At 35.3% G+C, this 72,089-nt stretch overlaps 1 protein-coding gene across 2 annotated transcripts; it reads left to right on the forward strand.

The window, feature by feature from the left end:
- Window positions 1–23,469: 23,469 nt before the first annotated feature.
- Window positions 23,470–38,664, forward strand: LOC145676744 (uncharacterized). 2 transcript variants are annotated; one of them, XM_081747554.1, is made up of 7 exons: window positions 23,474–23,731; window positions 27,187–27,421; window positions 28,781–29,005; window positions 30,378–30,608; window positions 33,149–33,390; window positions 34,809–34,968; window positions 36,820–38,338. In XM_081747554.1, the coding sequence occupies exons 1-7, from the start codon at window positions 23,642–23,644 to the stop codon at window positions 37,005–37,007; spliced, it is 1,371 nt and encodes a 456-aa protein (XP_081603680.1). In that variant the 5' UTR covers window positions 23,474–23,641; the 3' UTR covers window positions 37,008–38,338. The 2 variants fall into 2 exon arrangements, with proteins under 2 accessions (XP_081603681.1, XP_081603680.1); XM_081747555.1 differs by lacking the exon at window positions 34,809–34,968 and having other exon boundaries at window positions 23,470–23,731; window positions 36,820–38,664.
- The last annotated feature ends 33,425 nt before the right edge of the window (window positions 38,665–72,089 follow it).

Here is a 72,089-nt window from a genome sequence, read left to right on the forward strand (position 1 = left end):
CTGAAAATGTATGGGATTACAAAATCAAAGATCGAATTCAATATTAGATTCTATCATCAAGAATGCTATCCGATATACAAGTTAATATTGCACAGCAATCAGTGTTAATACAGTCATTAATGGTAACGAAATAACTGTGTGGAAGAGGAAACGAAAGATTCGTTTAATGTCGTTTTCTGATTATTCACAGTGAAATTTGGTTGATCTGGAAAGGGGTAACAATTTTTTAATTTGCCAATAACAATGAAATGGACGTGCCCCACAAGATGGGACCATAAAATTACACGTAAAGTAACATACCTTAATATGGAAATCGAATAAAAATTAGTGGATACATTGACGTAGGAAGAACACTTTTACATGTAGTGTATTGAATTCAGAATTCATTCACACATTTAGAACAACATAGATAGGTTAGACGCGCCCAGAGTTGACGTTTATATACATAATGCTCACTATTACTGTCCCGTGGGTCCTCCTCTTTTCGTAAGTGAAAATAACTGATTTGCTGCTAAATATACATAAATTGTAGAAGTAAATACCATATCATTATAATATATAATACTGTCGGCAATATATTATTGCATTCAACACACATTGATAAAGCCAATAATATATTCTCGAAACTGTAAAACATATTATTTCAATTTTGGTATTTGCTTTGGTCAGATTTTATTTTCATTTAATTTATTTTCACTAACTGCAGCCAGGCTTGGAACTGGCCCCGGCAGAGTTACCCACCCTCCACGCGGAAACCGACAGCACAGTCATCCCTCTTACTTGATTAACCTTGCGCACTACTGCTTTCGTTAGACGAGCAACCAATCAATACTAATAAAGTGTAATCTGTATATGTGCGCCTTATAAAATAATATATCATTTCCCTATTCTATAAACTTATCAGAACCGAATATCTGCTTTGATGCTACATATCTATTCTGTAACCAAATGAAGTTCAGAAATACTAGCGGCGTTTCGGGAACAAACTATTTCCATCCTCGGGACTAGTTTTGAGAGGCTCCAGTATATATAGTTGCTTAGTCCACCTTCTTCGAAGGATGCAGTATCTATTCCATCGCCAGGCAACTTCATCCCGTTGACAATTACACACAGCAACACCACATACACTAATATGAGCAACGTCTTCCTATTCAATAGTCACCACACTAGTATTCACTTCTTGACGTAAGGGAAACACTTATAACAAAGTTCCTTTCTCCACTTTCACTAACTTCACTCGTGGATTAAAATACAATGTTGATCAGACGTTGTCCTACATCTACGCTGTTCGAATATTTGGGCCATCTCCTTTGAGGCTGCTGAATGCACCCTGTATATGCTGGAGCCTCTCGCATTCTGTCCCTGAGTTAGGAAATGTACGCTCCACAAATACCGCAAGTCACTTCTGAATTCATTTGGAATATTAATCCAAATATATTTTCATTTACACACCCAATAAATAATTCGCTCATAGCCTATCTAAAACAATGTGCTTAACTATCATGAACTGTATGACCTTACAATGAAGTTATAAACAACGCTTAGTCCGTGCAGTACTGTCTACCTTAAAGTTTGCAAGGCAAACCAGGTTACAAGGAATGGCTGTGATATCGATCTCCCCCAAAGTTAAAAAAAAAAAGACAAGAGGGACAGAATATAGAGCGTTATGTATATAAGTTTCCAATCATAGTTTAGTGAAATCAATGCCAAATGTGTAAAAGTTAGCGCATATTCAAAACTGTAATTGATTTTTTAAAATATGGAGACAAAATACCTTCAATTAGGGAAAGAGGTTGCATTATTCAAAAACGAAGATTATATGTTTGTTATAATAAAAAATTTAGCTAACTGCAGTATGTGCCCCTTCAGTTGAAACCCCAATCGGTTAAATCGCTAAATCTACTCTAAAGTATATGAATAAATACATTTTATGGCAAACCAGGCAATTCTGGACTAAAATTTAATGCCAATAACTCGCGGCTACATATAACAAATTATTTTCTATTCTATTTTTGACAGATTATGCTCAGATATATGATCATGTATTGTAAATAAGGGTCATTTTCTCGTATATTTGAATCTCTAGCTTGGACGATTGTTACTTCTGAAAATGTATGGGATTACATAATCAAAGATCGAATTCAATATTAGATTCTATCATCAAGAATGCTATCCGATATACAAGTTAATATTGCACAGCAATCAGTGTTAATACAGTCATTAATGGTAACGAAATAACTGTCTGGAAGAGGAAACGAAAGATTCGTTTAATGTCGTTTTGTGATTATTCACAGTGAAATTTGGTTGATCTGGAAAGGGGTAACAATTTTTTAATTTGCCAATAACAATAACAATAACAATGAAATGCCAATAACAATTTATGGTAAGATGGGACCATAAAATTACACGTAAAGTAACATACCTTAATATGGAAATCGAATTAAAATTAGTGGATACATTGACGTAGGAAGAACACTTTTACATGTAGTGTATTGAATTCAGAATTGATTCACACATTTAGAACAACATAGATAGGTTAGACGCGCCCAGAGTTGACGTTTATATACATAATGCTCACTATTACTGTCCCGTGGGTCCTCCTCTTTTCGTAAGTGAAAATAACTGATTTGCTGCTAAATATACATAAATTGTAGAAGTAAATACCATATCATTATAATATATAATACTGTCGGCAATATATTATTGCATTCAACACACATTGATAAAGCCAATAATATATTCTCGAAACTGTAAAACATATTATTTCAATTTTGGTATTTGCTTTGGTCAGATTTTATTTTCATTTAATTTATTTTCACTAACTGCAGCCAGGCTTGGAACTGGCCCCGGCAGAGTTACCCACCCTCCACGCGGAAATCGACAGCACAGTCATCCCTCTTACTTGATTAACCTTGCGCACTACTGCTTTCGTTAGACGAGCAACCAATCAATACTAATAAAGTGTAATCTGAATATGTGCGCCTTATAAAATAATATATCATTTCCCTATTCTATAAACTTATCAGAACCGAATATCTGCTTTGATGCTACATATCTATTCTGTAACCAAATGAAGTTCAGAAATACTAGCGGCGTTTCGGGAACAAACTATTTCCATCCTCGGGACTAGTTTTGAGAGGCTCCAGTATATATAGTTGCTTAGTCCACCTTCTTCGAAGGATGCAATATCTATTCCATCGCCAGGCAACTTCATCCCGTTGACAATTACACACAGCAACACCACATACACTAATATGAGCAACGTCTTCCTATTTAATAGTCACCGCACTAGTATTCACTTCTTGACGTAAGGGAAACACTTATAACAAAGTTCCTTTCTCCACTTTCACTAACTTCACTCGTGGATTAAAATACAATGTTGATCAGACGTTGTCCTACATCTACGCTGTTCGAATATTTGGGCCATCTCCTCTTCAGGCTGCTGAATGCACCCTGTATATGCTGGAGCCTCTCGCATTCTGTCCCTGAGTTAGGAAATGTACGCTCCACAAATACCGCAAGTCAGTTCTGAATTCATTTGGAATATTAATCCAAATATATTTTCATTTACACACCCAATAAATAATTCGCTCATAGCCTATCTAAAACAATGTGCTTAACTATCATGAACTGTATGACCTTACAATGAAGTTATAAACAACGCTTAGTCCGTGCAGTACTGTCTACCTTAAAGTTTGCAAGGCAAACCAGGTTACAAGGAATGGCTGTGATATCGATCTCCCCCAAAGTTAAAAAAAAAAGACAAGAGGGACAGAATATAGAGCGTTATGTATATAAGTTTCCAATCATAGTTTAGTGAAATCAATGCCAAATGTGTGAAAGTTAGCGCATATTCAAATCTGCAATTGATTTTTTAAAATATGGAGACAAAATACCTTCAATTAGGGAAAGAGGTGTCATTATTCAAAAACGAAGATTATATGTTTGTTATAATAAAAAATTTAGCTAACTGCAGTATGTGCCCCTTCAGTTGAAACCCCAATCGATTAAATCGCTAAATCTACTCTAAAGTATATGAATAACTACATTTTATGGCAAACCAGGCAATTCTGGACTAAAATTTAATGCCAATAACTCGCGGCTACATATAACAAATTATTTTCTATTCTATTTTTGACAGATTATGCTCAGATATATGATCATGTATTGTAAATAAGGGTCATTTTCTCGTATATTTGAATCTCTAGCTTGGACGATTGTTACTTCTGAAAATGTATGGGATTACAAAATCAAAGATCGAATTCAATATTAGATTCTATCATCAAGAATGCTATCCGATATACAAGTTAATATTGCACAGCAATCAGTGTTAATACAGTCATTAATGGTAACGAAATAACTGTGTGGAAGAGGAAACGAAAGATTCGTTTAATGTCGTTTTCTGATTATTCACAGTGAAATTTGGTTGATCTGGAAAGGGGTAACAATTTTTTAATTTGCCAATAACAATGAAATGGACGTGCCCCACAAGATGGGACCATAAAATTACACGTAAAGTAACATACCTTAATATGGAAATCGAATAAAAATTAGTGGATACATTGACGTAGGAAGAACACTTTTACATGTAGTGTATTGAATTCAGAATTGATTCACACATTTAGAACAACATAGATAGGTTAGACGCGCCCAGAGTTGACGTTTATATACATAATGCTCACTATTACTGTCCCGTGGGTCCTCCTCTTTTCGTAAGTGAAAATAACTGATTTGCTGCTAAATATACATAAATTGTAGAAGTAAATACCATATCATTATAATATATAATACTGTCGGCAATATATTATTGCATTCAACACACATTGATAAAGCCAATAATATATTCTCGAAACTGTAAAACATATTATTTCAATTTTGGTATTTGCTTTGGTCAGATTTTATTTTCATTTAATTTATTTTCACTAACTGCAGCCAGGCTTGGAACTGGCCCCGGCAGAGTTACCCACCCTCCACGCGGAAATCGACAGCACAGTCATCCCTCTTACTTGATTAACCTTGCGCACTACTGCTTTCGTTAGACGAGCAACCAATCAATACTAATAAAGTGTAATCTGAATATGTGCGCCTTATAAAATAATATATCATTTCCCTATTCTATAAACTTATCAGAACCGAATATCTGCTTTGATGCTACATATCTATTCTGTAACCAAATGAAGTTCAGAAATACTAGCGGCGTTTCGGGAACAAACTATTTCCATCCTCGGGACTAGTTTTGAGAGGCTCCAGTATATATAGTTGCTTAGTCCCACCTTCTTCGAAGGATGCAATATCTATTCCATCGCCAGGCAACTTCATCACGTTGACAATTACACACAGCAACACCACATACACTAATATGAGCAACGTCTTCCTATTTAATAGTCACCGCACTAGTATTCACTTCTTGACGTAAGGAAACACTTATAACAAAGTTCCTTTCTCCACTTTCTCTAACTTCACTCGTGGATTAAAATACAATGTTGATCAGACGTTGTCCTACATCTACGCTGTTCGAATATTTGGGCCATCTCCTCTTCAGGCTGCTGAATGCACCCTGTATATGCTGGAGCCTCTCGCATTCTGTCCCTGAGTTAGGAAATGTACGCTCCACAAATACCGCAAGTCACTTCTGAATTCATTTGGAATATTAATCCAAATATATTTTCATTTACACACCCAATAAATAATTCGCTCATAGCCTATCTAAAACAATGTGCTTAACTATCATGAACTGTATGACCTTACAATGAAGTTATAAACAACGCTTAGTCCGTGCAGTACTGTCTACCTTAAAGTTTGCAAGGCAAACCAGGTTACAAGGAATGGCTGTGATATCGATCTCCCCCAAAGTTAAAAAAAAAAAAAAAGACAAGAGGGACAGAATATAGAGCGTTATGTATATAAGTTTCCAATCATAGTTTAGTGAAATCAATGCCAAATGTGTGAAAGTTAGCGCATATTCAAAACTGCAATTGATTTTTTAAAATATGGAGACAAAATACCTTCAATTAGGGAAAGAGGTTGCATTATTCAAAAACGAAGATTATATGTTTGTTATAATAAAAAATTTAGCTAACTGCAGTATGTGCCCCTTCAGTTGAAACCCCAATCGATTAAATCGCTAAATCTACTCTAAAGTATATGAATAACTACATTTTATGGCAAACCAGGCAATTCTGGACTAAAATTTAATGCCAATAACTCGCGGCTACATATAACAAATTATTTTCTATTCTATTTTTGACAGATTATGCTCAGATATATGATCATGTATTGTAAATAAGGGTCATTTTCTCGTATATTTGAATCTCTAGCTTGGACGATTGTTACTTCTGAAAATGTATGGGATTACAAAATCAAAGATCGAATTCAATATTAGATTCTATCATCAAGAATGCTATCCGATATACAAGTTAATATTGCACAGCAATCAGTGTTAATACAGTCATTAATGGTAACGAAATAACTGTCTGGAAGAGGAAACGAAAGATTCGTTTAATGTCGTTTTCTGATTATTCACAGTGAAATTTGGTTGATCTGGAAAGGGGTAACAATTTTTTAATTTGCCAATAACAATGAAATGGACGTGCCCCACAAGATGGGACCATAAAATTACACGTAAAGTAACATACCTTAATATGGAAATCGAATAAAAATTAGTGGATACATTGACGTAGGAAGAACACTTTTACATGTAGTGTATTGAATTCAGAATTGATTCACACATTTAGAACAACATAGATAGGTTAGACGCGCCCAGAGTTGACGTTTATATACATAATGCTCACTATTACTGTCCCGTGGGTCCTCCTCTTTTCGTAAGTGAAAATAACTGATTTGCTGCTAAATATACATAAATTGTAGAAGTAAATACCATATCATTATAATATATAATACTGTCGGCAATATATTATTGCATTCAACACACATTGATAAAGCCAATAATATATTCTCGAAACTGTAAAACATATTATTTCAATTTTGGTATTTGCTTTGGTCAGATTTTATTTTCATTTAATTTATTTTCACTAACTGCAGCCAGGCTTGGAACTGGCCCCGGCAGAGTTACCCACCCTCCACGCGGAAATCGACAGCACAGTCATCCCTCTTACTTGATTAACCTTGCGCACTACTGCTTTCGTTAGACGAGCAACCAATCAATACTAATAAAGTGTAATCTGAATATGTGCGCCTTATAAAATAATATATCATTTCCCTATTCTATAAACTTATCAGAACCGAATATCTGCTTTGATGCTACATATCTATTCTGTAACCAAATGAAGTTCAGAAATACTAGCGGCGTTTCGGGAACAAACTATTTCCATCCTCGGGACTAGTTTTGAGAGGCTCCAGTATATATAGTTGCTTAGTCTACCTTCTTCGAAGGATGCAATATCTATTCCATCGCCAGGCAGCTTCATCCCGTTGACAATTACACACAGCAACACCACATACACTAATATGAGCAACGTCTTCCTATTTAATAGTCACCACACTAGTATTCACTTCTTGACGTAAGGGAAACACTTATAACAAAGTTCCTTTCTCCACTTTCACTAACTTCATTCGTGGATTAAAATACAATGTTGATCAGACGTTGTCCTACATCTACGCTGTTCGAATATTTGGGCCATCTCCTCTTCAGGCTGCTGAATGCACCCTGTATATGCTGGAGCCTGTCGCATTCTGTCCCTGAGTTAGGAAATGTACGCTCCACAAATACCGCAAGTCACTTCTGAATTCATTTGGAATATTAATCCAAATATATTTTCATTTACACACCCAATAAATAATTCGCTCATAGCCTATCTAAAACAATGTGCTTAACTATCATGAACTGTATGACCTTACAATGAAGTTATAAACAACGCTTAGTCCGTGCAGTACTGTCTACCTTAAAGTTTGCAAGGCAAACCAGGTTACAAGGAATGGCTGTGATATCGATCTTCCCCAAAGTAAAAAAAAAAAAAAAAAAAAAAAAAGACAAGAGGGACAGAATATAGAGCGTTATGTATATAAGTTTCCAATCATAGTTTAGTGAAATCAATGCCAAATGTGTGAAAGTTAGCGCATATTCAAAACTGTAATTGATTTTTTAAAATATGGAGACAAAATACCTTCAATTAGGGAAAGAGGTGTCGTTATTCAAAAACGAAGATTATATGTTTGTTATAATAAAAAATTTAGCTAACTGCAGTATGTGCCCCTTCAGTTGAAACCCCAATCGATTAAATCGCTAAATCTACTCTAAAGTATATGAATAACTACATTTTATGGCAAACCAGGCAATTCTGGACTAAAATTTAATGCCAATAACTCGCGGCTACATATAACAAATTATTTTCTATTCTATTTTTGACAGATTATGCTCAGATATATGATCATGTATTGTAAATAAGGGTCATTTTCTCGTATATTTGAATCTCTAGCTTGGACGATTGTTACTTCTGAAAATGTATGGGATTACAAAATCAAAGATCGAATTCAATATTAGATTCTATCATCAAGAATGCTATCCGATATACAAGTTAATATTGCACAGCAATCAGTGTTAATACAGTCATTAATGGTAACGAAATAACTGTCTGGAAGAGGAAACGAAAGATTCGTTTAATGTCGTTTTCTGATTATTCACAGTGAAATTTGGTTGATCTGGAAAGGGGTAACAATTTTTTAATTTGCCAATAACAATGAAATGGACGTGCCCCACAAGATGGGACCATAAAATTACACGTAAAGTAACATACCTTAATATGGAAATCGAATAAAAATTAGTGGATACATTGACGTAGGAAGAACACTTTTACATGTAGTGTATTGAATTCAGAAGTGATTCACACATTTAGAACAACATAGATAGGTTAGACGCGCCCAGAGTTGACGTTTATATACATAATGCTCACTATTACTGTCCCGTGGGTCCTCCTCTTTTCGTAAGTGAAAATAACTGATTTGCTGCTAAATATACATAAATTGTAGAAGTAAATACCATATCATTATAATATATAATACTGTCGGCAATATATTATTGCATTCAACACACATTGATAAAGCCAATAATATATTCTCGAAACTGTAAAACATATTATTTCAATTTTGGTATTTGCTTTGGTCAGATTTTATTTTCATTTAATTTATTTTCACTAACTGCAGCCAGGCTTGGAACTGGCCCCGGCAGAGTTACCCACCCTCCACGCGGAAATCGACAGCACAGTCATCCCTCTTACTTGATTAACCTTGCGCACTACTGCTTTCGTTAGACGAGCAACCAATCAATACTAATAAAGTGTAATCTGAATATGTGCGCCTTATAAAATAATATATCATTTCCCTATTCTATAAACTTATCAGAACCGAATATCTGCTTTGATGCTACATATCTATTCTGTAACCAAATGAAGTTCAGAAATACTAGCGGCGTTTCGGGAACAAACTATTTCCATCCTCGGGACTAGTTTTGAGAGGCTCCAGTATATATAGTTGCTTAGTCCACCTTCTTCGAAGGATGCAATATCTATTCCATCGCCAGGCAACTTCATCCCGTTGACAATTACACACAGCAACACCACATACACTAATATGAGCAACGTCTTCCTATTTAATAGTCACCGCACTAGTATTCACTTCTTGACGTAAGGAAACACTTATAACAAAGTTCCTTTCTCCACTTTCACTAACTTCACTCGTGGATTAAAATACAATGTTGATCAGACGTTGTCCTACATCTACGCTGTTCGAATATTTGGGCCATCTCCTCTTCAGGCTGCTGAATGCACCCTGTATATGCTGGAGCCTCTCGCATTCTGTCCCTGAGTTAGGAAATGTACGCTCCACAAATACCGCAAGTCACTTCTGAATTCATTTGGAATATTAATCCAAATATATTTTCATTTACACACCCAATAAATAATTCGCTCATAGCCTATCTAAAACAATGTGCTTAACTATCATGAACTGTATGACCTTACAATGAAGTTATAAACAACGCTTAGTCCGTGCAGTACTGTCTACCTTAAAGTTTGCAAGGCAAACCAGGTTACAAGGAATGGCTGTGATATCGATCTCCCCCAAAGTTAAAAAAAAAAAAAAAAAGACAAGAGGGACAGAATATAGAGCGTTATGTATATAAGTTTCCAATCATAGTTTAGTGAAATCAATGCCAAATGTGTGAAAGTTAGCGCATATTCAAAACTGCAATTGATTTTTTAAAATATGGAGACAAAATACCTTCAATTAGGGAAAGAGGTTGCATTATTCAAAAACGAAGATTATATGTTTGTTATAATAAAAAATTTAGCTAACTGCAGTATGTGCCCCTTCAGTTGAAACCCCAATCGATTAAATCGCTAAATCTACTCTAAAGTATATGAATAACTACATTTTATGGCAAACCAGGCAATTCTGGACTAAAATTTAATGCCAATAACTCGCGGCTACATATAACAAATTATTTTCTATTCTATTTTTGACAGATTATGCTCAGATATATGATCATGTATTGTAAATAAGGGTCATTTTCTCGTATATTTGAATCTCTAGCTTGGACGATTGTTACTTCTGAAAATGTATGGGATTACAAAATCAAAGATCGAATTCAATATTAGATTCTATCATCAAGAATGCTATCCGATATACAAGTTAATATTGCACAGCAATCAGTGTTAATACAGTCATTAATGGTAACGAAATAACTGTCTGGAAGAGGAAACGAAAGATTCGTTTAATGTCGTTTTGTGATTATTCACAGTGAAATTTGGTTGATCTGGAAAGGATTAACAATTTTTTAATTTGCCAATAACAATGAAATGGACGTGCCCCACAAGATGGGACCATAAAATTACACGTAAAGTAACATACCTTAATATGGAAATCGAATAAAAATTAGTGGATACATTGACGTAGGAAGAACACTTTTACATGTAGTGTATTGAATTCAGAATTGATTCACACATTTAGAACAACATAGATAGGTTAGACGCGCCCAGAGTTGACGTTTATATACATAATGCTCACTATTACTGTCCCGTGGGTCCTCCTCTTTTCGTAAGTGAAAATAACTGATTTGCTGCTAAATATACATAAATTGTAGAAGTAAATACCATATCATTATAATATATAATACTGTCGGCAATATATTATTGCATTCAACACACATTGATAAAGCCAATAATATATTCTCGAAACTGTAAAACATATTATTTCAATTTTGGTATTTGCTTTGGTCAGATTTTATTTTCATTTAATTTATTTTCACTAACTGCAGCCAGGCTTGGAACTGGCCCCGGCAGAGTTACCCACCCTCCACGCGGAAATCGACAGCACAGTCATCCCTCTTACTTGATTAACCTTGCGCACTACTGCTTTCGTTAGACGAGCAACCAATCAATACTAATAAAGTGTAATCTGAATATGTGCGCCTTATAAAATAATATATCATTTCCCTATTCTATAAAATTATCAGAACAGAATATCTGCTTTGATGCTACATATCTATTCTGTAACCAAATGAAGTTCAGAAATACTAGCGGCGTTTCGGGAACAAACTATTTCCATCCTCGGGACTAGTTTTGAGAGGCTCCAGTATATATAGTTGCTTAGTCCACCTTCTTCGAAGGATGCAATATCTATTCCATCGCCAGGCAACTTCATCCCGTTGACAATTACACACAGCAACACCACATACACTAATATGAGCAACGTCTTCCTATTTAATAGTCACCGCACTAGTATTCACTTCTTGACGTAAGGAAACACTTATAACAAAGTTCCTTTCTCCACTTTCACTAACTTCACTCGTGGATTAAAATACAATGTTGATCAGACGTTGTCCTACATCTACGCTGTTCGAATATTTGGGCCATCTCCTCTTCAGGCTGCTGAATGCACCCTGTATATGCTGGAGCCTCTCGCATTCTGTCCCTGAGTTAGGAAATGTACGCTCCACAAATACCGCAAGTCACTTCTGAATTCATTTGGAATATTAATCCAAATATATTTTCATTTACACACCCAATAAATAATTCGCTCATAGCCTATCTAAAACAATGTGCTTAACTATCATGAACTGTATGACCTTACAATGAAGTTATAAACAACGCTTAGTCCGTGCAGTACTGTCTACCTTAAAGTTTGCAAGGCAAACCAGGTTACAAGGAATGGCTGTGATATCGATCTCCCCCAAAGTTAAAAAAAAAAAAAAGACAAGAGGGACAGAATATAGAGCGTTATGTATATAAGTTTCCAATCATAGTTTAGTGAAATCAATGCCAAATGTGTGAAAGTTAGCGCATATTCAAAACTGCAATTGATTTTTTAAAATATGGAGACAAAATACCTTCAATTAGGGAAAGAGGTTGCATTATTCAAAAACGAAGATTATATGTTTGTTATAATAAAAAATTTAGCTAACTGCAGTATGTGCCCCTTCAGTTGAAACCCCAATCGATTAAATCGCTAAATCTACTCTAAAGTATATGAATAACTACATTTTATGGCAAACCAGGCAATTCTGGACTAAAATTTAATGCCAATAACTCGCGGCTACATATAACAAATTATTTTCTATTCTATTTTTGACAGATTATGCTCAGATATATGATCATGTATTGTAAATAAGGGTCATTTTCTCGTATATTTGAATCTCTAGCTTGGACGATTGTTACTTCTGAAAATGTATGGGATTACAAAATCAAAGATCGAATTCAATATTAGATTCTATCATCAAGAATGCTATCCGATATACAAGTTAATATTGCACAGCAATCAGTGTTAATACAGTCATTAATGGTAACGAAATAACTGTCTGGAAGAGGAAACGAAAGATTCGTTTAATGTCGTTTTGTGATTATTCACAGTGAAATTTGGTTGATCTGGAAAGGATTAACAATTTTTTAATTTGCCAATAACAATGAAATGGACGTGCCCCACAAGATGGGACCATAAAATTACACGTAAAGTAACATACCTTAATATGGAAATCGAATAAAAATTAGTGGATACATTGACGTAGGAAGAACACTTTTACATGTAGTGTATTGAATTCAGAATTGATTCACACATTTAGAACAACATAGATAGGTTAGACGCGCCCAGAGTTGACGTTTATATACATAATGCTCACTATTACTGTCCCGTGGGTCCTCCTCTTTTCGTAAGTGAAAATAACTGATTTGCTGCTAAATATACATAAATTGTAGAAGTAAATACCATATCATTATAATATATAATACTGTCGGCAATATATTATTGCATTCAACACACATTGATAAAGCCAATAATATATTCTCGAAACTGTAAAACATATTATTTCAATTTTGGTATTTGCTTTGGTCAGATTTTATTTTCATTTAATTTATTTTCACTAACTGCAGCCAGGCTTGGAACTGGCCCCGGCAGAGTTACCCACCCTCCACGCGGAAATCGACAGCACAGTCATCCCTCTTACTTGATTAACCTTGCGCACTACTGCTTTCGTTAGACGAGCAACCAATCAATACTAATAAAGTGTAATCTGAATATGTGCGCCTTATAAAATAATATATCATTTCCCTATTCTATAAACTTATCAGAACCGAATATCTGCTTTGATGCTACATATCTATTCTGTAACCAAATGAAGTTCAGAAATACTAGCGGCGTTTCGGGAACAAACTATTTCCATCCTCGGGACTAGTTTTGAGAGGCTCCAGTATATATAGTTGCTTAGTCCACCTTCTTCGAAGGATGCAATATCTATTCCATCGCCAGGCAACTTCATCCCGTTGACAATTACACACAGCAACACCACATACACTAATATGAGCAACGTCTTCCTATTTAATAGTCACCGCACTAGTATTCACTTCTTGACGTAAGGAAACACTTATAACAAAGTTCCTTTCTCCACTTTCACTAACTTCACTCGTGGATTAAAATACAATGTTGATCAGACGTTGTCCTACATCTACGCTGTTCGAATATTTGGGCCATCTCCTCTTCAGGCTGCTGAATGCACCCTGTATATGCTGGAGCCTCTCGCATTCTGTCCCTGAGTTAGGAAATGTACGCTCCACAAATACCGCAAGTCACTTCTGAATTCATTTGGAATATTAATCCAAATATATTTTCATTTACACACCCAATAAATAATTCGCTCATAGCCTATCTAAAACAATGTGCTTAACTATCATGAACTGTATGACCTTACAATGAAGTTATAAACAACGCTTAGTCCGTGCAGTACTGTCTACCTTAAAGTTTGCAAGGCAAACCAGGTTACAAGGAATGGCTGTGATATCGATCTCCCCCAAAGTTAAAAAAAAAAAAGACAAGAGGGACAGAATATAGAGCGTTATGTATATAAGTTTCCAATCATAGTTTAGTGAAATCAATGCCAAATGTGTGAAAGTTAGCGCATATTCAAAACTGCAATTGATTTTTTAAAATATGGAGACAAAATACCTTCAATTAGGGAAAGAGGTTGCATTATTCAAAAACGAAGATTATATGTTTGTTATAATAAAAAATTTAGCTAACTGCAGTATGTGCCCCTTCAGTTGAAACCCCAATCGGTTAAATCGCTAAATCTACTCTAAAGTATATGAATAACTACATTTTATGGCAAACCAGGCAATTCTGGACTAAAATTTAATGCCAATAACTCGCGGCTACATATAACAAATTATTTTCTATTCTATTTTTGACAGATTATGCTCAGATATATGATCATGTATTGTAAATAAGGGTCATTTTCTCGTATATTTGAATCTCTAGCTTGGACGATTGTTACTTCTGAAAATGTATGGGATTACAAAATCAAAGATCGAATTCAATATTAGATTCTATCATCAAGAATGCTATCCGATATACAAGTTAATATTGCACAGCAATCAGTGTTAATACAGTCATTAATGGTAACGAAATAACTGTCTGGAAGAGGAAACGAAAGATTCGTTTAATGTCGTTTTGTGATTATTCACAGTGAAATTTGGTTGATCTGGAAAGGATTAACAATTTTTTAATTTGCCAATAACAATGAAATGGACGTGCCCCACAAGATGGGACCATAAAATTACACGTAAAGTAACATACCTTAATATGGAAATCGAATAAAAATTAGTGGATACATTGACGTAGGAAGAACACTTTTACATGTAGTGTATTGAATTCAGAATTGATTCACACATTTAGAACAACATAGATAGGTTAGACGCGCCCAGAGTTGACGTTTATATACATAATGCTCACTATTACTGTCCCGTGGGTCCTCCTCTTTTCGTAAGTGAAAATAACTGATTTGCTGCTAAATATACATAAATTGTAGAAGTAAATACCATATCATTATAATATATAATACTGTCGGCAATATATTATTGCATTCAACACACATTGATAAAGCCAATAATATATTCTCGAAACTGTAAAACATATTATTTCAATTTTGGTATTTGCTTTGGTCAGATTTTATTTTCATTTAATTTATTTTCACTAACTGCAGCCAGGCTTGGAACTGGCCCCGGCAGAGTTACCCACCCTCCACGCGGAAATCGACAGCACAGTCATCCCTCTTACTTGATTAACCTTGCGCACTACTGCTTTCGTTAGACGAGCAACCAATCAATACTAATAAAGTGTAATCTGAATATGTGCGCCTTATAAAATAATATATCATTTCCCTATTCTATAAACTTATCAGAACCGAATATCTGCTTTGATGCTACATATCTATTCTGTAACCAAATGAAGTTCAGAAATACTAGCGGCGTTTCGGGAACAAACTATTTCCATCCTCGGGACTAGTTTTGAGAGGCTCCAGTATATATAGTTGCTTAGTCCACCTTCTTCGAAGGATGCAATATTTATTCCATCGCCAGGCAACTTCATCCCGTTGACAATTACACACAGCAACACCACATACACTAATATGAGCAACGTCTTCCTATTCAATAGTCACCACACTAGTATTCACTTCTTGACGTAAGGGAAACACTTATAACAAAGTTCCTTTCTCCACTTTCACTAACTTCACTCGTGGATTAAAATACAATGTTGATCAGACGTTGTCCTACATCTACGCTGTTCGAATATTTGGGCCATCTCCTCTTCAGGCTGCTGAATGCACCCTGTATATGCTGGAGCCTCTCGCATTCTGTCCCTGAGTTAGGAAATGTACGCTCCACAAATACCGCAAGTCACTTCTGAATTCATTTGGAATATTAATCCAAATATATTTTCATTTACACACCCAATAAATAATTCGCTCATAGCCTATCTAAAACAATGTGCTTAACTATCATGAACTGTATGACCTTACAATGAAGTTATAAACAACGCTTAGTCCGTGCAGTACTGTCTACCTTAAAGTTTGCAAGGCAAACCAGGTTACAAGGAATGGCTGTGATATCGATCTCCCCCAAAGTTAAAAAAAAAAAAAAAAAAAGACAAGAGGGACAGAATATAGAGCGTTATGTATATAAGTTTCCAATCATAGTTTAGTGAAATCAATGCCAAATGTGTGAAAGTTAGCGCATATTCAAAACTGCAATTGATTTTTTAAAATATGGAGACAAAATACCTTCAATTAGGGAAAGAGGTTGCATTATTCAAAAACGAAGATTATATGTTTGTTATAATAAAAAATTTAGCTAACTGCAGTATGTGCCCCTTCAGTTGAAACCCCAATCGATTAAATCGCTAAATCTACTCTAAAGTATATGAATAACTACATTTTATGGCAAACCAGGCAATTCTGGACTAAAATTTAATGCCAATAACTCGCGGCTACATATAACAAATTATTTTCTATTCTATTTTTGACAGATTATGCTCAGATATATGATCATGTATTGTAAATAAGGGTCATTTTCTCGTATATTTGAATCTCTAGCTTGGACGATTGTTACTTCTGAAAATGTATGGGATTACAAAATCAAAGATCGAATTCAATATTAGATTCTATCATCAAGAATGCTATCCGATATACAAGTTAATATTGCACAGCAATCAGTGTTAATACAGTCATTAATGGTAACGAAATAACTGTCTGGAAGAGGAAACGAAAGATTCGTTTAATGTCGTTTTGTGATTATTCACAGTGAAATTTGGTTGATCTGGAAAGGATTAACAATTTTTTAATTTGCCAATAACAATGAAATGGACGTGCCCCACAAGATGGGACCATAAAATTACACGTAAAGTAACATACCTTAATATGGAAATCGAATAAAAATTAGTGGATACATTGACGTAGGAAGAACACTTTTACATGTAGTGTATTGAATTCAGAATTGATTCACACATTTAGAACAACATAGATAGGTTAGACGCGCCCAGAGTTGACGTTTATATACATAATGCTCACTATTACTGTCCCGTGGGTCCTCCTCTTTTCGTAAGTGAAAATAACTGATTTGCTGCTAAATATACATAAATTGTAGAAGTAAATACCATATCATTATAATATATAATACTGTCGGCAATATATTATTGCATTCAACACACATTGATAAAGCCAATAATATATTCTCGAAACTGTAAAACATATTATTTCAATTTTGGTATTTGCTTTGGTCAGATTTTATTTTCATTTAATTTATTTTCACTAACTGCAGCCAGGCTTGGAACTGGCCCCGGCAGAGTTACCCACCCTCCACGCGGAAATCGACAGCACAGTCATCCCTCTTACTTGATTAACCTTGCGCACTACTGCTTTCGTTAGACGAGCAACCAATCAATACTAATAAAGTGTAATCTGAATATGTGCGCCTTATAAAATAATATATCATTTCCCTATTCTATAAACTTATCAGAACCGAATATCTGCTTTGATGCTACATATCTATTCTGTAACCAAATGAAGTTCAGAAATACTAGCGGCGTTTCGGGAACAAACTATTTCCATCCTCGGGACTAGTTTTGAGAGGCTCCAGTATATATAGTTGCTTAGTCCACCTTCTTCGAAGGATGCAATATCTATTCCATCGCCAGGCAACTTCATCCCGTTGACAATTACACACAGCAACACCACATACACTAATATGAGCAACGTCTTCCTATTCAATAGTCACCACACTAGTATTCACTTCTTGACGTAAGGGAAACACTTATAACAAAGTTCCTTTCTCCACTTTCACTAACTTCACTCGTGGATTAAAATACAATGTTGATCAGACGTTGTCCTACATCTACGCTGTTCGAATATTTGGGCCATCTCCTCTTCAGGCTGCTGAATGCACCCTGTATATGCTGGAGCCTCTCGCATTCTGTCCCTGAGTTAGGAAATGTACGCTCCACAAATACCGCAAGTCACTTCTGAATTCATTTGGAATATTAATCCAAATATATTTTCATTTACACACCCAATAAATAATTCGCTCATAGCCTATCTAAAACAATGTGCTTAACTATCATGAACTGTATGACCTTACAATGAAGTTATAAACAACGCTTAGTCCGTGCAGTACTGTCTACCTTAAAGTTTGCAAGGCAAACCAGGTTACAAGGAATGGCTGTGATATCGATCTCCCCCAAAGTTAAAAAAAAAAAAAAAAAAAAAAGACAAGAGGGACAGAATATAGAGCGTTATGTATATAAGTTTCTAATCATAGTTTAGTGAAATCAATGCCAAATGTGTAAAAGTTAGCGCATATTCAAAACTGTAAATGATTTTTTAAAATATGGAGACAAAATACCTTCAATTAGGGAATGAGGTTGCATTATTCAAAAACGAAGATTATATGTTTGTTATAATAAAAAATTTAGCTAACTGCAGTATGTGCCCCTTCAGTTGAAACCCCAATCGGTTAAATCGCTAAATCTACTCTAAAGTATATGAATAACTACATTTTATGGCAAACCAGGCAATTCTGGACTAAAATTTAATGCCAATAACTCGCGGCTACATATAACAAATTATTTTCTATTCTATTTTTGACAGATTATGCTCAGATATATGATCATGTATTGTAAATAAGGGTCATTTTCTCGTATATTTGAATCTCTAGCTTGGACGATTGTTACTTCTGAAAATGTATGGGATTACAAAATCAAAGATCGAATTCAATATTAGATTCTATCATCAAGAATGCTATCCGATATACAAGTTAATATTGCACAGCAATCAGTGTTAATACAGTCATTAATGGTAACGAAATAACTGTGTGGAAGAGGAAACGAAAGATTCGTTTAATGTCGTTTTCTGATTATTCACAGTGAAATTTGGTTGATCTGGAAAGGGGTAACAATTTTTTAATTTGCCAATAACAATGAAATGGACGTGCCCCACAAGATGGGACCATAAAATTACACGTAAAGTAACATACCTTAATATGGAAATCGAATAAAAATTAGTGGATACATTGACGTAGGAAGAACACTTTTACATGTAGTGTATTGAATTCAGAATTGATTCACACATTTAGAACAACATAGATAGGTTAGACGCGCCCAGAGTTGACGTTTATATACATAATGCTCACTATTACTGTCCCGTGGGTCCTCCTCTTTTCGTAAGTGAAAATAACTGATTTGCTGCTAAATATACATAAATTGTAGAAGTAAATACCATATCATTATAATATATAATACTGTCGGCAATATATTATTGCATTCAACACACATTGATAAAGCCAATAATATATTCTCGAAACTGTAAAACATATTATTTCAATTTTGGTATTTGCTTTGGTCAGATTTTATTTTCATTTAATTTATTTTCACTAACTGCAGCCAGGCTTGGAACTGGCCCCGGCAGAGTTACCCACCCTCCACGCGGAAATCGACAGCACAGTCATCCCTCTTACTTGATTAACCTTGCGCACTACTGCTTTCGTTAGACGAGCAACCAATCAATACTAATAAAGTGTAATCTGAATATGTGCGCCTTATAAAATAATATATCATTTCCCTATTCTATAAACTTATCAGAACCGAATATCTGCTTTGATGCTACATATCTATTCTGTAACCAAATGAAGTTCAGAAATACTAGCGGCGTTTCGGGAACAAACTATTTCCATCCTCGGGACTAGTTTTGAGAGGCTCTAGTATATATAGTTGCTTAGTCCACCTTCTTCGAAGGATGCAATATCTATTCCATCGCCAGGCAACTTCATCCCGTTGACAATTACACACAGCAACACCACATACACTAATATGAGCAACGTCTTCCTATTCAATAGTCACCACACTAGTATTCACTTCTTGACGTAAGGGAAACACTTATAACAAAGTTCCTTTCTCCACTTTCACTAACTTCACTCGTGGATTAAAATACAATGTTGATCAGACGTTGTCCTACATCTACGCTGTTCGAATATTTGGGCCATCTCCTCTTCAGGCTGCTGAATGCACCCTGTATATGCTGGAGCCTCTCGCATTCTGTCCCTGAGTTAGGAAATGTACGCTCCACAAATACCGCAAGTCACTTCTGAATTCATTTGGAATATTAATCCAAATATATTTTCATTTACACACCCAATAAATAATTCGCTCATAGCCTATCTAAAACAATGTGCTTAACTATCATGAACTGTATGACCTTACAATGAAGTTATAAACAACGCTTAGTCCGTGCAGTACTGTCTACCTTAAAGTTTGCAAGGCAAACCAGGTTACAAGGAATGGCTGTGATATCGATCTCCCCCAAAGTTAAAAAAAAAAAAAAAAAAAAAGACAAGAGGGACAGAATATAGAGCGTTATGTATATAAGTTTCCAATCATAGTTTAGTGAAATCAATGCCAAATGTGTGAAAGTTAGCGCATATTCAAAACTGTAATTGATTTTTTAAAATATGGAGACAAAATACCTTCAATTAGGGAAAGAGGTTGCATTATTCAAAAACGAAGATTATATGTTTGTTATAATAAAAAATTTAGCTAACTGCAGTATGTGCCCCTTCAGTTGAAACCCCAATCGGTTAAATCGCTAAATCTACTCTAAAGTATATGAATAACTACATTTTATGGCAAACCAGGCAATTCTGGACTAAAATTTAATGCCAATAACTCGCGGCTACATATAACAAATTATTTTCTATTCTATTTTTGACAGATTATGCTCAGATATATGATCATGTATTGTAAATAAGGGTCATTTTCTCGTATATTTGAATCTCTAGCTTGGACGATTGTTACTTCTGAAAATGTATGGGATTACAAAATCAAAGATCGAATTCAATATTAGATTCTATCATCAAGAATGCTATCCGATATACAAGTTAATATTGCACAGCAATCAGTGTTAATACAGTCATTAATGGTAACGAAATAACTGTCTGGAAGAGGAAACGAAAGATTCGTTTAATGTCGTTTTGTGATTATTCACAGTGAAATTTGGTTGATCTGGAAAGGGGTAACAATTTTTTAATTTGCCAATAACAATGAAATGGACGTGCCCCACAAGATGGGACCATAAAATTACACGTAAAGTAACATACCTTAATATGGAAATCGAATAAAAATTAGTGGATACATTGACGTAGGAAGAACACTTTTACATGTAGTGTATTGAATTCAGAATTGATTCACACATTTAGAACAACATAGATAGGTTAGACGCGCCCAGAGTTGACGTTTATATACATAATGCTCACTATTACTGTCCCGTGGGTCCTCCTCTTTTCGTAAGTGAAAATAACTGATTTGCTGCTAAATATACATAAATTGTAGAAGTAAATACCATATCATTATAATATATAATACTGTCGGCAATATATTATTGCATTCAACACACATTGATAAAGCCAATAATATATTCTCGAAACTGTAAAACATATTATTTCAATTTTGGTATTTGCTTTGGTCAGATTTTATTTTCATTTAATTTATTTTCACTAACTGCAGCCAGGCTTGGAACTGGCCCCGGCAGAGTTACCCACCCTCCACGCGGAAATCGACAGCACAGTCATCCCTCTTACTTGATTAACCTTGCGCACTACTGCTTTCGTTAGACGAGCAACCAATCAATACTAATAAAGTGTAATCTGAATATGTGCGCCTTATAAAATAATATATCATTTCCCTATTCTATAAACTTATCAGAACAGAATATCTGCTTTGATGCTACATATCTATTCTGTAACCAAATGAAGTTCAGAAATACTAGCGGCGTTTCGGGAACAAACTATTTCCATCCTCGGGACTAGTTTTGAGAGGCTCCAGTATATATAGTTGCTTAGTCCACCTTCTTCGAAGGATGCAATATCTATTCCATCGCCAGGCAACTTCATCCCGTTGACAATTACACACAGCAACACCACATACACTAATATGAGCAACGTCTTCCTATTCAATAGTCACCACACTAGTATTCACTTCTTGACGTAAGGGAAACACTTATAACAAAGTTCCTTTCTCCACTTTCACTAACTTCACTCGTGGATTAAAATACAATGTTGATCAGACGTTGTCCTACATCTACGCTGTTCGAATATTTGGGCCATCTCCTCTTCAGGCTGCTGAATGCACCCTGTATATGCTGGAGCCTCTCGCATTCTGTCCCTGAGTTAGGAAATGTACGCTCCACAAATACCGCAAGTCACTTCTGAATTCATTTGGGATATTAATCCAAATATATTTTCATTTACACACCCAATAAATAATTCGCTCATAGCCTATCTAAAACAATGTGCTTAACTATCATGAACTGTATGACCTTACAATGAAGTTATAAACAACGCTTAGTCCGTGCAGTACTGTCTACCTTAAAGTTTGCAAGGCAAACCAGGTTACAAGGAATGGCTGTGATATCGATCTCCCCCAAAGTTAAAAAAAAAAAAAAGACAAGAGGGACAGAATATAGAGCGTTATGTATATAAGTTTCCAATCATAGTTTAGTGAAATCAATGCCAAATGTGTGAAAGTTAGCGCATATTCAAAACTGTAATTGATTTTTTAAAATATGGAGACAAAATACCTTCAATTAGGGAAAGAGGTTGCATTATTCAAAAACGAAGATTATATGTTTGTTATAATAAAAAATTTAGCTAACTGCAGTATGTGCCCCTTCAGTTGAAACCCCAATCGGTTAAATCGCTAAATCTACTCTAAAGTATATGAATAACTACATTTTATGGCAAACCAGGCAATTCTGGACTAAAATTTAATGCCAATAACTCGCGGCTACATATAACAAATTATTTTCTATTCTATTTTTGACAGATTATGCTCAGATATATGATCATGTATTGTAAATAAGGGTCATTTTCTCGTATATTTGAATCTCCCCCAGTAGCACGCCGACGTGGGACCCATATTTGTGCGACATCGGCCAATGTCGTCGTCGTGGATCTAAACTGGCCCACAATAACCCACCAAGTTCCCATATGGGTCCCACATGGGAACTTGGTGGGCTTGCCGAGGTTGATTTACTGATATGGGTCCCACGTGGGAATTTGGTGGGCTTGCCGATGTTGATTTACCGATATAGGTCCCACGTGGGATATAAGTAGACTTGCCCACCAAAAAGAAAAAAGCATGGAAACATTTCCTTTTTACAATGAATAAATTTGAAACACATGAAATTAACATTTTGATGGTTCTGTGGCAATTATTTGAAAAAGTAATTTTTCGATTCGGCCTCGATCTATGTCGAATCGATGTCGATCGGAGTACGCAGATTGTTTGTCAACTGTTCACAGTTTTAAAACCATAACACCGTATGGCGCCACAAGCGGTGCGAAGCGAGGGAAAAGCAGGAATGACTGTTGTTTGTTGTGGTTTTACCATCAATTCGTATTTATTATTGAAGGTGAGTATTAAAATTATTTTTCTTCCATTAATAGAATGCATATTTTATCTTTGATTTGCATGAACGATGTCGACTATAGATTAAGAGATCCACATAAACTGTTCCAAATAAATTTTGGTTAGTTTATAGTCCGCGCTCGATGCAACAAATCTGGTACTGGTTTTGTTGTTACAGGTGCAAACATGTGTAGATATCACTATACTTAGTCGTGAATAATTTTGATTTATAGTCTTCAGGCATAGGAGGCTCAGGCCGAGACGGCCAAATATTGGAACAAGTTTATTTACTACTTAAAAATGCGTTAAAAAGTACTTTAAATTGAGAGATTATGACAAATGGAGGTACTATCGAGTTATTCACTACCGAATTGGCACATTTTCGCATAGTTTCAGGTTAGGTTAAGATCAGCAAGATTTTACTTTGTATAAAACAGTGGTAGATGCACACGCATCACAACTGATTTGTGTTAAGTACAAGGGACACAGTGTTGATAAATATAACTTGTAACTCAATTTTAAGTAAGTTAATTTACTATTTTGCTCCTTGTACTTAATAAACTTTAGGTGAGCGCATACTTTCGCTGTTCTGCGCAACGTAAGATCTTGAACCCAGCTGTTGGTCTAGGGGAAGAGCATCCGCCTGTCACGCAGCACTTGGGTAGTTCGAACGTGGGTTGGAATCCTGCGCAGGCCTGCCTGAGGCTTTCCTCCCTCCCACAATGCGAAGTACGTTCTCTTGAAAGGCCAGGGCCACTTCCTGTCCAAATCCTAGTTTTACCTGAAGGATCGATCCCTTTTTGTCCTTCCCATGAGTAAATAAATAATCAAAATAAGGTCTTGCCGATTAGGTCATATTAGGTTAGTTTATGTCTGCCACTACGTTGGTTTGCCTGTAACCGCCATTTGAAAACTAGAATTGGCCATGAAAATACAGATTCACACGTAGGTTACTTAGCCTATGATTGTCACTCAGAAACTAGATTTGCCTAAAAACTAGCTAGGTTGGTTAGATCTCTTCTGAAATAACTTACAGGATGATGTGCCAACCATGAAACAAGTTAAGGAAACAGTACAGTGAAGTTCTGGGTAGTGACGTGTAAAACTTGGAAAAGTCATTGAATTTGATCTTGGCAAATAAGTGAGAAAACTGTTTGAATAGTGGACCATGGTAATTCAGTGTGAGTGGATTCAAGTTAACGTTTTGAACGAGTTGTTGAGCTTCCAAGGACGGGACCTACAGTTTTACGTGGGATACAAATTACCTTTATCCCCACAGGAATCTAACCCGGAATCATGGATTATAAGGTAGCAAGTGTTACCACTTATCTACGGGGAACAACCCCTGGGATCAAGCCCAGAACCTCCTGAATGCTACCCACGCTCTACCATTGAGCTACGGTGCTTCAGTGGTTACCGCAAACCTTTTATACATCATGTACAAGTAGCAAACATATTCCAGATATTGTATGAGAGAAACAGTAGGCCGTATAAATACATTGTTAAGGTCGAAACACAGTTAATATAGTGTATAAGGGTTAGATACTAGAGATGCTATATTTTTTATGCGAATAAAAAGCGGGGCAAGTCTGGTCATAACAATTTTAGACGTTCGATGTCGTTGAATTAAAATTTACTTCATTGCCTAAGAAGGGAAGATAAGGAGTAGAGTGGATATATCACATGGATAAAAACGGAGCCTAATGACAAAAATGGTCCAAAATAAGGAAAATAGGAAATGTACTCACGAATAGACAATCAGATTATCTTAAATAATAAGCATCCTCGACGTTATGATTGGAAAATGCACATAGATGAAACAGTAGAGAAGAAAAACAAACGTGACTTTTTTTTTTTTTTTTTTTTTTTTTTTACTGTTTCACATATGTGCATTTTCCGTCCACAACGCTGCGGATGTTTAAGCGAAAGCTACGAAGATAATATGATTGTGTCTATTCCAGGGTTGGCTGGTTTAAACCAAGGTTTAAACTAGCTGTTTTTTTTCTTTTTCAAAAAAACCAACTGGTTTAAACCAAAAAACGAAAAATGTTCGTAAAAGTGTAAGTGTTTGTAAAATCTTGATAAACACACATTTGTGGGTTATTACGTTTCACTCCCGTATATTATTCGTATTATATTCAGACCTAAATTCCCCACTCATTACTCAAAAAGATTATACTACAAAAGCAACTTTTTTAAAGTAAGTTTATGTATGTTTGTTTTGTGATTTTTTTGTAGTTGTTGTTATTGTTATGTAATTGCAATCAAAGAAAAATTCTAAATATTGTTTCGTTTCAATGTTTACTATTGATAAAATACATCGAAATGCCGTACTTTGTGTGTGTGTGTGGGAGGGGGGTCATACAGACCTCACGAGAGGCATTTAGTGAAATGAGAAGTATCTTTGATATCTATTTATGTATAAATGAGTCTGAGCCAAAGTGGACTCAAATAATTCGTATCTTTAATCACTTTTCTTACTGATATGCAAATTAAGTCGTTGTATTTCTTTAATTTCGACCAATAAAAGTCGTTGTTAACTAACTTGAACTAAATTACTGTACTCCGTACTACTTTGAAATTGTCCATATGTAATTCTGTATAATGGTTTCACTTGTGCAACTGTTTATCTTTTTGTTCTTCTGAAATGACTCTTGACAGTTATATTAAGAAGCATGTAAAGATCAGTACAACGTATTTTTATCAGGATTCCTTCGTGAGTGCGTCGGCAGACGTATTGCATTTGTGGCCAATTAGTCCTGGTTCCGAGTTCAAATGGAGGACAATTTCTCTCGGATGTAACTCGAGAAGCGGTTTTTATTCCGCTTTAAGCTTATGTGACCCCTTCCAGTATAACCCGGTTGTTGCATAATAACATCAAGGCGAAACAAACTTATTTCTGTCCATATATGATATGAATATATGGAGCAAATTATTTAAACCAAAAAACCTGGTTTAAATAAAAAAAACTGGTTTAAACAAAAAAAACAGTTTTTTTCAATAAAAACCATGGTTTTTGCCAACCCTGATCTATTCGTGAGTTCACTTCCAGGAATACCGCAAATTAGCTTTGAAAAAACCGTATAGCGGAGGAGGCGTTTAGCGGTTGTGGGTGAAGAATATAGAGCAGTGAGTTACAGTGGATTCATGATTGGTATCTCTGTTGATAAGGACAGTTTTGTTCAAGTCACTACAGGGAAAATAGGCAAAGTTACTAATATTATTGAGACAAATAGTTCGAATGATCACCCATCCATTTGGTTGATATATTTGGATGTTCCGATAGAAGGTGACTATTATTCCTTCCCATGCAGTTCGCAGTTGGTATTTGTTTATGTGTGGCAAACTGTCGAATAAGATATCCCGTGCTTCCCTTACCTCTGTGACATCAAAATGTATTGTGTGTTTGGAAGAGAAATACGCTGCAGTGTTTTCTCATTCAGGTTTTTTTTTTTTAAGAGCATATCTGTGGACAGAATCAACATGAGCTCAGGAAGAAAAAAGTTTTGCGTAGCAGCTTTCACTGACGAGGACGGAGCATTAGAAGTTATACCTAGTAAATGGCTTAAAAACGAAAATGAATGCCTTTGGCCTAAGACATCATCCGTTACGCGTATTCAAAATTTTATCAGGGACTGTAAGGAGCCATCTGCTGATTGGACAGTTGTGAACATAAAAATCTATGGACAATCCAGTGAGTACTATTTGTATTTTCTTTTTATCTGTCTCGTTGTGTTTTTGAGTATTTATACCTCAATTTTGAGTCAAAATGTAATATTATTTCACTATTTTCTGCATTGAATAGCAAGATCTATCATACGGAGCAGCCGTGATTCAGTTGGTAGCGCGTTATCTTAGTATTTGGTAGGTCGCAGATTTCAGCCCGGTGGCTGGCCATCCTGACTAGACACCATGTCCGCATTCTGGAAAATCAGGAAAACAAGAAATAAACATAAATGCCAGGGAAATTGCAAGAGGTTGTTTCGGATTACGTTTGTTCCTGTTTTATTCGTTTATAACGGTTACTAACGGTGAACTCACCTGTTCGACGCTCCAGCGTTACAGGTCGAAATTTGTGAGGATATTTTCGTCAAAACAAGGAAAAGTTTAAAGGTTTAATTCCATTGTAATTTGTATACTTGTGACTACAGTTCGAGAAGCTTAGTTGGTAAATAAAACTCATAAAGTAAGCTTGTTCAAATTCATAGCTTCCTGTCACCAGTTGTTTCGTGACAAATATGCTTAAAAAATGTCTTCTATTTTAATACATTGCTGGAATACAGTCTTATTGAAGAAAAAAGAAAAAATGGTGTCCTCTACATTACAAGTTGGTATGAGTTGATATATATTTGTATGACCTAAAATGAACTTTTTATGTTAGGACCTTATATACTAAATTAGCTTTTAGAATCCATGACGTTTCTTATAGGATTCCCAAAGTGCTTTTGAAATAACGTTAAATAAAGTAAATAGTATATGGAAGAAAATAAAGAAGTCAGGGAAAAGTAGCAACTCCAGTCAGAGAAATAAGAAGGATTTTTTCTTTGTGTGTGTGTGTGTGTGTGTTTGTGTTTGTGTTAACTATGCTAGAGTTTTTTCCGGGATCTTATACTCAGTCAAATCAGGCAAATGCTGAATATAGTACCTTAAAGACAAGGCCTGGATAACTCTCTCCAAATCCAGCCTTGCACTATCTTATCGTGAGCAGGAAATGTCAAAGGTACGTTAAATAAAGTTAAAAAATAAATAAATAAAATAAAAATGCTAGTATTCTTAGGCCTTCTATTCTTAGTTCTGTTACAGGCTTTCTTACTCTCGAATTTCAGTCGTGAATAACTTTACATAAACAAGAGTATTTAGTTCGTAAACAGATTTGTTTTATTTGGGATATTCTAATATTTAATGTTTTACAGTTAGCAAAGAAATCACAACTGAGGGTAGATCCATAACCATGTTGCTTTCTTATCGTGTATGGTTTTCATGCCAAGAATAATTTCGCAGCTACTTTCCCTTATCAGTAACTGTAGAATATATGTATTTTTTAACATTTCAGATTCATTTCAAAAAGCTGCAGCAAAGGCTGACAAAGCTTTACTGACTTCAAACGTTAGTAGTGATTCTTCTGACGAAGAAATTTATTCAAGAAGATGTCGCAGAAAGCCACAAAGATATTTGTCTGAAGAGGACAGTGATGACTCATATCCAGGAACTAAGAAAAGACCATATGAAACTTTTAACGAATGTAGTGTTCCAAGTCCCCCAGCACCTATTCGGAAAGGTAATTATATTTTATATTCATGCTAAATATATTTTATATTCATAATTTCGTTCAAGAACACTGCTTGTCTCCTCATATATATATCTCTCTTGATAGTAATTTCAACGCAAATTAAAAGTTTAGCTCGTAGCTGATTTGTTTCATAGGACTATGTATTGAATCGCGTTTTAAATATATATTTTTTTAAATGTGTGAAAGTTAAAATTATCAAGATTTCGTGGGCGATTCTTTATTGCCAGAGAGTTGACCTTCTTTCGCAGTGTTTGTTTCAGAAAAAAATGTTCCGGGGGTTACTCTTAGTATTCGAAGGGACTGAAACCATATATTTCCCTCTGCTGGTTCTATTCCAGTACGTTTTAACCATTTCGTCCGGGGGGGGGGGCAAAAAAAACAGGCCTGAAAGAAACACTGTTCTTTCGTATTACTATGCCAGTGCAGACGTTACTTAAATGTGAAACTATATACTATTTTGGAGAAAGTTTATTGCTACTTCGTCTGAAAAACATTCAAAAGTAAGGCTGGCTGAAATAGTAGACAGATAGAAGTAACCTACAATGTTTTATGAACCTCTTGAAAACAATTTATTCGTTAGATGTGCAGAGTAGTTGTTGTAATGTGTACAACAAGCTTGGAGTGAGAAGCCCTAACAACTAAAAATAAGATGTCTAGTTTGTTTATTTTTATAAACAAGTTTTTCAATTTGGCGTCCAAAATTGGCTACTTGCTATATTCAAGCAAGTCTTACGTAACAAATCATTCAGACTCAGATCTAGTCTCAAGTAATTTATTTCTATGAAAAGGCTTGCTAGTTGTTTTTGTTCTTTTTTTTTTTTTTTTAACGAGGTTGTTAATACTTTCCCCTTTTATCGGATAAATGCTATCTTCTCATGATGGTTAACTACAGAAAAACCGGGCTCGTAATGCAAACTGTGTCGTTAAATTGGTTCTATTATGAGTATACATCAATAAATAAATAAATAAATGAAAAATAACGTACACATTAAATATTCATTTAATTATGATAGGGAGTCTATTTAGGACAAGATCAAACAAGCAGATAAACAGCGTTAGTATCTTTTAACGTTGTGAGTTAATGTAATCAATGTACGATTTCTGCGATTTCCGGAGAGGGGGATAAATTCGTCAATAGCTCAAAAAAGTGGGTTTTATTTCCACCATATCCAAGGTTGAGAGGTATTTCGAGAAACAGAGAGGAGGAAGTTCCAGCCATCCCCCTACAGATAGAATACTGGATGTAATCATTGTAACATTTTAAACATGCTTTTAAAACCATAAGTTGTCACCTGCTTATTGTATACCTAACAGTCTAGTAAAAACTGGATGTTTGTATAATTTCATTACTTGCTTTCAGAGTCGCTTGGAGTATCTATAGGAGGAACTGCGGAGGTAAACGTATCATCTATGGTGCACAATTCAAACGGAGGTTGCTCGTCTGCATCACATCGTAAAAGTCCAAACGGACCTTCACCATCCCACTCCCAAATCCAAACTCCATGCAGAATGTCAGCGTCGTCAGTTGCCACTACTTCATGTGCAGATACAGACAGTACCTTCACATCAGCTCGTTTAGGAATTGGCAGTAGTAAGTATCCAAAGATTAAACTGTATTGCTAAGCTTAGTTACGTGTGTCGTCATTATTAAATAACCAAACAAAATGAAGACTATATTGCTTCTTTAGAGACATTTTGAACCCTGCTAGCTCGAGAGTGTGGTAGCACGTAGTCAATGCATCGATATTCTCCGACCACTTAGTGTGGCCGCCTTGACCTAGTAGTCTCCGAGATTATCACCAATTTTTGTTAATGAAAAACGAAATTATGGTAAAACTTATGCTTGGAAATTGAAATTGTTATGTTCCAAGCCGTGCGAAGGAAGGGGGGGGGGGAGTCCGGACCCTTCTCTTCCTCAAAAATAGATTTTTGTGTAACTAATATAAATTTCGTACTAATTACATTTTAAAACATATATATCATAATAAGATTTACTTTTTACAGTGAAACCTTTAGTGTTTAAGATCTCCTCCGAAAGTATTTCTAGATCCGGCGTTCCTTTCGTAATGGAAGTACTTCTTGGCTTTAAAATTCAGAACATATAATCTGTAATTCTAGTTTTATCACATTTTGTTTTGCAGCGCATCCTGTTGGAATGGTTGCTTTGGAACTATTCTGTTCCATATTAGAGGAGGCTTGTGGGCAAGCGTATGTTAGGAGCGATTAAACTCCCAACCTTTTGAATGCTAAACCGACGGGCTGACGATATAAAGTTTGTACTATGAAACAGAAAAATTTATATTTTTGTACAAAACAGCGTCTTGTTAGTCATTTGTTTTTTCTTACTGCCTGTGCGCAGGTAGCAGACAAAATTGTCAAGTCGACACCGATACGCCCCAGTGTTGCCAGAGTTACTGATTTTGCAGGAGATCTCCTGCTTTTTCTACGTTCTACTGATCTACTGCGAAAGAAAATTAAAAGTGAACAATCTCCTGCTTTTTCCTTATTTCGAGAAGTTAAAGAAATATATTATTATTAATATAGAATTTTCATTTTTTTCCTTATATGAAAGGAGGAAATTTTTCTGTATGCATCCACAAAGCTCTGTACAGCATATAGTTATTGGGCTTTGCTCATCTTCTATATGCATGATGGTAGGCGTTCTTTAATTCTTACTGTAAGATTTACGAGTACGTGCTGTTTAGATTGGTACTTGGGTTGGAAGTGTTTGAACGTCGTTACTCCAATTCCAAAAAATATCTATAGCGTCCCCCCATTTCCTAAAAAAATTATAATAGGCAAAGATAGGCACAAGGGATGGTGCGTCACCCTACCTTTTCAGAACCACTTTTACCCCTGGTTGGAAAAGTAGCTTAGATCACCTCTCCACGATCGTCAGCGAAACACCGTTTTATGTTACGTTTACGTGTGACTGTATCATATAGCTATACTATAGTTAGGTGTATGATAAGACATTTTCCCACCCCACTTTGTTCTTACACTACGTCTTACTTCACACACGTTTGTATCAAACATTATTAATATATCTAAAGGGGGCATGAGGGTCTTTCTATCTCCAAAAGATTACCTTATCATTGGAAAACATTTTGAAGTAATTACAATTCATATTTATGTTTTGCATGTATTGTTTTATTTTGAAATGGAAGTAATAATGAATTCTGGACTGCTTGTTTTGACCACTGTCCCCTTAATAATGACAAAATTTTTCTCTCCCTGGATTTGAACTCAAATGCCGCCGCTTTATTTGTCTACTGCTTTCTCCTGTTTTTTATCTTCGAGTCTTCTGCTTTATCAACTGATCGGTCTGGCAACACTGATACGCCCTCTCGTGGCGCTCCTGGTTTCTTCGCTTGCTTACCAACACACACTCAAGTTTTTATTGTTGCTCTGGCTGAGATTCGAAGGAACCCAAATTAGGCAAATTCCGTTCAGGTGTCTTAATTGTCACACCACAGAGACGCGATCAACGTTCTTTGAATGTTAAGCATTCCTCGCACCCCATTTGAAACCGTTACTCTGCTAGTATCGATATTTAGACATTGTTCCATATACGGAGGCTCTGCAGAGAAACATTGGAGCATATCATTCTTATACTACATTAAGTTGAAAGTTGAAATATCAAATGTAACTGCATTCTCTCGCAACAGGAGTTTTTGCAGTAACCTTTTTCAGCAGAACTTCCGTATACGGTAGAATGCCTAGATATTGACACGAGCAGGCTATTTTATTCCATTAAGACACTTGAAATGCTCTACAGACATATAAAATTGACCCAAATGTGGTGTAATGATTAGGAAAGCCCTCAAATAGCAATTAGTAGTTTTCTTGCAATAGACTTAAAAAAAATAAAATAAAAATAAAACTGTTTATGCATTGATTATGAAGCTTTTATCAATATGTGATTTAAAATTCATCCCGTATGTTGCTGTGGGTATCGACTTCAGGGTCAATATGAGCTATGTGCCGGTCAGAACCTAGATGACTTTTGTTAATGGTAGTTGCGGCACACACTATCTTAATGTAGAATAAAAAATATTTCAAACAATGTGTACCATTGCCTCCTTGGTCTTGTATTAATTTACTTTTTTTTTCTTTCTTTTGATATTTCAGCCGTTGAAAAAATATTCCAGTTACTGCAGAGAATCCAGCTAGATATGAAACATCTCAAATGTAAAGTTGATAAAATGGAAGCCAAAATACATGAGCTGCACCAAGTTCCCTGTAGTGGTAAAGAAGCTTTGCAATCTATAGAAAATGCAAACCTGCTAGCTGACAAGCTCCCTTTACGCAGTTTGTCTATGGTTCACAATTTAGAAGAAGATTTAAAAGACAGAGAGATGGCTTCAAAATTGGTGAGTGGTATTCTTAAGTTCGTATTGACACGAAGTATTTGTAAATATCCTTCAGGTATTGTTTGAAAAAGAAAACTTTTATTCTTTAAAAATAGATCTCGTGGCCAGATGCTTTTTCGGATGTACAGGTTGTTAAAATTATGCGTACCAAACAATGTAGGGGTGGGTACCTGACATGGAAACAAGAAAATGCTTTGTGACATGTGCATACCGATCAATAGGTTGGGAGATGCAGGCCGTCGAAAGCGTGGGAAAATAAATTTCAGAAGCCTAAAATTCAAACACTGTCCAATCAACGTAGAGAGTGCAGCTTCATATCTCATAAAGGAAGTCGTTGGTGTTCTATTGCAAAAATGAATGTTTCAAAATTCAGCAATGCATACAAAATTAATTTTACAAGGTGATGGTAAGCCGACAATGACTTACACTTCGGCTTTTCGGTGACTGTGAAGAGTCCTTTCGCACGCAATGCACATTCTTTTAACATGCATTTTTATATAGAACAGGTATGACTTCTTTTATGAGATATGTCATGAGCCTATAACATTGCTGCGTACATGTACGGTACATCAGCCAAACTGGATTGGAGATGACGTATTTTTTTTATTTTTATGTATTTTATTTATTTTTTAATCCAAAGCTGATTGTGACGTATTCTTAATAATACACTTTCAAATCAAATAAAATCGAATCAACTATTTCTCTAGCGGTAGCAGTTTGGACTGTGAATTCTTAGGACTTAGGTGTCCATATTGGATCTTAAATACTACTACTACTACCAATAATAATGCAATCCAATACTAGTTCGAAAATCTTGCTTTCACTGTATAGCACCTTCGTGTTTCAACAACAAAATCATAAGGTAGGATGGTATACGGTTTCCTCGTGTCGTAGACATGTCTACAGTTATGCCTTGTTTGGCAATACCGTTACCATCTTCTACAACCTTTCCAACCATCCGCGGGTTCTCATAAAAATTAAGTGTTGAAGGGCAACTTCCGCAGGTGCATGGATTCTCCAAGCCTTCGCTTTGCAAATAATTGAGAAGTCCCTTCACTGTTCGGGAATTCGGGAAGTCCTGGATACTTTCTTTGAAGTTCTCTAGCACCCATCTCCACCTTGGTAAGTGGAATCAGTGACTATGATGATGTCACGGTTTTGCAGGAAGCGAACTTGTAAGACAAACGGGCAATACGATCTCAGCAATTCTCGACTTCATCTGCAATCATTTAAAGTAGTCTTAGTGTATTTTAGTGACCTGTGCAGAAAATATAGAAGATTGTTCAGAATGGAGAACTGCATGAACGAATGTTACATAATTTTTAATGCTTGATGACAAAATAAAATTTTATTTCATATTGCTGTTGTATTTCATATGGTAATGTACTAACTATGTTTTTTTTTTTTTTTTTTTTTAGTGTCATTATCTTTCCAATGGGCGTGGAGAGGACTACAAAAAACTGACATTGTCCATTCTGAAGACAGTATTTTCGAGGGACGTCGCAATGAAATTTAGCATTGACGGATTACGTGGGAAGGAAAAATTTTGTGGATTACAACTGTTCCATGTAGTTATAGGTACGTCATGTACAAATTGTATTTCATTGGGCAAAAGTCATCCAGGTCTAGTTTTAAAAGTAGTATCCCAGGATTTCTTTGTGTAAGAGTAAAATCGCTGGAAAAGTCTCATTAGGAATGTGTATTTAATGAAAAGTCCTAGTCTACGTGGGCCCAGGCGTTTTTATTTATTTATTTATTTATTGAGAAAGTACGGTATAAGTGCCTGAATACACCATTCGATTTTTATCGCTCGATAATAGACATACGACATGGTTATACAATGATTTAAATCAGCCTGTTCCTGTGCATTTGATTACGATTAGGGATCGAACGAGACTGACAGAAGAATTACTAAGTTTGATTTAGTTCAGTGAAACTTTTGTATAGCGGACACAAATAGGGAATATAACTGTCCTATTATTGGGAAATGTCCGCTATTAAAAAAAAATTACAGTATAAACTTAACGTACTACTCGTATAAGCAACATAACGTAGGCAAAATGTCTTTCTGTTTAATAATGAGCTAATACAGTTTTTTTTTTTTTTTTTTCTATAGTATTATGTTCGGACAGAATACTCTTTCTCTCTTCGAAATTAACAACTTGCAGCAAGGCAAATAGACAAAGATTAAATAAACTTTTGCTGAAAATGGATACTAAACTAAATGCATGTTGAAAACAAATAAATGGAGACATTTGCGTTCGATTATCACATCCAACAATGCGCGGTACATTAACGATCCTGCCTATTATTGCTTGAAATTCAAGAAAATAACAAAGCTTTATTTCAGGCTGTCCGTTAGTTGGAAGTTCTACATAGACGCTGGGGAATAGTTTTCAGTATCCGCGTCCGTTATTGAGAATGTCAGCTATTCAGAAGTAATTTTCACATTGCACCCAATGTATTTCTGCCAGGAAATTGAAAACTGTCCGTTATTTTGAGATGTCCGTTAGAAATTTTACTGTAAATATAATTTCTATGCGTCGTATAAAAGTCTAATGAAGTCGAAACAACACATTTATCCTTCGATTTTTGTCGTGCGACGAATATGGAATGGTTTAAACAGGTAGTAAAGTGACCTCACTTCAAGATATGTGCACTAGATTCACGCCACGATGTAGTTCGGGGCCCCTAATAATTTTAGGTCCTAGCATTCTGCCGTTCACGGATGAGACTGAGGAAAAGCCCTATTCGCGATGGTGTCGCTGATTCGCCTGTGCAGAATCTGAGTTCCTAAAGAATTTTGTTATATATATATATATATATATATATATATATATATATATTAGAGTCTAATTTCATCTTTCGGATGTATGGCGTTTTTTAGTATATATTTTTAGGGATTTTGGAGGGGGATTACTACCAGTGAAATCCTTTGTTTAGGTGCCATTCTCGCATTATCCTAGTAAAAGTAAAGCTTGCGGTAATATCTCCCATACCCCGTCCTCGTAACTCTGGTATCATTGTTTTCCTTGTTTATGCCTCTGAAAGAAGTTGTAATTTTCTGTCAATCGCACCGTGCAAGTGAATTTTCAATTTTTGACTTGAAACGAGTGGATATTCTGAGCCATCCACATATCGTTTTCCACTCCCTACTTCCTCTGTTTGACACCGAACGACAATGTCCTGTTAGATTAGCCTTTCGAGCACGTAATAATGCGCTCATGCGTACAATGGATGTTTTTTGTGCAATGTATAAAAGGTTTCTTTCTATTTTAGGAGAAAGTTATATTTTCGTTCGAATTTTATTTATGTAACTTCAAAATTAATCTGTTATTTCTCAATGATGACATTTGCTATTTAAATGTGTAGTCCCTTCTGGTGATACAGTATTATTGCATTGAGTTTTTACCATTTTTTCTTCTTCAGGAGCAGTACAACTCCGATTTCCTGATATACAAACTAGCGACATTGTCCGACGGATTGGGAAAGTCTTAAGTGGTTCACGAGATTGGGATGGCTATAGATGTAATCGGAGAAGAGAACAGGCTCAAGACTTAGGGGAAGATGCACAGTCGTTCCGCGGGGGAACCCGCAAGAGTCCAAGGACCACTTGAATTCACCTTGCAGAGTCGCCCCGGAGAGAAAGCCGTGGGGTGATCGGTCCCGCGGCTAGTTGTGGTCAACCCTCAGCAGCGTGTCCGATATAAACAAACTTATATGAACGAAATGTCTTATTGTAAATAAAATAGTAGACAATAATATGTTAAAGTACAAGAGAATTATAAACTTCATGAAAGTAACCGTTATTAATAGTTTTTTTTTTTTTTTTAATTTATCACAGTAACTTTCAGTTCGCTAATTTGCAGAAATATTTCCTAGTGATACATTTTTATAAGTTTTATGTTGTATTTTACTGCAAAGAACCTATCCAAATTAAAACTTTATAGTGGCATGCATATTTTACTGAATATAATGAGCTTTCCGAACTTCCGTGCTGTCTGTGTAAGTGTAAGGGATGAGTCCACACTACAGACCAGTGTGCGAATTAACGGATATTTTACAGTGGGATTAAAAAAAAAAAAAACTTTTGAGAAGTTAAAATTTATGGGAAACTAATAATTTACAGAAGAAAAGAACTTCCTAAATTTTCTCTAAATTATTTCAGGTTAAGTAGAAAGATAAATATTATCTGCATAGTTTCTTTAATTATATATTAGTTTCCCTAGTCGGGATGTGTAGCGGAAAAATTCAATGTTTGAAATAAATTTATTTACAGTGGCTTTTGTTGACGTAGAGTGTATATGATTTTTACGTGTTTAATTTTATTATACATATGATATATTGACATAAGGGTCAGGAAAATAGCCACTTATCAGTGAACCCTTTTTTGAATAAACTAAATAGTTTCCACACGTCGCGGAACAAGAGCTGGTTCCTTCTTCAGTGGAAGGAAACAATGATGTATATGAAGAGTACGCGTTAAGAACAGTGAAGGTCACATTTTGAATATGCTCAAAAAATATTTTCTCCACACCAAAAGATGCAAAATAGTTGGTGAAAACAGGGCGTAGTCCACTCGCGAATGTACACGTGAGCGAATTACGACGTGTTTTCACCATCTTAATTATACATTTTGGTGCTGAGAAAGAATTTTCTGAGCATTTTAAAACGTGCCCTTCATAGTCCTTCCTGCGAACTCTTCATATGGAATGAAACAAAATGGTGAAGACAGTGTCAACGTTTGGTAACTATTAAGTTGATGCAAGAGAAGATTCACTCATTTTTTATGTTGTTTCTATATTAATGATAATAAGTTACGTGTTTAAAAGTATTTATTTCCATTCGTTATGTTGGAAACAGCAAAACAATTGTACAATATATACCTCTATGCAATGAGTGAAGTTCACGATAAAAAAAAAAAAAAAAAAGTTAGGGAATATGTTTTGTGTAAATTTTATTTTAATTATTTTTTTAAAAAATAAAAATGTGAATACTTCAATCTGAAAATGTTTTTATTATATACTGTTTTGTTTAGTCTAAATACTGCATCTCTGAAACACGCTAAATGTCCGACCGCCCTCTTGGATCCGCCATAGATAGAAGTGCGGCAAAACTACTTGCACCAGTGACATTTTGAAAAAATGTCAGATGTATCCGATGTCATTTTCTATTATTTTCATTAGAAAAACATAACTTGAATCCAAAATGGTGGACAAGCATGTAGCGTGCGCCAGAGATGCAGTACATGGCCCTATTCAAATCTGATATGGTGACATATCCATCTGGTGTTAAATCTGTAAAAATTATATGGTCACATCTGGTTTACCGATGTGGGTGGGATCTCCCACCCAGATCTTCCCCATACCCACATTGTCATTTTAGCTTCCATGGTTAACCGATGTAGCTCTATATGGGTCCAACCCAGATCTACAACATGCAATACAAAAGAACATATCCGCACTCAGGTTTGAATAAAACTTTTCATATTTAATCATTTAGTGTGAAAAGAAATAGGCTGAGCTCGTACGTTTCGCAATTGTGTATAGAAGCTGGACGATCAGAAATGTCGCCTATTCTATGTTCCTTGTGAAAAGTACTGGGCGATTCAAATACATTTGAATAGCTCCGTTCTTTTTACAATGAACATATAGAGCTACATCGGTTAACCATGGGAGCTAGAACGACGATGTGGGTATGGAGGAGATCTGGGTGGTTCAACATAGATTCCACATCGGTCAACCAGGGAGCTAGAACGACGATGTGGGTATAGGGAAGGTCTAGATGGGCCGACATGGATCCCACATAGATCCACATCGATCAACTATGGGAGCTAGAACGAAGATATGGGTTCAGTGAAGATCTGGGTGGTTCAACATAGATCCCACATAGGTCAACTAGGGAGCTCGAACGACGATGTGGGTATGGGGCAGATCTAGATGGGCCGACATTGATCCCACATAGGCCGGTATTGTTCAACCAGGGACCAAGATCGATTATGTTGATATAAGGCAGATCTAGATGGGGCTACATGGATTAATGTGGGGCCAACATTGATCTGGAAGAATCCACATGGGACCCACATAGATCAACATCGACGCCGATGTCGATCGACATAGATTTGCCGATATTGGCCAATGTCGAAAAAATGTTTGCCATTCTGCATCGATCGTCATCGACAGCGACATCGATCCCACCAAAAATTCCCATGTTGATCGACATCGGCCCATCAACTGTGCTACTGGGGTCTAGCTTGGACGATTGTTACTTCTGAAAATGTATGGGATTACAAAATCAAAGATCGAATTCAATATTAGATTCTATCATCAAGAATGCTATCCGATATACAAGTTAATATTGCACAGCAATCAGTGTTAATACAGTCATTAATGGTAACGAAATAACTGTCTGGAAGAGGAAACGAAAGATTCGTTTAATGTCGTTTTGTGATTATTCACAGTGAAATTTGGTTGATCTGGAAAGGGGTAACAATTTTTTAATTTGCCAATAACAATGAAATGGACGTGCCCCACAAGATGGGACCATAAAATTACACGTAAAGTAACATACCTTAATATGGAAATCGAATAAAAATTAGTGGATACATTGACGTAGGAAGAACACTTTTACATGTAGTGTATTGAATTCAGAATTGATTCACACATTTAGAACCACATAGATAGGTTAGACGCGCCCAGAGTTGACGTTTATATACATAATGCTCACTATTACTGTCCCGTGGGTCCTCCTCTTTTCGTAAGTGAAAATAACTGATTTGCTGCTAAATATACATAAATTGTAGAAGTAAATACCATATCATTATAATATATAATACTGTCGGCAATATATTATTGCATTCAACACACATTGATAAAGCCAATAATATATTCTCGAAACTGTAAAACATATTATTTCAATTTTGGTATTTGCTTTGGTCAGATTTTATTTTCATTTAATTTATTTTCACTAACTGCAGCCAGGCTTGGAACTGGCCCCGGCAGAGTTACCCACCCTCCACGCGGAAATCGACAGCACAGTCATCCCTCTTACTTGATTAACCTTGCGCACTACTGCTTTCGTTAGACGAGCAACCAATCAATACTAATAAAGTGTAATCTGAATATGTGCGCCTTATAAAATAATATATCATTTCCCTATTCTATAAACTTATCAGAACCGAATATCTGCTTTGATGCTACATATCTATTCTGTAACCAAATGAAGTTCAGAAATACTAGCGGCGTTTCGGGAACAAACTATTTCCATCCTCGGGACTAGTTTTGAGAGGCTCCAGTATATATAGTTGCTTAGTCCACCTTCTTCGAAGGATGCAATATCTATTCCATCGCCAGGCAACTTCATCCCGTTGACAATTACACACAGCAACACCACATACACTAATATGAGCAACGTCTTCCTATTCAATAGTCACCACACTAGTATTCACTTCTTGACGTAAGGGAAACACTTATAACAAAGTTCCTTTCTCCACTTTCACTAACTTCACTCGTGGATTAAAATACAATGTTGATCAGACGTTGTCCTACATCTACGCTGTTCGAATATTTGGGCCATCTCCTCTTCAGGCTGCTGAATGCACGCTGTATATGCTGGAGCCTGTCGCATTCTGTCCCTGAGTTAGGAAATGTACGCTCCACAAATACCGCAAGTCACTTCTGAATTCATTTGGAATATTAATCCAAATATATTTTCATTTACACACCCAATAAATAATTCGCTCATAGCCTATCTAAAACAATGTGCTTAACTATCATGAACTGTATGACCTTACAATGAAGTTATAAACAACGCTTAGTCCGTGCAGTACTGTCTACCTTAAAGTTTGCAAGGCAAACCAGGTTACAAGGAATGGCTGTGATATCGATCTCACCCAAAGTTAAAAAAAAAAAGACAAGAGGGACAGAATATAGAGCGTTATGTATATAAGTTTCCAATCATAGTTTAGTGAAATCAATGCCAAATGTGTGAAAGTTAGCGCATATTCAAAACTGTAATTGATTTTTTAAAATATGGAGACAAAATACCTTCAATTAGGGAAAGAGGTTGCATTATTAAAAAACGAAGATTATATGTTTGTTATAATAAAAAATTTAGCTAACTGCAGTATGTGCCCCTTCAGTTGAAACCCCAATCGATTAAATCGCTAAATCTACTCTAAAGTATATGAATAACTACATTTTATGGCAAACCAGGCAATTCTGGACTAAAATTTAATGCCAATAACTCGCGGCTACATATAACAAATTATTTTCTATTCTATTTTTGACAGATTATGCTCAGATATATGATCATGTATTGTAAATAAGGGTCATTTTCTCGTATATTTGAATCTCTAGCTTGGACGATTGTTACTTCTGAAAATGTATGGGATTACAAAATCAAAGATCGAATTCAATATTAGATTCTATCATCAAGAATGCTATCCGATATACAAGTTAATATTGCACAGCAATCAGTGTTAATACAGTCATTAATGGTAACGAAATAACTGTCTGGAAGAGGAAACGAAAGATTCGTTTAATGTCGTTTTGTGATTATTCACAGTGAAATTTGGTTGATCTGGAAAGGATTAACAATTTTTTAATTTGCCAATAACAATGAAATGGACGTGCCCCACAAGATGGGACCATAAAATTACACGTAAAGTAACATACCTTAATATGGAAATCGAATAAAAATTAGTGGATACATTGACGTAGGAAGAACACTTTTACATGTAGTGTATTGAATTCAGAATTGATTCACACATTTAGAACAACATAGATAGGTTAGACGCGCCCAGAGTTGACGTTTATATACATAATGCTCACTATTACTGTCCCGTGGGTCCTCCTCTTTTCGTAAGTGAAAATAACTGATTTGCTGCTAAATATACATAAATTGTAGAAGTAAATACCATATCATTATAATATATAATACTGTCGGCAATATATTATTGCATTCAACACACATTGATAAAGCCAATAATATATTCTCGAAACTGTAAAACATATTATTTCAATTTTGGTATTTGCTTTGGTCAGATTTTATTTTCATTTAATTTATTTTCACTAACTGCAGCCAGGCTTGGAACTGGCCCCGGCAGAGTTACCCACCCTCCACGCGGAAATCGACAGCACAGTCATCCCTCTTACTTGATTAACCTTGCGCACTACTGCTTTCGTTAGACGAGCAACCAATCAATACTAATAAAGTGTAATCTGAATATGTGCGCCTTATAAAATAATATATCATTTCCCTATTCTATAAACTTATCAGAACAGAATATCTGCTTTGATGCTACATATCTATTCTGTAACCAAATGAAGTTCAGAAATACTAGCGGCGTTTCGGGAACAAACTATTTCCATCCTCGGGACTAGTTTTGAGAGGCTCCAGTATATATAGTTGCTTAGTCCACCTTCTTCGAAGGATGCAATATCTATTCCATCGCCAGGCAACTTCATCCCGTTGACAATTACACACAGCAACACCACATACACTAATATGAGCAACGTCTTCCTATTCAATAGTCACCACACTAGTATTCACTTCTTGACGTAAGGGAAACACTTATAACAAAGTTCCTTTCTCCACTTTCACTAACTTCACTCGTGGATTAAAATACAATGTTGATCAGACGTTGTCCTACATCTACGCTGTTCGAATATTTGGGCCATCTCCTCTTCAGGCTGCTGAATGCACGCTGTATATGCTGGAGCCTGTCGCATTCTGTCCCTGAGTTAGGAAATGTACGCTCCACAAATACCGCAAGTCACTTCTGAATTCATTTGGAATATTAATCCAAATATATTTTCATTTACACACCCAATAAATAATTCGCTCATAGCCTATCTAAAACAATGTGCTTAACTATCATGAACTGTATGACCTTACAATGAAGTTATAAACAACGCTTAGTCCGTGCAGTACTGTCTACCTTAAAGTTTGCAAGGCAAACCAGGTTACAAGGAATGGCTGTGATATCGATCTCCCCCAAAGTTAAAAAAAAAAAAAAAAAAGACAAGAGGGACAGAATATAGAGCGTTATGTATATAAGTTTCCAATCATAGTTTAGTGAAATCAATGCCAAATGTGTAAAAGTTAGCGCATATTCAAAACTGTAATTGATTTTTTAAAATATGGAGACAAAATTTTTCAATTAGGGAAAGAGGTTGCATTATTCAAAAACGAAGATTATATGTTTGTTATAATAAAAAATTTAGCTAACTGCAGTATGTGCCCCTTCAGTTGAAACCCCAATCGATTAAATCGCTAAATCTACTCTAAAGTATATGAATGACTACATTTTATGGCAAACCAGGCAATTCTGGACTAAAATTTAATGCCAATAACTCGCGGCTACATATAACAAATTATTTTCTATTCTATTTTTGACAGATTATGCTCAGATATATGATCATGTATTGTAAATAAGGGTCATTTTCTCGTATATTTGAATCTCTAGCTTGGACGATTGTTACTTCTGAAAATGTATGGGATTACAAAATCAAAGATCGAATTCAATATTAGATTCTATCATCAAGAATGCTATCCGATATACAAGTTAATATTGCACAGCAATCAGTGTTAATACGGTCATTAATGGTAACGAAATAACTGTCTGGAAGAGGAAACGAAAGATTCGTTTAATGTCGTTTTGTGATTATTCACAGTGAAATTTGGTTGATCTGGAAAGGGGTAACAATTTTTTAATTTGCCACTAACAATGAAATGGACGTGCCCCACAAGATGGGACCATAAAATTACACGTAAAGTAACATACCTTAATATGGAAATCGAATAAAAATTAGTGGATACATTGACGTAGGAAGAACACTTTTACATGTAGTGTATTGAATTCAGAATTGATTCACACATTTAGAACAACATAGATAGGTTAGACGCGCCCAGAGTTGACGTTTATATACATAATGCTCACTATTACTGTCCCGTGGGTCCTCCTCTTTTCGTAAGTGAAAATAACTGATTTGCTGCTAAATATACATAAATTGTAGAAGTAAATACCATATCATTATAATATATAATACTGTCGGCAATATATTATTGCATTCAACACACATTGATAAAGCCAATAATATATTCTCGAAACTGTAAAACATATTATTTCAATTTTGGTATTTGCTTTGGTCAGATTTTATTTTCATTTAATTTATTTTCACTAACTGCAGCCAGGCTTGGAACTGGCCCCGGCAGAGTTACCCACCCTCCACGCGGAAATCGACAGCACAGTCATCCCTCTTACTTGATTAACCTTGCGCACTACTGCTTTCGTTAGACGAGCAACCAATCAATACTAATAAAGTGTAATCTGAATATGTGCGCCTTATAAAATAATATATCATTTCCCTATTCTATAAACTTATCAGAACCGAATATCTGCTTTGATGCTACATATCTATTCTGTAACCAAATGAAGTTCAGAAATACTAGCGGCGTTTCGGGAACAAACTATTTCCATCCTCGGGACTAGTTTTTGAGAGGCTCCAGTATATATAGTTGCTTAGTCCACCTTCTTCGAAGGATGCAATATCTATTCCATCGCCAGGCAACTTCATCCCGTTGACAATTACACACAGCAACACCACATACACTAATATGAGCAACGTCTTCCTATTTAATAGTCACCGCACTAGTATTCACTTCTTGACGTAAGGAAACACTTATAACAAAGTTCCTTTCTCCACTTTCACTAACTTCACTCGTGGATTAAATACAATGTTGATCAGACGTTGTCCTACATCTACGCTGTTCGAATATTTGGGCCATCTCCTCTTCAGGCTGCTGAATGCAACCTGTATATGCTGGAGCCCTCTCGCATTCTGTCCCTGAGTTAGGAAATGTACGCTCCACAAATACCGCAAGTCACTTCTGAATTCATTTGGAATATTAATCCAAATATATTTTCATTTACACACCCAATAAATAATTCGCTCATAGCCTATCTAAAACAATGTGCTTAACTATCATGAACTGTATGACCTTACAATGAAGTTATAAACAACGCTTAGTCCGTGCAGTACTGTCTACCTTAAAGTTTGCAAGGCAAACCAGGTTACAAGGAATGGCTGTGATATCGATCTCCCCCAAAGTTAAAAAAAAAGACAAGAGGGACAGAATATAGAGCGTTATGTATATAAGTTTCCAATCATAGTTTAGTGAAATCAATGCCAAATGTGTGAAAGTTAGCGCATATTCAAAACTGCAATTGATTTTTTAAAATATGGAGACAAAATACCTTCAATTAGGGAAAGAGGTTGCATTATTAAAAAACGAAGATTATATGTTTGTTATAATAAAAAATTTAGCTAACTGCAGTATGTGCCCCTTCAGTTGAAACCCCAATCGATTAAATCGCTAAATCTACTCTAAAGTATATGAATAACTACATTTTATGGCAAACCAGGCAATTCTGGACTAAAATTTAATGCCAATAACTCGCGGCTACATATAACAAATTATTTTCTATTCTATTTTTGACAGATTATGCTCAGATATATGATCATGTATTGTAAATAAGGGTCATTTTCTCGTATATTTGAATCTCTAGCTTGGACGATTGTTACTTCTGAAAATGTATGGGATTACAAAATCAAAGATCGAATTCAATATTAGATTCTATCATCAAGAATGCTATCCGATATACAAGTTAATATTGCACAGCAATCAGTGTTAATACAGTCATTAATGGTAACGAAATAACTGTCTGGAAGAGGAAACGAAAGATTCGTTTAATGTCGTTTTGTGATTATTCACAGTGAAATTTGGTTGATCTGGAAAGGGGTAACAATTTTTTAATTTGCCACTAACAATGAAATGGACGTGCCCCACAAGATGGGACCATAAAATTACACGTAAAGTAACATACCTTAATATGGAAATCGAATAAAAATTAGTGGATACATTGACGTAGGAAGAACACTTTTACATGTAGTGTATTGAATTCAGAATTGATTCACACATTTAGAACAACATAGATAGGTTAGACGCGCCCAGAGTTGACGTTTATATACATAATGCTCACTATTACTGTCCCGTGGGTCCTCCTCTTTTCGTAAGTGAAAATAACTGATTTGCTGCTAAATATACATAAATTGTAGAAGTAAATACCATATCATTATAATATATAATACTGTCGGCAATATATTATTGCATTCAACACACATTGATAAAGCCAATAATATATTCTCGAAACTGTAAAACATATTATTTCAATTTTGGTATTTGCTTTGGTCAGATTTTATTTTCATTTAATTTATTTTCACTAACTGCAGCCAGGCTTGGAACTGGCCCCGGCAGAGTTACCCACCCTCCACGCGGAAATCGACAGCACAGTCATCCCTCTTACTTGATTAACCTTGCGCACTACTGCTTTCGTTAGACGAGCAACCAATCAATACTAATAAAGTGTAATCTGAATATGTGCGCCTTATAAAATAAGATATCATTTCCCTATTCTATAAACTTATCAGAACCGAATATCTGCTTTGATGCTACATATCTATTCTGTAACCAAATGAAGTTCAGAAATACTAGCGGCGTTTCGGGAACAAACTATTTCCATCCTCGGGACTAGTTTTGAGAGGCTCCAGTATATATAGTTGCTTAGTCCACCTTCTTCGAAGGATGCAATATCTATTCCATCGCCAGGCAACTTCATCCCGTTGACAATTACACACAGCAACACCACATACACTAATATGAGCAACGTCTTCCTATTTAATAGTCACCGCACTAGTATTCACTTCTTGACGTAAGGAAACACTTATAACAAAGTTCCTTTCTCCACTTTCACTAACTTCACTCGTGGATTAAAATACAATGTTGATCAGACGTTGTCCTACATCTACGCTGTTCGAATATTTGGGCCATCTCCTCTTCAGGCTGCTGAATGCACCCTGTATATGCTGGAGCCTCTCGCATTCTGTCCCTGAGTTAGGAAATGTACGCTCCACAAATACCGCAAGTCACTTCTGAATTCATTTGGAATATTAATCCAAATATATTTTCATTTACACACCCAATAAATAATTCGCTCATAGCCTATCTAAAACAATGTGCTTAACTATCATGAACTGTATGACCTTACAATGAAGTTATAAACAACGCTTAGTCCGTGCAGTACTGTCTACCTTAAAGTTTGCAAGGCAAACCAGGTTACAAGGAATGGCTGTGATATCGATCTCCCCCAAAGTTAAAAAAAAAAAAAAAAGACAAGAGGGACAGAATATAGAGCGTTATGTATATAAGTTTCCAATCATAGTTTAGTGAAATCAATGCCAAATGTGTAAAAGTTAGCGCATATTCAAAACTGCAATTGATTTTTTAAAATATGGAGACAAAATACCTTCAATTAGGGAAAGAGGTTGCATTATTAAAAAACGAAGATTATATGTTTGTTATAATAAAAAATTTAGCTAACTGCAGTATGTGCCCCTTCAGTTGAAACCCCAATCGATTAAATCGCTAAATCTACTCTAAAGTATATGAATAACTACATTTTATGGCAAACCAGGCAATTCTGGACTAAAATTTAATGCCAATAACTCGCGGCTACATATAACAAATTATTTTCTATTCTATTTTTGACAGATTATGCTCAGATATATGATCATGTATTGTAAATAAGGGTCATTTTCTCGTATATTTGAATCTCTAGCTTGGACGATTGTTACTTCTGAAAATGTATGGGATTACAAAATCAAAGATCGAATTCAATATTAGATTCTATCATCAAGAATGCTATCCGATATACAAGTTAATATTGCACAGCAATCAGTGTTAATACAGTCATTAATGGTAACGAAATAACTGTCTGGAAGAGGAAACGAAAGATTCGTTTAATGTCGTTTTGTGATTATTCACAGTGAAATTTGGTTGATCTGGAAAGGGGTAACAATTTTTTAATTTGCCAATAACAATGAAATGGACGTGCCCCACAAGATGGGACCATAAAATTACACGTAAAGTAACATACCTTAATATGGAAATCGAATAAAAATTAGTGGATACATTGACGTAGGAAGAACACTTTTACATGTAGTGTATTGAATTCAGAATTGATTCACACATTTAGAACAACATAGATAGGTTAGACGCGCCCAGAGTTGACGTTTATATACATAATGCTCACTATTACTGTCCCGTGGGTCCTCCTCTTTTCGTAAGTGAAAATAACTGATTTGCTGCTAAATATACATAAATTGTAGAAGTAAATACCATATCATTATAATATATAATACTGTCGGCAATATATTATTGCATTCAACACACATTGATAAAGCCAATAATATATTCTCGAAACTGTAAAACATATTATTTCAATTTTGGTATTTGCTTTGGTCAGATTTTATTTTCATTTAATTTATTTTCACTAACTGCAGCCAGGCTTGGAACTGGCCCCGGCAGAGTTACCCACCCTCCACGCGGAAATCGACAGCACAGTCATCCCTCTTACTTGATTAACCTTGCGCACTACTGCTTTCGTTAGACGAGCAACCAATCAATACTAATAAAGTGTAATCTGAATATGTGCGCCTTATAAAATAATATATCATTTCCCTATTCTATAAACTTATCAGAACCGAATATCTGCTTTGATGCTACATATCTATTCTGTAACCAAATGAAGTTCAGAAATACTAGCGGCGTTTCGGGAACAAACTATTTCCATCCTCGGGACTAGTTTTGAGAGGCTCCAGTATATATAGTTGCTTAGTCCACCTTCTTCGAAGGATGCAATATCTATTCCATCGCCGGGCAACTTCATCCCGTTGACAATTACACACAGCAACACCACATACACTAATATGAGCAACGTCTTCCCATTCAATAGTCACCACACTAGTATTCACTTCTTGACGTAAGGGAAACACTTATAACAAAGTTCCTTTCTCCACTTTCACTAACTTCACTCGTGGATTAAAATACAATGTTGATCAGACGTTGTCCTACATCTACGCTGTTCGAATATTTGGGCCATCTCCTCTTCAGGCTGCTGAATGCACGCTGTATATGCTGGAGCCTGTCGCATTCTGTCCCTGAGTTAGGAAATGTACGCTCCACAAATACCGCAAGTCACTTCTGAATTCATTTGGAATATTAATCCAAATATATTTTCATTTACACACCCAATAAATAATTCGCTCATAGCCTATCTAAAACAATGTGCTTAACTATCATGAACTGTATGACCTTACAATGAAGTTATAAACAACGCTTAGTCCGTGCAGTACTGTCTACCTTAAAGTTTGCAAGGCAAACCAGGTTACAAGGAATGGCTGTGATATCGATCTCACCCAAAGTTAAAAAAAAAAAGACAAGAGGGACAGAATATAGAGCGTTATGTATATAAGTTTCCAATCATAGTTTAGTGAAATCAATGCCAAATGTGTGAAAGTTAGCGCATATTCAAAACTGTAATTGATTTTTTAAAATATGGAGACAAAATACCTTCAATTAGGGAAAGAGGTTGCATTATTCAAAAACGAAGATTATATGTTTGTTATAATAAAAAATTTAGCTAACTGCAGTATGTGCCCCTTCAGTTGAAACCCCAATCGATTAAATCGCTAAATCTACTCTAAAGTATATGAATGACTACATTTTATGGCAAACCAGGCAATTCTGGACTAAAATTTAATGCCAATAACTCGCGGCTACATATAACAAATTATTTTCTATTCTATTTTTGACAGATTATGCTCAGATATATGATCATGTATTGTAAATAAGGGTCATTTTCTCGTATATTTGAATCTCTAGCTTGGACGATTGTTACTTCTGAAAATGTATGGGATTACAAAATCAAAGATCGAATTCAATATTAGATTCTATCATCAAGAATGCTATCCGATATACAAGTTAATATTGCACAGCAATCAGTGTTAATACAGTCATTAATGGTAACGAAATAACTGTCTGGAAGAGGAAACGAAAGATTCGTTTAATGTCGTTTTGTGATTATTCACAGTGAAATTTGGTTGATCTGGAAAGGGGTAACAATTTTTTAATTTGCCAATAACAATGAAATGGACGTGCCCCACAAGATGGGACCATAAAATTACACGTAAAGTAACATACCTTAATATGGAAATCGAATAAAAATTAGTGGATACATTGACGTAGGAAGAACACTTTTACATGTAGTGTATTGAATTCAGAATTGATTCACACATTTAGAACAACATAGATAGGTTAGACGCGCCCAGAGTTGACGTTTATATACATAATGCTCACTATTACTGTCCCGTGGGTCCTCCTCTTTTCGTAAGTGAAAATAACTGATTTGCTGCTAAATATACATAAATTGTAGAAGTAAATACCATATCATTATAATATATAATACTGTCGGCAATATATTATTGCATTCAACACACATTGATAAAGCCAATAATATATTCTCGAAACTGTAAAACATATTATTTCAATTTTGGTATTTGCTTTGGTCAGATTTTATTTTCATTTAATTTATTTTCACTAACTGCAGCCAGGCTTGGAACTGGCCCCGGCAGAGTTACCCACCCTCCACGCGGAAATCGACAGCACAGTCATCCCTCTTACTTGATTAACCTTGCGCACTACTGCTTTCGTTAGACGAGCAACCAATCAATACTAATAAAGTGTAATCTGAATATGTGCGCCTTATAAAATAATATATCATTTCCCTATTCTATAAACTTATCAGAACCGAATATCTGCTTTGATGCTACATATCTATTCTGTAACCAAATGAAGTTCAGAAATACTAGCGGCGTTTCGGGAACAAACTATTTCCATCCTCGGGACTAGTTTTGAGAGGCTCCAGTATATATAGTTGCTTAGTCCACCTTCTTCGAAGGATGCAATATCTATTCCATCACCAGGCAACTTCATCCCGTTGACAATTACACACAGCAACACCACATACACTAATATGAGCAACGTCTTCCTATTTAATAGTCACCGCACTAGTATTCACTTCTTGACGTAAGGAAACACTTATAACAAAGTTCCTTTCTCCACTTTCACTAACTTCACTCGTGGATTAAAATACAATGTTGATCAGACGTTGTCCTACATCTACGCTGTTCGAATATTTGGGCCATCTCCTCTTCAGGCTGCTGAATGCACCCTGTATATGCTGGAGCCTCTCGCATTCTGTCCCTGAGTTAGGAAATGTACGCTCCACAAATACCGCAAGTCACTTCTGAATTCATTTGGAATATTAATCCAAATATATTTTCATTTACACACCCAATAAATAATTCGCTCATAGCCTATCTAAAACAATGTGCTTAACTATCATGAACTGTATGACCTTACAATGAAGTTATAAACAACGCTTAGTCCGTGCAGTACTGTCTACCTTAAAGTTTGCAAGGCAAACCAGGTTACAAGGAATGGCTGTGATATCGATCTCCCCCAAAGTTAAAAAAAAAAAAAAAAAAGACAAGAGGGACAGAATATAGAGCGTTATGTATATAAGTTTCCAATCATAGTTTAGTGAAATCAATGCCAAATGTGTAAAAGTTAGCGCATATTCAAAACTGCAATTGATTTTTTAAAATATGGAGACAAAATACCTTCAATTAGGGAAAGAGGTTGCATTATTAAAAAACGAAGATTATATGTTTGTTATAATAAAAAATTTAGCTAACTGCAGTATGTGCCCCTTCAGTTGAAACCCCAATCGATTAAATCGCTAAATCTACTCTAAAGTATATGAATAACTACATTTTATGGCAAACCAGGCAATTCTGGACTAAAATTTAATGCCAATAACTCGCGGCTACATATAACAAATTATTTTCTATTCTATTTTTGACAGATTATGCTCAGATATATGATCATGTATTGTAAATAAGGGTCATTTTCTCGTATATTTGAATCTCTAGCTTGGACGATTGTTACTTCTGAAAATGTATGGGATTACAAAATCAAAGATCGAATTCAATATTAGATTCTATCATCAAGAATGCTATCCGATATACAAGTTAATATTGCACAGCAATCAGTGTTAATACAGTCATTAATGGTAACGAAATAACTGTCTGGAAGAGGAAACGAAAGATTCGTTTAATGTCGTTTTGTGATTATTCACAGTGAAATTTGGTTGATCTGGAAAGGATTAACAATTTTTTAATTTGCCAATAACAATGAAATGGACGTGCCGCACAAGATGGGACCATAAAATTACACGTAAAGTAACATACCTTAATATGGAAATCGAATAAAAATTAGTGGATACATTGACGTAGGAAGAACACTTTTACATGTAGTGTATTGAATTCAGAATTGATTCACACATTTAGAACAACATAGATAGGTTAGACGCGCCCAGAGTTGACGTTTATATACATAATGCTCACTATTACTGTCCCGTGGGTCCTCCTCTTTTCGTAAGTGAAAATAACTGATTTGCTGCTAAATATACATAAATTGTAGAAGTAAATACCATATCATTATAATATATAATACTGTCGGCAATATATTATTGCATTCAACACACATTGATAAAGCCAATAATATATTCTCGAAACTGTAAAACATATTATTTCAATTTTGGTATTTGCTTTGGTCATATTTTATTTTCATTTAATTTATTTTCACTAACTGCAGCCAGGCTTGGAACTGGCCCCGGCAGAGTTACCCACCCTCCACGCGGAAATCGACAGCACAGTCATCCCTCTTACTTGATTAACCTTGCGCACTACTGCTTTCGTTAGACGAGCAACCAATCAATACTAATAAAGTGTAATCTGAATATGTGCGCCTTATAAAATAATATATCATTTCCCTATTCTATAAACTTATCAGAACAGAATATCTGCTTTGATGCTACATATCTATTCTGTAACCAAATGAAGTTCAGAAATACTAGCGGCGTTTCGGGAACAAACTATTTCCATCCTCGGGACTAGTTTTGAGAGGCTCCAGTATATATAGTTGCTTAGTCCACCTTCTTCGAAGGATGCAATATCTATTCCATCGCCGGGCAACTTCATCCCGTTGACAATTACACACAGCAACACCACATACACTAATATGAGCAACGTCTTCCTATTCAATAGTCACCACACTAGTATTCACTTCTTGACGTAAGGGAAACACTTATAACAAAGTTCCTTTCTCCACTTTCACTAACTTCACTCGTGGATTAAAATACAATGTTGATCAGACGTTGTCCTACATCTACGCTGTTCGAATATTTGGGCCATCTCCTCTTCAGGCTGCTGAATGCACGCTGTATATGCTGGAGCCTGTCGCATTCTGTCCCTGAGTTAGGAAATGTACGCTCCACAAATACCGCAAGTCACTTCTGAATTCATTTGGAATATTAATCCAAATATATTTTCATTTACACTCCCAATAAATAATTCGCTCATAGCCTATCTAAAACAATGTGCTTAACTATCATGAACTGTATGACCTTACAATGAAGTTATAAACAACACTTAGTCCGTGCAGTACTGTCTACCTTAAAGTTTGCAAGGCAAACCAGGTTACAAGGAATGGCTGTGATATCGATCTCCCCCAAAGTTAAAAAAAAAAAGACAAGAGGGACAGAATATAGAGCGTTATGTATATAAGTTTCCAATCATAGTTTAGTGAAATCAATGCCAAATGTGTAAAAGTTAGCGCATATTCAAAACTGTAAATGATTTTTTAAAATATGGAGACAAAATACCTTCAATTAGGGAAAGAGGTTGCATTATTCAAAAACGAAGATTATATGTTTGTTATAATAAAAAATTTAGCTAACTGCAGTATGTGCCCCTTCAGTTGAAACCCCAATCGGTTAAATCGCTAAATCTACTCTAAAGTATATGAATAACTACATTTTATGGCAAACCAGGCAATTCTGGACTAAAATTTAATGCCAATAACTCGCGGCTACATATAACAAATTATTTTCTATTCTATTTTTGACAGATTATGCTCAGATATATGATCATGTATTGTAAATAAGGGTCATTTTCTCGTATATTTGAATCTCTAGCTTGGACGATTGTTACTTCTGAAAATGTATGGGATTACAAAATCAAAGATCGAATTCAATATTAGATTCTATCATCAAGAATGCTATCCGATATACAAGTTAATATTGCACAGCAATCAGTGTTAATACAGTCATTAATGGTAACGAAATAACTGTCTGGAAGAGGAAACGAAAGATTCGTTTAATGTCGTTTTGTGATTATTCACAGTGAAATTTGGTTGATCTGGAAAGGGGTAACAATTTTTTAATTTGCCAATAACAATGAAATGGACGTGCCCCACAAGATGGGACCATAAAATTACACGTAAAGTAACATACCTTAATATGGAAATCGAATAAAAATTAGTGGATACATTGACGTAGGAAGAACACTTTTACATGTAGTGTATTGAATTCAGAATTGATTCACACATTTAGAACAACATAGATAGGTTAGACGCGCCCAGAGTTGACGTTTATATACATAATGCTCACTATTACTGTCCCGTGGGTCCTCCTCTTTTCGTAAGTGAAAATAACTGATTTGCTGCTAAATATACATAAATTGTAGAAGTAAATACCATATCATTATAATATATAATACTGTCGGCAATATATTATTGCATTCAACACACATTGATAAAGCCAATAATATATTCTCGAAACTGTAAAACATATTATTTCAATTTTGGTATTTGCTTTGGTCATATTTTATTTTCATTTAATTTATTTTCACTAACTGCAGCCAGGCTTGGAACTGGCCCCGGCAGAGTTACCCACCCTCCACGCGGAAATCGACAGCACAGTCATCCCTCTTACTTGATTAACCTTGCGCACTACTGCTTTCGTTAGACGAGCAACCAATCAATACTAATAAAGTGTAATCTGAATATGTGCGCCTTATAAAATAATATATCATTTCCCTATTCTATAAACTTATCAGAACCGAATATCTGCTTTGATGCTACATATCTATTCTGTAACCAAATGAAGTTCAGAAATACTAGCGGCGTTTCGGGAACAAACTATTTCCATCCTCGGGACTAGTTTTGAGAGGCTCCAGTATATATAGTTGCTTAGTCCACCTTCTTCGAAGGATGCAATATCTATTCCATCGCCAGGCAACTTCATCCCGTTGACAATTACACACAGCAACACCACATACACTAATATGAGCAACGTCTTCCTATTCAATAGTCACCACACTAGTATTCACTTCTTGACGTAAGGGAAACACTTATAACAAAGTTCCTTTCTCCACTTTCACTAACTTCACCCGTGGATTAAAATACAATGTTGATCAGACGTTGTCCTACATCTACGCTGTTCGAATATTTGGGCCATCTCCTCTTCAGGCTGCTGAATGCACCCTGTATATGCTGGAGCCTCTCGCATTCTGTCCCTGAGTTAGGAAATGTACGCTCCACAAATACCGCAAGTCACTTCTGAATTCATTTGGAATATTAATCCAAATATATTTTCATTTACACACCCAATAAATAATTCGCTCATAGCCTATCTAAAACAATGTGCTTAACTATCATGAACTGTATGACCTTACAATGAAGTTATAAACAATGCTTAGTCCGTGCAGTACTGTCTACCTTAAAGTTTGCAAGGCAAACCAGGTTACAAGGAATGGCTGTGATATCGATCTCCCCCAAAGTTAAAAAAAAAAAAAAAAAAAAAAAAAGACAAGAGGGACAGAATATAGAGCGTTATGTATATAAGTTTCCAATCATAGTTTAGTGAAATCAATGCCAAATGTGTAAAAGTTAGCGCATATTCAAAACTGTAATTGATTTTTTAAAATATGGAGACAAAATTTTTCAATTAGGGAAAGAGGTTGCATTATTCAAAAACGAAGATTATATGTTTGTTATAATAAAAAATTTAGCTAACTGCAGTATGTGCCCCTTCAGTTGAAACCCCAATCGATTAAATCGCTAAATCTACTCTAAAGTATATGAATAACTACATTTTATGGCAAACGAGGCAATTCTGGACTAAAATTTAATGCCAATAACTCGCGGCTACATATAACAAATTATTTTCTATTCTATTTTTGACAGATTATGCTCAGATATATGATCATGTATTGTAAATAAGGGTCATTTTCTCGTATATTTGAATCTCTAGCTTGGACGATTGTTACTTCTGAAAATGTATGGGATTACAAAATCAAAGATCGAATTCAATATTAGATTCTATCATCAAGAATGCTATCCGATATACAAGTTAATATTGCACAGCAATCAGTGTTAATACAGTCATTAATGGTAACGAAATAACTGTCTGGAAGAGGAAACGAAAGATTCGTTTAATGTCGTTTTGTGATTATTCACAGTGAAATTTGGTTGATCTGGAAAGGATTAACAATTTTTTAATTTGCCAATAACAATGAAATGGACGTGCCCCACAAGATGGGACCATAAAATTACACGTAAAGTAACATACCTTAATATGGAAATCGAATAAAAATTAGTGGATACATTGACGTAGGAAGAACACTTTTACATGTAGTGTATTGAATTCAGAATTGATTCACACATTTAGAACAACATAGATAGGTTAGACGCGCCCAGAGTTGACGTTTATATACATAATGCTCACTATTACTGTCCCGTGGGTCCTCCTCTTTTCGTAAGTGAAAATAACTGATTTGCTGCTAAATATACATAAATTGTAGAAGTAAATACCATATCATTATAATATATAATACTGTCGGCAATATATTATTGCATTCAACACACATTGATAAAGCCAATAATATATTCTCGAAACTGTAAAACATATTATTTCAATTTTGGTATTTGCTTTGGTCAGATTTTATTTTCATTTAATTTATTTTCACTAACTGCAGCCAGGCTTGGAACTGGCCCCGGCAGAGTTACCCACCCTCCACGCGGAAATCGACAGCACAGTCATCCCTCTTACTTGATTAACCTTGCGCACTACTGCTTTCGTTAGACGAGCAACCAATCAATACTAATAAAGTGTAATCTGAATATGTGCGCCTTATAAAATAATATATCATTTCCCTATTCTATAAACTTATCAGAACCGAATATCTGCTTTGATGCTACATATCTATTCTGTAACCAAATGAAGTTCAGAAATACTAGCGGCGTTTCGGGAACAAACTATTTCCATCCTCGGGACTAGTTTTGAGAGGCTCCAGTATATATAGTTGCTTAGTCCACCTTCTTCGAAGGATGCAATATCTATTCCATCGCCAGGCAACTTCATCCCGTTGACAATTACACACAGCAACACCACATACACTAATATGAGCAACGTCTTCCTATTCAATAGTCACCACACTAGTATTCACTTCTTGACGTAAGGGAAACACTTATAACAAAGTTCCTTTCTCCACTTTCACTAACTTCACCCGTGGATTAAAATACAATGTTGATCAGACGTTGTCCTACATCTACGCTGTTCGAATATTTGGGCCATCTCCTCTTCAGGCTGCTGAATGCACCCTGTATATGCTGGAGCCTCTCGCATTCTGTCCCTGAGTTAGGAAATGTACGCTCCACAAATACCGCAAGTCACTTCTGAATTCATTTGGAATATTAATCCAAATATATTTTCATTTACACACCCAATAAATAATTCGCTCATAGCCTATCTAAAACAATGTGCTTAACTATCATGAACTGTATGACCTTACAATGAAGTTATAAACAATGCTTAGTCCGTGCAGTACTGTCTACCTTAAAGTTTGCAAGGCAAACCAGGTTACAAGGAATGGCTGTGATATCGATCTCCCCCAAAGTTAAAAAAAAAAAAAAAAAAAAAAGACAAGAGGGACAGAATATAGAGCGTTATGTATATAAGTTTCCAATCATAGTTTAGTGAAATCAATGCCAAATGTGTAAAAGTTAGCGCATATTCAAAACTGTAATTGATTTTTTAAAATATGGAGACAAAATTTTTCAATTAGGGAAAGAGGTTGCATTATTCAAAAACGAAGATTATATGTTTGTTATAATAAAAAATTTAGCTAACTGCAGTATGTGCCCCTTCAGTTGAAACCCCAATCGATTAAATCGCTAAATCTACTCTAAAGTATATGAATAACTACATTTTATGGCAAACGAGGCAATTCTGGACTAAAATTTAATGTCAATAACTCGCGGCTACATATAACAAATTATTTTCTATTCTATTTTTGACAGATTATGCTCAGATATATGATCATGTATTGTAAATAAGGGTCATTTTCTCGTATATTTGAATCTCTAGCTTGGACGATTGTTACTTCTGAAAATGTATGGGATTACAAAATCAAAGATCGAATTCAATATTAGATTCTATCATCAAGAATGCCATCCGATATACAAGTTAATATTGCACAGCAATCAGTGTTAATACAGTCATTAATGGTAACGAAATAACTGTCTGGAAGAGGAAACGAAAGATTCGTTTAATGTCGTTTTGTGATTATTCACAGTGAAATTTGGTTGATCTGGAAAGGATTAACAATTTTTTAATTTGCCAATAACAATGAAATGGACGTGCCCCACAAGATGGGACCATAAAATTACACGTAAAGTAACATACCTTAATATGGAAATCGAATAAAAATTAGTGGATACATTGACGTAGGAAGAACACTTTTACATGTAGTGTATTGAATTCAGAATTGATTCACACATTTAGAACAACATAGATAGGTTAGACGCGCCCAGAGTTGACGTTTATATACATAATGCTCACTATTACTGTCCCGTGGGTCCTCCTCTTTTCGTACGTGAAAATAACTGATTTGCTGCTAAATATACATAAATTGTAGAAGTAAATACCATATCATTATAATATATAATACTGTCGGCAATATATTATTGCATTCAACACAAATTGATAAAGCCAATAATATATTCTCGAAACTGTAAAACATATTATTTCAATTTTGGTATTTGCTTTGGTCATATTTTATTTTCATTTAATTTATTTTCACTAACTGCAGCCAGGCTTGGAACTGGCCCCGGCAGAGTTACCCACCCTCCACGCGGAAATCGACAGCACAGTCATCCCTCTTACTTGATTAACCTTGCGCACTACTGCTTTCGTTAGACGAGCAACCAATCAATACTAATAAAGTGTAATCTGAATATGTGCGCCTTATAAAATAATATATCATTTCCCTATTCTATAAACTTATCAGAACCGAATATCTGCTTTGATGCTACATATCTATTCTGTAACCAAATGAAGTTCAGAAATAGTAGCGGCGTTTCGGGAACAAACTATTTCCATCCTCGGGACTAGTTTTGAGAGGCTCCAGTATATATAGTTGCTTAGTCCACCTTCTTCGAAGGATGCAATATCTATTCCATCGCCAGGCAACTTCATCCCGTTGACAATTACACACAGCAACACCACATACACTAATATGAGCAACGTCTTCCTATTCAATAGTCACCACACTAGTATTCACTTCTTGACGTAAGGGAAACACTTATAACAAAGTTCCTTTCTCCACTTTCACTAACTTCACCCGTGGATTAAAATACAATGTTGATCAGACGTTGTCCTACATCTACGCTGTTCGAATATTTGGGCCATCTCCTCTTCAGGCTGCTGAATGCACCCTGTATATGCTGGAGCCTCTCGCATTCTGTCCCTGAGTTAGGAAATGTACGCTCCACAAATACCGCAAGTCACTTCTGAATTCATTTGGAATATTAATCCAAATATATTTTCATTTACACACCCAATAAATAATTCGCTCATAGCCTATCTAAAACAATGTGCTTAACTATCATGAACTGTATGACCTTACAATGAAGTTATAAACAATGCTTAGTCCGTGCAGTACTGTCTACCTTAAAGTTTGCAAGGCAAACCAGGTTACAAGGAATGGCTGTGATATCGATCTCCCCCAAAGTTAAAAAAAAAAAAAAAAAAAAGACAAGAGGGACAGAATATAGAGCGTTATGTATATAAGTTTCCAATCATAGTTTAGTGAAATCAATGCCAAATGTGTAAAAGTTAGCGCATATTCAAAACTGTAATTGATTTTTTAAAATATGGAGACAAAATTTTTCAATTAGGGAAAGAGGTTGCATTATTCAAAAACGAAGATTATATGTTTGTTATAATAAAAAATTTAGCTAACTGCAGTATGTGCCCCTTCAGTTGAAACCCCAATCGATTAAATCGCTAAATCTACTCTAAAGTATATGAATAACTACATTTTATGGCAAACGAGGCAATTCTGGACTAAAATTTAATGCCAATAACTCGCGGCTACATATAACAAATTATTTTCTATTCTATTTTTGACAGATTATGCTCAGATATATGATCATGTATTGTAAATAAGGGTCATTTTCTCGTATATTTGAATCTCTAGCTTGGACGATTGTTACTTCTGAAAATGTATGGGATTACAAAATCAAAGATCGAATTCAATATTAGATTCTATCATCAAGAATGCTATCCGATATACAAGTTAATATTGCACAGCAATCAGTGTTAATACAGTCATTAATGGTAACGAAATAACTGTCTGGAAGAGGAAACGAAAGATTCGTTTAATGTCGTTTTGTGATTATTCACAGTGAAATTTGGTTGATCTGGAAAGGATTAACAATTTTTTAATTTGCCAATAACAATGAAATGGACGTGCCCCACAAGATGGGACCATAAAATTACACGTAAAGTAACATACCTTAATATGGAAATCGAATAAAAATTAGTGGATACATTGACGTAGGAAGAACACTTTTACATGTAGTGTATTGAATTCAGAATTGATTCACACATTTAGAACAACATAGATAGGTTAGACGCGCCCAGAGTTGACGTTTATATACATAATGCTCACTATTACTGTCCCGTGGGTCCTCCTCTTTTCGTAAGTGAAAATAACTGATTTGCTGCTAAATATACATAAATTGTAGAAGTAAATACCATATCATTATAATATATAATACTGTCGGCAATATATTATTGCATTCAACACACATTGATAAAGCCAATAATATATTCTCGAAACTGTAAAACATATTATTTCAATTTTGGTATTTGCTTTGGTCAGATTTTATTTTCATTTAATTTATTTTCACTAACTGCAGCCAGGCTTGGAACTGGCCCCGGCAGAGTTACCCACCCTCCACGCGGAAATCGACAGCACAGTCATCCCTCTTACTTGATTAACCTTGCGCACTACTGCTTTCGTTAGACGAGCAACCAATCAATACTAATAAAGTGTAATCTGAATATGTGCGCCTTATAAAATAATATATCATTTCCCTATTCTATAAACTTATCAGAACCGAATATCTGCTTTGATGCTACATATCTATTCTGTAACCAAATGAAGTTCAGAAATACTAGCGGCGTTTCGGGAACAAACTATTTCCATCCTCGGGACTAGTTTTGAGAGGCTCCAGTATATATAGTTGCTTAGTCCACCTTCTTCGAAGGATGCAATATCTATTCCATCGCCAGGCAACTTCATCCCGTTGACAATTACACACAGCAACACCACATACACTAATATGAGCAACGTCTTCCTATTCAATAGTCACCACACTAGTATTCACTTCTTGACGTAAGGGAAACACTTATAACAAAGTTCCTTTCTCCACTTTCACTAACTTCACCCGTGGATTAAAATACAATGTTGATCAGACGTTGTCCTACATCTACGCTGTTCGAATATTTGGGCCATCTCCTCTTCAGGCTGCTGAATGCACCCTGTATATGCTGGAGCCTCTCGCATTCTGTCCCTGAGTTAGGAAATGTACGCTCCACAAATACCGCAAGTCACTTCTGAATTCATTTGGAATATTAATCCAAATATATTTTCATTTACACACCCAATAAATAATTCGCTCATAGCCTATCTAAAACAATGTGCTTAACTATCATGAACTGTATGACCTTACAATGAAGTTATAAACAATGCTTAGTCCGTGCAGTACTGTCTACCTTAAAGTTTGCAAGGCAAACCAGGTTACAAGGAATGGCTGTGATATCGATCTCCCCCAAAGTTAAAAAAAAAAAAAAAAAAAAAAAGACAAGAGGGACAGAATATAGAGCGTTATGTATATAAGTTTCCAATCATAGTTTAGTGAAATCAATGCCAAATGTGTAAAAGTTAGCGCATATTCAAAACTGTAATTGATTTTTTAAAATATGGAGACAAAATTTTTCAATTAGGGAAAGAGGTTGCATTATTCAAAAACGAAGATTATATGTTTGTTATAATAAAAAATTTAGCTAACTGCAGTATGTGCCCCTTCAGTTGAAACCCCAATCGATTAAATCGCTAAATCTACTCTAAAGTATATGAATAACTACATTTTATGGCAAACGAGGCAATTCTGGACTAAAATTTAATGCCAATAACTCGCGGCTACATATAACAAATTATTTTCTATTCTATTTTTGACAGATTATGCTCAGATATATGATCATGTATTGTAAATAAGGGTCATTTTCTCGTATATTTGAATCTCTAGCTTGGACGATTGTTACTTCTGAAAATGTATGGGATTACAAAATCAAAGATCGAATTCAATATTAGATTCTATCATCAAGAATGCTATCCGATATACAAGTTAATATTGCACAGCAATCAGTGTTAATACAGTCATTAATAGTAACGAAATAACTGTCTGGAAGAGGAAACGAAAGATTCGTTTAATGTCGTTTTGTGATTATTCACAGTGAAATTTGGTTGATCTGGAAAGGATTAACAATTTTTTAATTTGCCAATAACAATGAAATGGACGTGCCCCACAAGATGGGACCATAAAATTACACGTAAAGTAACATACCTTAATATGGAAATCGAATAAAAATTAGTGGATACATTGACGTAGGAAGAACACTTTTACATGTAGTGTATTGAATTCAGAATTGATTCACACATTTAGAACAACATAGATAGGTTAGACGCGCCCAGAGTTGACGTTTATATACATAATGCTCACTATTACTGTCCCGTGGGTCCTCCTCTTTTCGTACGTGAAAATAACTGATTTGCTGCTAAATATACATAAATTGTAGAAGTAAATACCATATCATTATAATATATAATACTGTCGGCAATATATTATTGCATTCAACACAAATTGATAAAGCCAATAATATATTCTCGAAACTGTAAAACATATTATTTCAATTTTGGTATTTGCTTTGGTCAGATTTTATTTTCATTTAATTTATTTTCACTAACTGCAGCCAGGCTTGGAACTGGCCCCGGCAGAGTTACCCACCCTCCACGCGGAAATCGACAGCACAGTCATCCCTCTTACTTGATTAACCTTGCGCACTACTGCTTTCGTTAGACGAGCAACCAATCAATACTAATAAAGTGTAATCTGAATATGTGCGCCTTATAAAATAATATATCATTTCCCTATTCTATAAACTTATCAGAACCGAATATCTGCTTTGATGCTACATATCTATTCTGTAACCAAATGAAGTTCAGAAATACTAGCGGCGTTTCGGGAACAAACTATTTCCATCCTCGGGACTAGTTTTGAGAGGCTCCAGTATATATAGTTGCTTAGTCCACCTTCTTCGAAGGATGCAATATCTATTCCATCGCCAGGCAACTTCATCCCGTTGACAATTACACACAGCAACACCACATACACTAATATGAGCAACGTCTTCCTATTCAATAGTCACCACACTAGTATTCACTTCTTGACGTAAGGGAAACACTTATAACAAAGTTCCTTTCTCCACTTTCACTAACTTCACTCGTGGATTAAAATACAATGTTGATCAGACGTTGTCCTACATCTACGCTGTTCGAATATTTGGGCCATCTCCTCTTCAGGCTGCTGAATGCACGCTGTATATGCTGGAGCCTGTCGCATTCTGTCCCTGAGTTAGGAAATGTACGCTCCACAAATACCACAAGTCACTTCTGAATTCATTTGGAATATTAATCCAAATATATTTTCATTTACACACCCAATAAATAATTCGCTCATAGCCTATCTAAAACAATGTGCTTAACTATCATGAACTGTATGACCTTACAATGAAGTTATAAACAACGCTTAGTCCGTGCAGTACTGTCTACCTTAAAGTTTGCAAGGCAAACCAGGTTACAAGGAATGGCTGTGATATCGATCTCCCCCAAAGTTAAAAAAAAAAAGACAAGAGGGACAGAATATAGAGCGTTATGTATATAAGTTTCCAATCATAGTTTAGTGAAATCAATGCCAAATGTGTAAAAGTTAGCGCATATTCAAAACTGTAAATGATTTTTTAAAATATGGAAACGAAATACCTTCAATTAGGGAAAGAGGTTGCATTATTAAAAAACGAAGATTATATGTTTGTTATAATAAAAAATTTAGCTAACTGCAGTATGTGCCCCTTCAGTTGAAACCCCAATCGGTTAAATCGCTAAATCTACTCTAAAGTATATGAATAACTACATTTTATGGCAAACGAGGCAATTCTGGACTAAAATTTAATGCCAATAACTCGCGGCTACATATAACAAATTATTTTCTATTCTATTTTTGACAGATTATGCTCAGATATATGATCATGTATTGTAAATAAGGGTCATTTTCTCGTATATTTGAATCTCTAGCTTGGACGATTGTTACTTCTGAAAATGTATGGGATTACAAAATCAAAGATCGAATTCAATATTAGATTCTATCATCAAGAATGCTATCCGATATACAAGTTAATATTGCACAGCAATCAGTGTTAATACAGTCATTAATGGTAACGAAATAACTGTCTGGAAGAGGAAACGAAAGATTCGTTTAATGTCGTTTTGTGATTATTCACAGTGAAATTTGGTTGATCTGGAAAGGGGTAACAATTTTTTAATTTGCCAATAACAATGAAATGGACGTGCCCCACAAGATGGGACCATAAAATTACACGTAAAGTAACATACCTTAATATGGAAATCGAATAAAAATTAGTGGATACATTGACGTAGGAAGAACAGTTTTACATGTAGTGTATTGAATTCAGAATTCATTCACACATTTAGAACAACATAGATAGGTTAGACGCGCCCAGAGTTGACGTTTATATACATAATGCTCACTATTACTGTCCCGTGGGTCCTCCTCTTTTCGTAAGTGAAAATAACTGATTTGCTGCTAAATATACATAAATTGTAGAAGTAAATACCATATCATTATAATATATAATACTGTCGGCAATATATTATTGCATTCAACACACATTGATAAAGCCAATAATAAATTCTCGAAACTGTAAAACATATTATTTCAATTTTGGTATTTGCTTTGGTCAGATTTTATTTTCATTTAATTTATTTTCACTAACTGCAGCCAGGCTTGGAACTGGCCCCGGCAGAGTTACCCACCCTCCACGCGGAAATCGACAGCACAGTCATCCCTCTTACTTGATTAACCTTGCGCACTACTGCTTTCGTTAGACGAGCAACCAATCAATACTAATAAAGTGTAATCTGAATATGTGCGCCTTATAAAATAATATATCATTTCCCTATTCTATAAACTTATCAGAACCGAATATCTGCTTTGATGCTACATATCTATTCTGTAACCAAATGAAGTTCAGAAATACTAGCGGCGTTTCGGGAACAAACTATTTCCATCCTCGGGACTAGTTTTGAGAGGCTCCAGTATATATAGTTGCTTAGTCCACCTTCTTCGAAGGATGCAATATCTATTCCATCGCCAGGCAACTTCATCCCGTTGACAATTACACACAGCAACACCACATACACTAATATGAGCAACGTCTTCCTATTCAATAGTCACCACACTAGTATTCACTTCTTGACGTAAGGGAAACACTTATAACAAAGTTCCTTTCTCCACTTTCACTAACTTCACTCGTGGATTAAAATACAATGTTGATCAGACGTTGTCCTACATCTACGCTGTTCGAATATTTGGGCCATCTCCTCTTCAGGCTGCTGAATGCACCCTGTATATGCTGGAGCCTCTCGCATTCTGTCCCTGAGTTAGGAAATGTACGCTCCACAAATACCGCAAGTCACTTCTGAATTCATTTGGAATATTAATCCAAATATATTTTCATTTACACACCCAATAAATAATTCGCTCATAGCCTATCTAAAACAATGTGCTTAACTATCATGAACTGTATGACCTTACAATGAAGTTATAAACAACGCTTAGTCCGTGCAGTACTGTCTACCTTAAAGTTTGCAAGGCAAACCAGGTTACAAGGAATGGCTGTGATATCGAACTCCCCCAAAGTTAAAAAAAAAAGACAAGAGGGACAGAATATAGAGCGTTATGTATATAAGTTTCCAATCATAGTTTAGTGAAATCAATGCCAAATGTGTGAAAGTTAGCGCATATTCAAAACTGTAATTGATTTTTTAAAATATGGAGACAAAATACCTTCAATTAGGGAAAGAGGTTGCATTATTCAAAAACGAATATTATATGTTTGTTATAATAAAAAATTTAGCTAACTTCAGTATGTGCCCCTTCAGTTGAAACCCCAATCGGTTAAATCGCTAAATCTACTCTAAAGTATATGAATAACTACATTTTATGGCAAACCAGGCAATTCTGGACTAAAATTTAATGTCAATAACTCGCGGCTACATATAACAAATTATTTTCTATTCTATTTTTGACAGATTATGCTCAGATATATGATCATGTATTGTAAATAAGGGTCATTTTCTCGTATATTTGAATCTCTAGCTTGGACGATTGTTACTTCTGAAAATGTATGGGATTACAAAATCAAAGATCGAATTCAATATTAGATTCTATCATCAAGAATGCTATCCGATATACAAGTTAATATTGCACAGCAATCAGTGTTAATACAGTCATTAATGGTAACGAAATAACTGTCTGGAAGAGGAAACGAAAGATTCGTTTAATGTCGTTTTCTGATTATTCACAGTGAAATTTGGTTGATCTGGAAAGGGGTAACAATTTTTTACTTTGCCAATAACAATGAAATGGACGTGCCCCACAAGATGGGACCATAAAATTACACGTAAAGTAACATACCTTAATATGGAAATCGAATAAAAATTAGTGGATACATTGACGTAGGAAGAACACTTTTACATGTAGTGTATTGAATTCAGAATTCATTCACACATTTAGAACAACATAGATAGGTTAGACGCGCCCAGAGTTGACGTTTATATACATAATGCTCACTATTACTGTCCCGTGGGTCCTCCTCTTTTCGTAAGTGAAAATAACTGATTTGCTGCTAAATATACATAAATTGTAGAAGTAAATACCATATCATTATAATATATAATACTGTCGGCAATATATTATTGCATTCAACACACATTGATAAAGCCAATAATATATTCTCGAAACTGTAAAACATATTATTTCAATTTTGGTATTTGCTTTGGTCAGATTTTATTTTCATTTAATTTATTTTCACTAACTGCAGCCAGGCTTGGAACTGGCCCCGGCAGAGTTACCCACCCTCCACGCGGAAATCGACAGCACAGTCATTCCTCTTACTTGATTAACCTTGCGCACTACTGCTTTCGTTAGACGAGCAACCAATCAATACTAATAAAGTGTAATCTGAATATGTGCGCCTTATAAAATAATATATCATTTCCCTATTCTATAAACTTATCAGAACCGAATATCTGCTTTGATGCTACATATCTATTCTGTAACCAAATGAAGTTCAGAAATACTAGCGGCGTTTCGGGAACAAACTATTTCCATCCTCGGGACTAGTTTTGAGAGGCTCCAGTATATATAGTTGCTTAGTCCACCTTCTTCGAAGGATGCAATATCTATTCCATCGCCAGGCAACTTCATCCCGTTGACAATTACACACAGCAACACCACATACACTAATATGAGCAACGTCTTCCTATTCAATAGTCACCACACTAGTATTCACTTCTTGACGTAAGGGAAACACTTATAACAAAGTTCCTTTCTCCACTTTCACTAACGTCACTCGTGGATTAAAATACAATGTTGATCAGACGTTGTCCTACATCTACGCTGTTCGAATATTTGGGCCATCTCCTCTTCAGGCTGCTGAATGCACCCTGTATATGCTGGAGCCTCTCGCATTCTGTCCCTGAGTTAGGAAATGTACGCTCCACAAATACCGCAAGTCACTTCTGAATTCATTTGGAATATTAATCCAAATATATTTTCATTTACACACCCAATAAATAATTCGCTCATAGCCTATCTAAAACAATGTGCTTAACTATCATGAACTGTATGACCTTACAATGAAGTTATAAACAACGCTTAGTCCGTGCAGTACTGTCTACCTTAAAGTTTGCAAGGCAAACCAGGTTACAAGGAATGGCTGTGATATCGATCTCCCCCAAAGTTAAAAAAAAAAAAAAAAAAGACAAGAGGGACAGAATATAGAGCGTTATGTATATAGGTTTCCAATCATAGTTTAGTGAAATCAATGCCAAATGTGTAAAAGTTAGCGCATATTCAAAACTGTAATTGATTTTTTAAAATATGGAGACAAAATACCTTCAATTAGGGAAAGAGGTTGCATTATTCAAAAACGAAGGTTATATGTTTGTTATAATAAAAAATTTAGCTAACTGCAGTATGTGCCCCTTCAGTTGAAACCCCAATCGGTTAAATCGCTAAATCTACTCTAAAGTATATGAATAACTACATTTTATGGCAAACCAGGCAATTCTGGACTAAAATTTAATGCCAATAACTCGCGGCTACATATAACAAATTATTTTCTATTCTATTTTTGACAGATTATGCTCAGATATATGATCATGTATTGTAAATAAGGGTCATTTTCTCGTATATTTGAATCTCTAGCTTGGACGATTGTTACTTCTGAAAATGTATGGGATTACAAAATCAAAGATCGAATTCAATATTAGATTCTATCATCAAGAATGCTATCCGATATACAAGTTAATATTGCACAGCAATCAGTGTTAATACAGTCATTAATGGTAACGAAATAACTGTCTGGAAGAGGAAACGAAAGATTCGTTTAATGTCGTTTTCTGATTATTCACAGTGAAATTTGGTTGATCTGGAAAGGGGTAACAATTTTTTAATTTGCCAATAACAATGAAATGGACGTGCCCCACAAGATGGGACCATAAAATTACACGTAAAGTAACATACCTTAATATGGAAATCGAATAAAAATTAGTGGATACATTGACGTAGGAAGAACACTTTTACATGTAGTGTATTGAATTCAGAATTGATTCACACATTTAGAACAACATAGATAGGTTAGACGCGCCCAGAGTTGACGTTTATATACATAATGCTCACTATTACTGTCCCGTGGTTCCTCCTCTTTTCGTAAGTGAAAATAACTGATTTGCTGCTAAATATACATAAATTGTAGAAGTAAATACCATATCATTATAATATATAATACTGTCGGCAATATATTATTGCATTCAACACACATTGATAAAGCCAATAATATATTCTCGAAACTGTAAAACATATTATTTCAATTTTGGTATTTGCTTTGGTCAGATTTTATTTTCATTTAATTTATTTTCACTAACTGCAGCCAGGCTTGGAACTGGCCCCGGCAGAGTTACCCACCCTCCACGCGGAAATCGACAGCACAGTCATCCCTCTTACTTGATTAACCTTGCGCACTACTGCTTTCGTTAGACGAGCAACCAATCAATACTAATAAAGTGTAATCTGAATATGTGCGCCTTATAAAATAATATATCATTTCCCTATTCTATAAACTTATCAGAACCGAATATCTGCTTTGATGCTACATATCTATTCTGTAACCAAATGAAGTTCAGAAATACTAGCGGCGTTTTGGGAACAAACTATTTCCATCCTCGGGACTAGTTTTGAGAGGTTCCAGTATATATAGTTGCTTAGTCCACCTTCTTCGAAGGATGCAATATCTATTCCATCGCCAGGCAACTTCATCCCGTTGACAATTACACACAGCAACACCACATACACTAATATGAGCAACGTCTTCCTATTCAATAGTCACCACACTAGTATTCACTTCTTGACGTAAGGGAAACACTTATAACAAAGTTCCTTTCTCCACTTTCACTAACTTCACTCGTGGATTAAAATACAATGTTGATCAGACGTTGTCCTACATCTACGCTGTTCGAATATTTGGGCCATCTCCTCTTCAGGCTGCTGAATGCACCCTGTATATACTGGAGCCTGTCGCATTCTGTCCCTGAGTTAGGAAATGTACGCTCCACAAATACCGCAAGTCACTTCTGAATTCATTTGGAATATTAATCCAAATATATTTTCATTTACACACCCAATAAATAATTCGCTCATAGCCTATCTAAAACAATGTGCTTAACTATCATGAACTGTATGACCTTACAATGAAGTTATAAACAACGCTTAGTCCGTGCAGTACTGTCTACCTTAAAGTTTGCAAGGCAAACCAGGTTACAAGGAATGGCTGTGATATCGATCTCCCCCAAAGTTAAAAAAAAAAAGACAAGAGGGACAGAATATAGAGCGTTATGTATATAAGTTTCCAATCATAGTTTAGTGAAATCAATGCCAAATGTGTGAAAGTTAGCGCATATTCAAAACTGTAATTGATTTTTTAAAATATGGAGACAAAATACCTTCAATTAGGGAAAGAGGTTGCATTATTCAAAAACGAAGATTATATGTTTGTTATAATAAAAAATTTAGCTAACTGCAGTATGTGCCCCTTCAGTTGAAACCCCAATCGGTTAAATCGCTAAATCTACTCTAAAGTATATGAATAACTACATTTTATGGCAAACCAGGCAATTCTGGACTAAAATTTAATGTCAATAACTCGCGGCTACATATAACAAATTATTTTCTATTCTATTTTTGACAGATTATGCTCAGATATATGATCATGTATTGTAAATAAGGGTCATTTTCTCGTATATTTGAATCTCTAGCTTGGACGATTGTTACTTCTGAAAATGTATGGGATTACAAAATCAAAGATCGAATTCAATATTAGATTCTATCATCAAGAATGCTATCCGATATACAAGTTAATATTGCACAGCAATCAGTGTTAATACAGTCATTAATGGTAACGAAATAACTGTCTGGAAGAGGAAACGAAAGATTCGTTTAATGTCGTTTTCTGATTATTCACAGTGAAATTTGGTTGATCTGGAAAGGGGTAACAATTTTTTAATTTGCCAATAACAATGAAATGGACGTGCCCCACAAGATGGGACCATAAAATTACACGTAAAGTAACATACCTTAATATGGAAATCGAATAAAAATTAGTGGATACATTGACGTAGGAAGAACACTTTTACATGTAGTGTATTGAATTCAGAATTCATTCACACATTTAGAACAACATAGATAGGTTAGACGCGCCCAGAGTTGACGTTTATATACATAATGCTCACTATTACTGTCCCGTGGGTCCTCCTCTTTTCGTAAGTGAAAATAACTGATTTGCTGCTAAATATACATAAATTGTAGAAGTAAATACCATATCATTATAATATATAATACTGTCGGCAATATATTATTGCATTCAACACACATTGATAAAGCCAATAATATATTCTCGAAACTGTAAAACATATTATTTCAATTTTGGTATTTGCTTTGGTCATATTTTATTTTCATTTAATTTATTTTCACTAACTGCAGCCAGGCTTGGAACTGGCCCCGGCAGAGTTACCCACCCTCCACGCGGAAATCGACAGCACAGTCATCCCTCTTACTTGATTAACCTT

This window comes from Thermobia domestica, unplaced genomic scaffold, assembly GCF_964235325.1.
Source record: "Thermobia domestica unplaced genomic scaffold, izTheDome1.hap1.1 HAP1_SCAFFOLD_325, whole genome shotgun sequence".
Lineage (NCBI taxonomy): Eukaryota > Metazoa > Arthropoda > Insecta > Zygentoma > Lepismatidae > Thermobia > Thermobia domestica.

Excerpts from the sequence above, each read along its gene's own strand:
- LOC145676744 (XM_081747554.1), top strand. The coding sequence starts at position 23,642 with ATGGCGCCACAAGCGGTGCGAAGCGAGGGAAAAGCAGGAATGACTGTT. Across the intron at positions 23,732-27,186 it reads ATTCGTATTTATTATTGAAG|AGCATATCTGTGGACAGAAT; the intron begins GTGAGTATTAAA and ends TTTTTTTTTAAG. Across the intron at positions 29,006-30,377 it reads CCCAGCACCTATTCGGAAAG|AGTCGCTTGGAGTATCTATA; the intron begins GTAATTATATTT and ends ACTTGCTTTCAG.